This window comes from Prunus mume, linkage group LG1 (genome assembly GCF_029339155.1).
Source record: "Prunus mume cultivar Tortuosa linkage group LG1, ASM2933915v1, whole genome shotgun sequence".
Lineage (NCBI taxonomy): Eukaryota > Viridiplantae > Streptophyta > Magnoliopsida > Rosales > Rosaceae > Prunus > Prunus mume.
This window is the reverse complement of record NC_142698.1, coordinates 7,993,394-8,065,081: the sequence shown is the minus strand read 5'-3', so window position 1 is coordinate 8,065,081 and position 71,688 is coordinate 7,993,394. Positions and strand designations below refer to the sequence as shown.

Genomic DNA, 71,688 nt, shown 5'->3' with positions numbered 1-71,688 from the left:
TAATTACATGTTGTGATTTCTTTTTAATAGGATTTTGTCTCATGGAATGGCCTCTTTATTTTAGACCAACGTAGGAAACTAGCATTTGTGAAAATTTTAATTGAAAAATTTGCATAAATACTACCTAAACTTTTTGACATGTACGCCAATTATAATAGTTGAACAACTAATGAATTGCATGTATCCAAAAGATTGCATTACTTGGTACTTGGTTCTCTATATCCTTGTATAAAAACAGGAGGCACTGAATTTCTATCCTTGTATAAATGATGAGCATCCAAAAGTTTGCATTGATCTGTTTTGCGTAAAAAAGCCAATAGTATTAATCGTTAATTAAATATAAATATTCAATTGATATACATGATTGTAACTAAGCAAATTGGTAATTAAGTAGTGTACAATATTTTCCTGATAAGTTAAAAAAAAAAAAAAAAAAGGTAGTACAATCCTCTCCGAACACTAATACATACGAAAACCTAACAAGACCTACATCCGATTAGAGTTAGAGAGGAATTAGTTGCAACTATTGCGATCCACCCGACATCTCGAAAATCAGGGAACACAGTCATGCTCAGGACTTTCGAAAGTTGGATGGTTGTGTTAATGTATGGTTTTTACTATTTTCTTTTGGCTTCCCTTGACAACTTTGTAATAGGTTGTGTAATGTAATTTATCAAGCTCATGTCTAGATTAGGGAAAACTGTTATTGGTGCTCTTCTCTAATCTCTGCTCTATGGTGGCTCAAGCAAGTTGACAAAGGTATTGAGCATTGCATATCATTTCATAAAACAGTCTTCATAAAAAGATGACTAGTCAACCGTTTCTCATATGACTAGTCATCCTTGCCTCCAGCTGGATAACAAACTGTTTTGTCCTATTCTTCTTTCTCTCTCTCTGCTGCCAAGTGGGTTTGCTGACCTAACGATTTTGCTGGTCTGTATAGCCCACGATATTTCTTATTTGGCGTTGTCTCTTTTCGGGTGGAAGTTTTTGGAAAGTTTGGCTTGCCATCTTTCGCTTCTTCTTCCACGAGAGAACCATCTTATTTCATCTATGAGTTTTTCCAATTGATTTCTTTTTGAAAAACTGCATTTGAAATACAAATCTGCATCTAGCTATTTAAATCATTCTATCATTTATATCTAGGTCAGATTCAAGATTGATTTCTTCAAGAGTATGGTTTCTTGAAGAAATTGATCTTTCTCCTTTGAATCCAAATTGGTTTCGGTTTGTGTTGGAGCTTGCAAGCTAGTGCCATGGGATGAACAGCTGGAGAAGGAGCTGCCATTGCCATGAAGGACTGAGCTTCAAGCTTTGCTAAGTTGGAGAAGAAGATTGCACAAAGGAGGTATTGCTCATATTCCTAAATAGACCTAGGTGCTTCTTGAGCTTGGTTGTGTTTCCTTTGTAAGAATCTTTTTCTACTTAGTGGATTGCTGGTCGGTTGATGACTCCCAGTTTTTCCCAATGGTGGGTTTCTGGGTGAACAAAATCTGTTTGCATATCTGTAATTTTTCTGGGTTTGTGTTCTTGGTGGTTGACTAGTCATCTGTATCTGCTGTTTGATGTTTACATGATAATGATGATTTCACACACTTTCACCATAGTTGTTGCTAGCACAGGGGATGCCTAGATTGATGGGTCCTTCTGAGTGCCTAGGTTGTCACTAGTAATCTTCTAGGATTGCAGGTACATTGTGGCATGCTCTGTGTATTCTATTGGTTGTGATTGTTTCTTGACTAGTAGTTGACTAGTCATATGTGTATTTGGTCAAGGTTTAAAGTGTGTGAAGCTAGCTGTGTTGTTGTGTCTTGTTTGTGTGATTAAGTTTACCCCTCGTCACCTAAGTATCATTTTCAATTGGTATCAGAGCGTCAGCTCTTAACAAAAATAGAGATCCTAGGATTTGTTTTGGTGTTTAGGTGTGCTCACTATGGAAAGGGATCGAGTTCTGGATCTTGCAACTCCCCTCCCTATTTTGACGGCAATAACTATGCTGCATGGAGAGAAAAATTTGAGATATTCCTTGATGCTCTTGATGAGTATGCAAGTGGGTATCTCACAAAAGAGTGGGTTGCTCCGGTCAAGACTGTTGAGGGTGAACTTGTGTCAAGCCTAGGTCAGAATGGACTGAAGTGAGGTGTTTGCTGCATATTGAACAAGAAGGCCAGAAATGCCTTAGTTACAGCTTTGTCTAGCACACAATTTGCACATATACAACACATCCCTAATGCTAAACAAGCTTGGGATAAACTAAGGGTAGTTCATGAAGGGGATGACCAAGTTAGAACCCTAAAACTTCAGATGGTGCTTGCACAATTTGAAGAACTTAGGATGTCTGAATCTGAGTCCATTTCTGAGTTCTATGGAAGAGTTGAGATGATCACAAATGAAGCCATGAGTCTAGGTCAACCCATTGAAGAGCTTCTTGTTGTTCAGAAAATTCTTCGTGTTCTACCATCTAGGTTTAGAGCAAAGAAAACCGCAATCATGGAGGTCCAAAATTTAAATGAAATTAAGCTTGGCAAGCTTGTAGGAAAATTGAAAACCTATGAGATGGAATTGAATATGGAAGAAAATGACTCCAAAAAATCAAAAAATGTTGCACTTCAAGGAGTGCATGTTTCCTCTCCGAAAGGTGGTGATAAATCCTCAGGTTTTGAGGATGAGATGGCCTTGTTTGTCAAAAAATTTAGGAGAATTCTTAAGGATAAGGGAAAGTTTGCTAGAGAGGGCAGCTCTGGTAGTGAGAAAAATTTTAGACCATCAACTGATCGGTTTAATGAGAGGAATAAGGATGTCAAACCTTTCACGAAAGATTTTAGAAAATCTGTCAAGTGCTTCACATGTGGAGGCATTGGACACTATGCTGCTGACTGTGCAAACAATCAGAAAAAATACTCAAAGGAAAGGACAAGGCCATGAAAGTGAGCTGGAGTGAGAGTGAAAGTGAAGGCTCTCAAGATGATTCATCTTCCTCTGATGATGATGACCAACATGTTGCCTTTGTTGCCTCTGTACAGCCCATGTCGATGAATCTGATTCTGAAAGTCAGGATGACCTGTCATCTGAGTCATTAGGAAGAAAATATGATTGTTTGTTTAAAGAAACCTTGTCCTTGAAAGAAGAGAGCCTCAAACTTGAGGCAAATAAACAAGATCTTCAAAATGAAATTCTCATCTTAAAAGAAACCAAAAAGGAGTTGAGTGACAAATTTGAGTCTCTAGAAAAAGAAATTGATGCTCTTGTGTCAATTAGGAGTAACCTCGAAAACCAAGTTAATGTGCTCAAGGAAAGTAACATTGGTTTCCAGAACTCAAACAAACAGCTCCTAGGTGAATTGAATGAAGCAAATAGGAAGATTATATCTATGACCATTGGTGCATCAAAAATTGACAAAATGTTGAATATGGGAAAACTTCATGGGGACAAAGGTGGTCTTGGATTTAATCACTTTGGTTCTAGTTTGTCTAGTTCTACCACTAAGTTTGTCAAATCAGAAAATCCAGTCACGATTCCTCTTGATGTTCAGCAGGTTGTCAAGAAACCTAAGTTTGTTCCAACTTGTCACAGGTGTGGGTTGACTGGTCATATTCGACCAGTCTGTCATATGTATAGCAAAGATAAGACCAGAAAATTGTCTCCAAAATCTAAAAGGAATCCAGATCTTTGCAAGATCAAGTTGATCATTTGCTGAATGAGGTCACTAAGATAGCCAAACTTGTCTCCCTCAAAATGAGTTCTCCTATTGTGCCTAAGTCTACTTGGATTGCAAGAGGTCATACCAAATCTCTTGTTGTGCTAAATGCTTTTGCTGCTTCAAATATCAACTCTTGGTATTTTGATAGTGGTTGTTCCAAACATATGTCTGCAGAGATAAAATGTTTTCTCATCTCTCAGCCCCTTTGATGGAGGCACTTTGTGACTTTTGGTGGAGGTCATAGATCTCAAGTTGTTGGAAAAGGTACTGTTGTATCCTGGTCTGCCTGAGCTTAAGAATGTTAGATTTGTTGAGGGTCTCACATCCAATCTCATTAGTGTGAGTCAGCTGTGTGATGATGAAATAGTAAGTCAGATTCTCCAAGCATGGCTGCAAAATCATTGGAAAAGGTGGAAATGAGATTGTGAGCGTGGCAAGGTCTAGGGACAATTGCTTCTGCATTGATGGTGTCAACGATGCAAAAGAAATAGTTTGCAACAAGGTTGTAAATGAAACAAGTATTTTGTGGCATCAAAGACTTGGACATGTTAATTTTAGAGACTTGCATAAATTGTCCAAGAGAGAGCTAGTAAGTGGCTTACCAAAGCTGGAAAAATCTGATGAGCATGTTTGTGAAGGATGTCAATTAGGCAAACAAGTTAGAGTGTCACACAAAAAGGTCAAACACATTCAAACAAATGTAATTCTAGAACTTGTTCACATGGACCTTGTTGGTCCTATTCAAACCGTGTCCCTTGGTGGAAAGAAATATATTCTTGTCATGGTTGATGATTTCTCTAGGTTTACTTGGGTCTCATTTCTACGTGAGAAATCTGAAACTTTTCAAAGGTTTAAGTCTGTTTGTCATCTTTTGCAAAAAGAGAAGATGACCAGTCATCTGCCTCTTGTTAGAATTAGAACAGACCATGGCTCTGAATTCGAGAATTCTCAGTTTCTGAAATTTTGCGAAGAGATGGGAATTAAACATGAGTTCTCTGCACCTATTACACCTCAGCAAAATGGTGTTGTGGAGAGAAAGAATAGAGTGCTTGTAGAGATGGCAAGGGTGATGCTAAATAGCAAAAATCTTGCTAAACACTTTTGGGCTGAAGCTGTCAATACAGACTTGTTACATCTCAAGCAGGGTATTTGTGAGGTCTGGTACCAAACAAACTCCCTATGAGATTTGGAAAGGAAAGAAGCCTAATGTGTCATATTTTAAGGTCTTTGGTAGCACATGCTATATTTTGAGAGATAGGGAGCATCTTGCTAAGTTTGATTCTAAGTGTGATAAGGGAATCTTTCTAGGGTATTCCACTTCTAGCCGAGCCTATAGAGGTGTACAATTGTAGGTCCAGAACCATCATTGAATCCATAAATGTCACTATTGATGATTTTGCTGCCTCTATAGAGATGACATTAGATGAGGATGGTCTATTTCCTCCTCCTCCACTTGAGCAAGAATCTCCAGGTCTGGATCTTGTGGTTGACCTGTCAACTTTTGAAAATTCTGTCCCGGTTGACCTGTCAACCCCTTCAACTTCTAGTTCCATCTCCTCTGTCCATGTTGACAGCTCTCATACTGATCATAGTTCTCTCACTCCATCTGCATGAAAGTGTCATTATTGGTCCTCTTAATCAAGGAGTGAGAACTAGGAAACAACTTGCTCAAGAAATTAGCCATGTGTGTTATGTTTCCAAGGAAGAGCCTAGAAATGTGAAAGAAGCCTTGCACCATGGTGAATGGTTTCTTGCAATGCAGGAAGAATTAAATCAATTTGTGAGAAATGATGTTTGGTACCTTGTCCCAAGACCAGTCCACACAAATGTCATAGGCACTAAGTGGATTTTCAAGAATAAAACCGATGAACAAGGTAATGTGGTGAGAAATAAGGCTAGATTGGTTGCTCAAGGATACACTCAAATGGAAGGCATTGACTTTGATGAAACTTTTGCCCCTGTTGCACGATTAGAATCAGTTAGATTGCTTCTTGCCATTGCTTGTCATTTGAAATTTAAACTTTATCAAATGGATGTCAAAACTGCTTTTTGAATGGTGTCCTAAATGAAGAGGTCTATGTTGAGCAGCCAAAGGGTTTTGAAGATCCACATCATCCAAATGATGTGTTTCGTTTAAAAAAGGCTCTCTATGGTTTGAAACAAGCTCCTAGAGCATGGTATGAGAGGTTATCCTCTCATCTTCTAGGAAATGGGTATGTTCGAGGGTCCGTTGATAAAACATTGTTTGTGAAAAGGTTTAAAAAGGATGTCTTGATTGCTCAAGTGTATGTTGATGATATTGTGGTTGGTTCTACATCTGATTTGCATGTTCAAGATTTTATTCATGTCATGACTAGTGAATTTGAAATGAGTCTTGTTGGTGAGCTTAATTATTTCTTAGGTCTCCAAATTAAACAGAGCCATGATGGGATCTTTGTATCCCAATCTAAATATGCAAAAAATCTTGTGACTAAATTTGGTTTGGAAGGAGCCAAATCTGCAAGAACTCCAATGAGCACTAGTGCTAAGATTCATAGAGACTTGCATGGCAAAAGTGTGGATCAAACTCTCTATAGAAGCATGATAGGAAGTCTTCTATACTTGACTGCTAGTAGACCTGACATTTCTTTTAGTGTTGGTGTATGTGCTCGGTTTCAAAGTGACCCAAAAGAGTCTCACTTGTTTGCTGTTAAGAGAATTATAAAATATGTGAGTGGGACTAGTGAATTTGGGTTGTGGTATACCTATGACACTTGTGTCAATCTTGTTGGGTATAGTGATGCCGATTGGGCAGGTTGTAGTGATGATAGGAAAAGCACTTCCGGGGGGGTTTTCTATGTAGGCAACAATCTTGTTGCTTGGCATAGCAAAAAACAGAATTCTGCTCCTTATCCATTCTGAAGCAGAGTATGTTGCTGCTGGGAGTTGTTGTACTCAACTCCTTTGGATGCGACAAATGTTGGAAGACTATGGTCTTGCTCAATCATGTTTTCTAATCTATTGTGACAACATGAGTGCCATAGATATTTCAAAAAATCCTGTTCAACACTCTAGGACTAAGCATATCGACATTCGGCACCATTTTATTAGAGATCTTGTGGAAGACAAAATTTTATCTTTGGAATTTGTTCCCTCGGAAAAACAGCTAGCAGATATACTCACCAAGGCCTTGGACTTTCAGAAACATGGTACACTGAGGCAATCCATTGGCCTTTGTTCCATTGATTGATTAGCTAGTCTGCTCCTTGTCTTCAGCACACTTCCAAACAGTTGACTAGTCATCTTGCTTGTAAGTTGCCTAGTCCAGTATGTCACTGTTCATATCACTCATCTCTGCTGGTGTGCATGCTGAATGTTTTTGTGCTTTGTTTGACTTGTGCATAATCCCTTTTTCTTGTTTTTGAGCTCTTAGTTGAGACCAAAATCTTGCTATCTTGTCCTCTTGGTGAGCCATGTATCTCGGCTTCATTTTGGACTGTTCTTGTTATTATCTCTTAGCTGGTCTCACTCTCTTAGCCAATCTATTTCAAATTTAAAACAACAAAAAAAAACAAAAAACAAAAAAGGGAAGTGTGACCAATGTAGTCACGGCTCTAGGAAGGTATAAGGTGGTTTGATTGAAGAATCTAGAGCAAAGAGCCGTAAAATTGGGCCATTCAAAGCACTTATGTTCGGGATGTGCAAGTACCACAAAATCAATCATCAAATATTTTGTCAATAGAGAGTGCTGATTTTTTGCTGTGAGCCCATACTATGATCATGTCTTAAGAATGCAGTGTATACGTGTCTCTCCAAGAGAGATTAGATATCATCTCTTGTGTCCCTTGGCTCTAAACCTCCTTCTCTCCTAAATATGCCTTGTCTCTGAGCATGAATTGCATCTCATTGCGTGTCTCTCAGAGTTGATTGTCTATGTCCACTGCATATGTTTTTAAACTTTTCCTCTTTTTCATTCTCTTTTCTTCATGTGTTGAAGACTTGGTTTAGACTATTGTGCTAATGCCACCTTGGTCACTTGATATATGTGCTGGTTCATGCTTAAAATTTAAAAATAACCAAAAAAAAAAAGAAAAAAAAAAAAAGAAACAAAATCATGTCTTTCACAGGGTCGATATTATTTGGTGTGTGTCATAATGCTGGTTTAGTTGCCTAGTCATCTATGCTTATGGTTGCCTAGTCATCTGGGTGTTTTGCCTTGCTGTTCTTTCTCATATTGCCTTAGTTGACTGGTCATCATATTTGTGGTTGCCTAGTCATCATATTTGTGGTTGACTAGTCATCCGGCTCTGCCTGTGCCACTTTTGCCTGGGTTGACTAGTCATCTTGCTTGTGGTTGACTAGTCATCCGCTTTGTTCCCTACCCAATGCGCTTTTTCATTTCTCGTGCTCGCTGTGCCAATTTTGCCTGGGTTGACTAGTCATCTTGCTTGTGGTTGACTAGTCATCCGCTTTGTTTCCTAACCATTGCGTCTTTTTCATTTTTCGCTTTTGGCGGTTATTTTTTTCCATTTTTGGTTCCGAGCGGTTCTTTTTTTAGGTCGGTCGCTTATGCGCTTTTTCCTTTTAGGTCTTTTTTTCCTTCTTCGTCACTTCGCTTGTCTCTTCTCTCTCACTCTGTTCTCGCCAGTCTTCGTTTCAGATTTTTCTCTCTCCTCTCACTGCTGTTAGTCTTTTTCGCCCCTTCTTCCATTTGTTTTCTCTCCAAATTCCTTCCCTTGCGACCATGTCTTCCTCCACGCCTCTCCACACTTACCACCGTCGCTCCAAATCAAAATCCACCGACAGGGTGGATTTCAATCTGTCAATTCCTAGGGTTCCTCGAACCCGCTTCTTCTTCCTCTGTTCCTGTTGGAGATTCTTCTCCTTTTGTGTCTAATGAGGCTGCCTCCTTCTTTAATGAGGTTGTCTCAAAGAGAAAATTCATTCCTGAGAGGACTTACCAGTTTAATGCAGCTCCCTTGGCGCTCAGGAGTCTGCAAATCAGATTTTGGAGCACTACCACCTTCAAGCCCTAAATTCTCTCTCTAGTAAGTTTAACATCCCTGTTGTTCAAGAATTTTACTCTAACTTTCCTGTTGACCCTAAGGAGTCCAAGTATCAGATTTTGGTTAGGTCAGTACCCATTACTCAAACCATCTGTTATCAATCGGGTCTTAGGTTTTCGATCATGCCCTGGTTTTGATTTTGCAAAATTTGCTCTTGCTTCTGCTGAATACTCTGTTGATCTTTTTAAATCCATGGCATACACTGATCAATCCTTGCCTTTGACCTCTAAAGGTCTGCCTATCAAGTCTTACCTGTCCCCTTTTTATAAATTTTTGTGGGATTTTATCCGTCATAATGTTCTCCCCACGGGAACAATTCTAATCCCACTCTTGCTGCCTGCCAACTCATGATATCCATGGTGAATCATGATAAAATTCCCCTTGGTGATATCCTATATAATGCCATTCTTGGGAAAACCATTGGTCATGGTACCAAGCACAAGGGGACTCTTGTGTTTCCCTGTCTGATTCGGCCTTTGTGAGAAAAATGGGGTGGCATTTCTTGATTCCGATCAGCTGGCATCCCCATTGCTCCTTATGGCAAGGCCTCTGCTGCCCTTAGCCAGAGAGTTTCCAGGACCTTTCTCACTTCTGTGTCGCTTCCTCCGAGAATGCCTCTCTCGAGCTCATTGGCTGCCAAGGAGGAGTATATCCAACATCTTTGACCCTCATTCCATCCACTTCGATTCCCGCACTGCTGCTGCCGCTGCAGATCCTCACCGCTTCGCCACTCGATGAGGACTCGGATGACTCTGTGGATTCTGGTGGCTCCTTGATATTTTAGCTTGGTGTTGCTCTCGGCTGTGTCCTAGATAGGAAGATTACGTCTAGATAGGTTGTGCATTTTGAAAAGGGGAGGTGTTTTGTAATCCCATTGTGAGTAGTCTGTGCATTTTGCTAGGGGGGTTTGTTTTTGTAAACACATTGTGGATAGTCTATGCATTGTGATAAGGGGAGTTGTTCTGTCCTATTTTGAACAACTGATATTTGACTAGTCATAACTCTATGTTCTGTACTGCTTTTGGACTATTGTTGGTTGACTAGTCATCCATCTATGAACATTTGCTGTTAATCTTGTTCCTAATTGCCTATCACTTTGTGGTTAATCCTTTTTATCTGATGTTTCTATCTCTCTGCCTTTTTGCACTTTCCTTATCAACAAGGGGGAGAACACTCTCAACCCCACATTGCATATTGTTTTTTAATTTCTGTGATAATATGCTTGTTTTTTGTGCTGGGAAGATTGGTTGTTCTTGCAGGTACCTTCACTACATCATCTCCTTAGTCTCGGTTTTGGGTTGAGTGTTCTTAGAGAGTGTGTTGTCAAGGAAAGCCAAAAAGGGGGAGATTGTTAATGTATGGTTTTTACTATTTTCTTTTGGCTTCCCTTGACAACTTTGTAATAGGTTGTGTAATGTAATTTATCAAGCTCATGTCTAGATTAGGGAAAACTGTTATTGGTGCTCTTCTCTAATCTCTGCTCTATGGTGGCTCAAGCAAGTTGACAAAGGTATTGAGCATTGCATATCATTTCATAAAACAGTCTTCATAAAAAGATGACTAGTCAACCGTTTCTCATATGACTAGTCATCCTTGCCTCCAGCTGGATAACAAACTGCTTTGTCCTATTCTTCTTTCTCTCTCTCACTGCCAAGTGGGTTTGCGACCTAACGATTTTGCTGGTCTGTATAGCCCACGATATTTTTATTTGGCGTTGTCTCTTTTCGGTGGAAGTTTTTGGAAAGTTTGGCTTGCCATCTTTCGCTTCTTCTTCCACGAGAGAACCATCTTATTTCATCTATGAGTTTTTCCAATTGATTTCTTTTTGAAAAACTGCATTTGAAATACAAATCTGCATCTAGCTATTTAAATCATTCTATCATTTATATCTAGGTCAGATTCAAGATTGATTTCTTCAAGAGTATGGTTTCTTGAAGAAATTGATCTTTCTCCTTTGAATCCAAATTGGTTTCGGTTTGTGTTGGAGCTTGCAAGCTAGTGCCATGGGATGAACGAGCAATGGAGAAGGAGCTGCCATTGCCATGAAGGATGAGCTTCAAGCTTTGCTAAGTTGGAGAAGAAGATTGCACAAAGGAGGTATTGCTCATATTCCTAAATAGACCTAGGTGCTTCTTGAGCTTGGTTGTGTTTCCTTTGTAAGAATCTTTTCTACTTAGTGGATTGCCTGGTCGGTTGATGACTCCCAGTTTTTCCCAATGGTGGGTTTCTGGGTGAACAAAATCTGTTTTGCATATCTGTAATTTTTCTGGGTTTGTGTTCTTGGTGGTTGACTAGTCATCTGTATCTGCTGTTTGATGTTTACATGATAATGATGATTTCACACACTTTCACCATAGTTGTTGCTAGCACAGGGGATGCCTAGATTGATGGGTCCTTCTGAGTGCCTAGGTTGTCACTAGTAATCTTCTAGGATTGCAGGTACATTGTGGCATGCTCTGTGTATTCTATTGGTTGTGATTGTTTCTTGACTAGTAGTTGACTAGTCATATGTGTATTTGGTCAAGGTTTAAAGTATGTGAAGCTAGCTATGTTGTTGTGTCTTGTTTGTGTGATTAAGTTTACCCCTCGTCACCTAAGTATCATTTTCAGGTTGGACAGGTCAGTTCTTGGGTTAGGTTGGATCTCCGGTCAGAGACCTGTTGATTAAGCCAACACCATTGTTTGAGGGTCACTTCAATATGCAGGGTTTGGTTCGTATATTTTTGAATGCATCCCTTCCTAGTTGTAAAGTTGCATTATTTCATAATCCAACTTGCCTCATTTGTGGAAAAGAAGGCCATTCACTTTTTGTTTGGTGACGAATTTCATCAACAGAAATGGATTGGTATTGAAATTTGCCAACTAAAATTGGTCAAGCCCTGTTAAGACTTATGTGGGAATTTCCGAATGACAAGTTGCTTAGGAACGTGACCAGCATGCCCTATTTCACAGGGCACCTGAACCACTTGTCCAGACGACATGTTGAATGGCCCAAAAGCAACCAGATCACTATATCTCACAAAAGTCACAACTTATAATCTTAGTACCATACTCACTCAACAAGATGAAGAAAAACAAAAACTCAGTAAGACTGCTGAGGTTGCAATGCATACATGTCGAAGAGTTCTGAATCGAACAATAACTTATTTTCCACCTAACCACCCAAGAAAAGCACACATGATTTAAACAGAGTAATTAACAAATAACAAACAGTAAAAGTAACATTAAGCTGATGATCAAAAAGAAAATTAAACTAAGAAGTGATATGATGGGTTAAATTCAAAGTAAGAGGGGCAACCTCATAGCTGGAAAAGATAATTGGCTGGAGCTGCTTTATGTCAAATGCGGGAATGACAACGTTAGTTACTGTCTGGTCTGGTGTAGTTTTTTATCACCAAGTTTCTGCTCAACCAAGTCATCATGTAGGCACGTTCCATTGTATTCTGGTCCGGCTCAAGAGCTTTGATAATCTTTGTAGTATGAAAAAATACCGGACAGGTGTTGTTTAAAAAATTAATAATGCTTATATCAGAATCTATTTTTACAACAACGTTCTGCTTCAATATTTAACAAAAAGTTGAGATTTAACTTGTAAACATTACTGTTTCTTGGGGAAGATTTTGGGGAAGTGAGTAAGCAGGACCAGCAGTGCTTGTTCCTGCAATCACATCGAAATAGTTGGCGATTCTTGCATCTTCACTATCCAGTTTCTGCAACATGATCAAACATTTTGGATAATTTAGCACTTGATGATATATTGACATAGAATTATTACAGACATTTTAAGTGAGCATATGCACAGGACCCAAAGATTGATATTCTACCTGAGCCTCAGGTTGAATATCAATCTTTAGGTGATGAGGTTTCCATAGGTTGGGCCCTGCAAAGGTATACTATTGGTTCTGTCCATGAGACTTGAGAGTTTGATATGCGCTATATGTGTGTGTGTGTGTGTGTGTGTGTGAGAGAGAGAGAGAGAGAGAGTCTGAATTCTAGAAGAGGGTTTAGAGAAATATATATATAGCTAGAGTTCTTTGGTGAGGTTTCCTTTGACAGAAGTTCAGGAGGATTTATAGACTCCTACATTTATTTTCCAAGAATCAACCAACAAGTCAATGGATATAAATGTGATTCAAATTTTTGAATCAGTTCTCTAGTTTCTTGGATATAGGTGGACAACATGGAAAATGTTCATTTCTAACTAAACATTAGCATCTTGCTACAGGATATGGTTAACTCCATGAGACTCCTAATTGTAGAATTGTAGGTGAGACTCCATGAGATTTGCAGGTAAAAATGTGAAGCCATATTGGAGGGTAATAAACACGATGCTGGTTAGGCCAATCCCTTAAATCAAATCTCTGTTAAACATGCAGCCAATACTTTAGCTTATTATAAATTTCTTTTTCTTTTTTTTCTTTTTTTTTGGTGCTGCTACATACAATGAAGGCACATCATGATATAAGATTCCTTGTCAAAGGATTAAATCTTTACGCGTTGTGATTTGATTCATGGGAGATACTTTGTTTAAGTCACTTTTCAACGTTTACACGTTGTTTAGGTTGACATATTTGTTTCCACAAGGAACAAACATGTGAAGGCTTAGAATCACAAATAAAATGAAAACAGAGCTTGAAATTATTCTACCATATGGAATGCTAAAATATGAATATGGTTTGAATGTATTAGGTTGAGTTTTATTCTTCTCCATAAGGAGGTATATATAGGAGTTTATATGAGGGTCTTACAAGGAATTAGATACAATAAAGAATTAGGAAAGTATCTCCTAATTGTACAATGATTTATCACTTATATAAAAAAATAGAAAAGTAAATCTCCTCGATTAATTAGGAGACTCATGTCAACACTCCTCAAGTTGGTGCATATATGTCACCAATGCCCAACTTGGTAAGTGAGTCATGAAATACTCTTCCACAAACAGCTTTGGTTAAGATATCTGCCAATTGATCTTCTGATTTTACGAATGGTAGGCGGATGATCTTTTTCTCAATTTTTTCTTTGATAAAATTTCTATCCACCTCAACATGTTTGGTTCGATCATATTGAACTGAATTATGGGCAATATAGATAGCTGACTTGTTGTCACAATGCAACTCAATTGGCTTTTCTGGCTTGAAGCCCAATTCTGTCAAGAGTCTTCTGATCCACAATAATTCACAAACTCCGTGAGCCATTCCTCAATACTCTGCTTCTGCACTAGACCAAGAAACCACATTTTGCTTTTTACTCCGCCAAGTGACTAGGTTACCTCCCACGAATGTAAAGTAACCTGAAGTAGAGCGTCTATCTGTAATAAAACCAGCCTAATCAACATCTGTGTATCCAACAACTTCAAGATCTCCATTTTTGGAGAACATTAATCCTTTCCCAGGGGCTGACTTTAAGTATCTTAAGATCCGATCAACTGCATTCCTATGAGAAACACTGGGTGAATGCATAAACTGACTAACCACACTCACAGCATATGAAATATTTGGTCTTGTCTGTGCCAGGTATATCAACCTTCCAACAAGGCGTTGATATTATTCCTTATTGGTTGATTCTTGGTCCATGTCTTCACACAAGTTGTGATTCATCTCAATGGGTGTGTTAGTAGGCTTACATCCAAGCATTCATGTTTCAGTGAGTAGATCCATTACATACTTCCTTTGAGACAGAAATATACCAATTTTTGATCTTGCTACTTCGATTATGAGAAAGCACTTTAGATCACCTAAATCCTTCATCTCAAATTCTTGAGACAAATACTTTTGTAACTTCAGTTGCTCTTCTGCATCGTTTCCAATTACGATTATGTCCTACATAAACAATTAATGGAGTAAGTTTTCCTTCTTCACGCTTCAATAATAGGGTGTGATCTGAATTACTCTGTGTATATCCAAAATTCTTCATAGATTTAGTGAATCTGCCAAACCATGCCCTGGGAGATTGCTTTAACCCATATAATGACTTTCTGAGCTTGCAAACTTGATTTTTCTTGTCATGAGCTAAATTACATCCTGGGGGTAAGTCCATATATACTTCTTCTTCCAAGTCTCTATGTAAGAATGCATTTTTGACATCAAACTCATGGAGTGGCCAATCGAGATTTGCTGCTAGGGACAATAGGACTATAATAGTGTTAATCTTGGCTACTGGGGCAAAGGTCTCTTCGTAGTCTATCCCATATCTTTGTGTGTACCCCTTCGCCACCAATCTAGTTTTATATCTTTCAACGGATCCATCTGCTTTAAGTTTCACAGTACAAATCCACCTGCATCCTACTATCTTCTTTCCATGGGGTAAGGGCACGACACTACTACAAAAAGTGAAAAAAAGGACGGTTTAACGAAAAACCGTCGTTGTGTTTGAAAAGACGACGGTTTTATAAAACCGCCGTGTAAGAATAACTTAAACACCTAAAAAATGGGGAATCCAATGGTTGTTTTTAAAACACGACACACCTATTTTAAAAAGCGACGTCTTATTGAAAAAGGTTTTCTACTGAGAGTAAACTCGGAGCCAACAAACAATGGCAGAAGGTATGAATCCACCGACGTAGAAAGTAAAGACGACGGTTTAAAGAAACAGCCGCCATCTTTTCTCCGAAATAACCACGACCAAGTTTTCGTATCCGGAGTCGCAAAATTTCAAAAGAATCCATGGTGGTATATTACAAAATACCGTCGTCTTAAATACATGTACAACGACGTAAAATATAATTTTATTGACTTATTTCATGTTCCATACTACAACGGTATCTTTAACTCTAACCACGTTGGTTTGTTCAATTAACGAGGTGTAATAATATTTACTACGTCGTAAAGTTAAAATTACCGTTGTATTTATACACTTTATACGTCTACCCTTATACCTAAACGGTCGTCTTAATTACATTATTTTTTACTATTTATTTCTTGGATTTTGGTATCCTACGACGGTAGACCAACTTAATGACAAGAATTGTAAATAACCAAGACGGTTTATATAGAAAACCGCCTACAGAATAGTTTTTTCTGAGATCCAAAATATACGTCGTGAAGTTAAAATTACCGTCGTATTTATTAACTTTATACGTTCAACCTTATATCTAAACCGTCGTCTTAATTGTAAATTTCAAAATTTTTTTTTAATTTATTTGAATTTTGTCCTCCTACGTCTGTGGATCAACATAATGTCAAGAATTGAGAATAACCACCACGGTTTATATAAAAAACAGTAGACAGAATTAGATCTGTGATCCCAAGAGTTATGAAATCTTACTAGATGGAACTCTGTTCCTCATCATAATCGGACCACAGAAAGACAATATTTTAGAGGTTGATGATGTATGTGTCTTCATGTCTTCGAGACACACAAAGGCAGCCACAGATTTGCATTTAGAAAGGAAATTTTTTGGAAGTTGATGATGTGTGTGCATTTGTGTATCTACACAAATGCACACACACATCAACATCCAAGCAATTGCCTCTAAAATTTGACGACGGCAGCCACAGATTTGCATTCAGAGAGACAATATTTTAGAGATTGATGATGTATGTGTATTTGTGTCTCAAATGAGACACAAATGCACACACATCAACATCCAAAAATTTGCCTCTAAAATTTGACCACGTACGACAACAACAGATTTGCATTCAGAGAGAAATTTTTTTGAATGTTGGTGATGTATGTATGTTTGTGAATCAGATACACAAACATACACACACACCAACATCCAAACAATTGCCTCCTAAGAGGTGAGACAGAGGGCAAGAAGAAATTGAAACCCTAATTGAAAACTAAAACTGAAAGAAATCGTGGAAACAAACTCAATTTATACAAAAAATTTCATATCCACGTCAGTTACATTTAAAATACCGCCGTTTCATAAAGAATCAACGTCGGTTCTCAGAAAAAAGTGGGACGTATTAAAGTAAAAACAACGTCGGTTATTAAAATTAAGTCAGCAAGGTGTTTGAAAACCACGTCGGTTTAATATAAAAAAACGACGTGGTAACTTATAATATTACTTATTTAAAAGTAAACTTTTGACATGTAGCGCCCAACTAACCACGTCGTTTTCGGAATACAAAAAGTCAAAAGGCTTTTTTACTAACCACGTCGGTTGATGTTATTTTAATGTCGTGGTAAGTACATACTAGGGCGGTTTTTATGATTACCGTCGTTGTCGTTATCTTTGGGACACTATATAAACTTTTTGGTCACCTGACCTAAACTTTTATGTTCTCTCTAAAATTTTCAGTTTTCTCTCAGTTTCCCTCTCATTTATGAAAAGCTGCATTCTGATTCTCAAAACAAAACAAAAATAAGGTTAGCAACAAATATTTACCTCCATTGAAGCCAAAATTTCAAAACCTTCGATAGATTAACACAGTTCCACCATCAACAAAATTAACACAGTCGAAACCTGCATAACAAAATTAACACAGTTCCGCCATCAACAAATCGTTATTCAAATAAGATACAAGAACATAAATAAAAATCAGAAGATGAGATAGGATGAGGTTGACAGAGATAGGATGAGGTCGACAGAGACAAGACATGAGATGGAGAGAGAGAGAGAGAGAGAGAGAGAGATGACGGTGAGGGTGAGGTCGGGAGAGAGACGATAGAGGTAGAGGGTGAGAGAGATGCAGCGACTAAAACTGAGAGTGAGAGGGAGGTCGATTGAATTTGAGAGAAAGGTGAAGGAGCTAGGTTTAGTTGTGGTTGTGATCTAGTGCAAGCATCCTCAACGTAAACTCTTCTTTTACCCAACAAACAGAGGCCACGTGGTATATTTATATATTATTAATTAATGCTCAGTTCGGGTCAGGTTCACCAGTTCCAAATTTTTTTGAATCGAAAACAGAACCGCTGACTTCGGTTCGGGTCAGTCCAGTGTTGACTTTTTCGGTTTGGTCAAAAAAACCTCATTTTTTTGGTTCAATTTGGTTTGATTTGGTTGGTTTGTTTGGTTCATTGGTTTTTATGCCCAACCCTAATGAGACCTGTGCGCTAGCCAACTGCGCCACCACCCCAATGTTGATAATTACCTTGACCTTTTACTGATTAGTAAAGACACACTATTAGTATATTAATGTAGGCAGTGTACACAGTAATAAAATAATAACTTTTCATAGGGTCTCTGATATTTTACATTATCTTAGAGAAAATGGGAAAGACAATATCCAGATACTAAAACATGGGATTTGTACCAAAAAAAACATAGGATGGGATGGTGTTACTAACATATACATCTTGGTTGTAAACTTTAAAATCCAGCTTTTACCATGTCGATGAAGCTTTTTCATATGAATTTGGATACTCTACTTGCCTTGACAATCCTTAGTTTCTAACCTCAGTCTGTCTATTACAACTCCAACTGTTCTTCAATCTTATTGGAGACCAAGGAGATTGCCAAGACAATGAGAGCATCACCATCCTTTTCATATTTGAGTTGTGTTTACGGAGGAAGGTGCAATTAGCCAACTCCAGCTTCTGCTTTGGGCAGCTTCTCTATTAATTTATCTCAGATTTGAGAACCATGCAGTTATAGTTCCCCATGCAACTGATTTTCTCTTCCCTTTTTTTGTTCCGCGGCGTCACTACGAAAGATGGACACATTTCATTTCTTTATTGGGAAAATGAAGACTATAGTAGATCAAGGATACGTACTTGTTAGTTGCTGGACTGCTCTAGGAAGTGAAGCATCCCATAATGAACATGACCAGCCCATGCCTGAATGCTGTGGATTGGTCATCCGGCAACATCTGCAACAAAATAGCTGCTAATGGAATAGCTGAACAGGAGCTTATCTGCGAAAAAACTATCCTCCCAGCATCGGGAAAGCGTTTCGCAAGATAATCCCCCATTTTTCCTCCAAAGAGACTTCCAAGTTAGCAAGCAATTATAAAAAAAAATTGTCCAAATTAGATAACACTCTATTGAATTATAATCTGGCAAGTCAAATGAATTTACTACCTGCATTTTACTATACAACTTTACAAGTTTGTTCTGCAATATTATAGAACTTATTTACTTTTGTTCACCCATTTAGATTTAATTCCTTTGATGATAGGGTAAAATTCCCCATTGACTTGAAAACCATTTGTGGTCAACAAGTCAACTTTCTTTGGTGTGCGAGCATGCCACTGTTAGTTTTCAAGACCCAAACAGACTTATAAAAAATAGATAACTTGCACCCCAAGTGAAGAAATCACCATTAATAATAAATCCTTAATCATAAATTTATTACTCGTAATTGGTTCACAAAGGTCTGGGTCTCTAAACCCATCTGGGTTGACTTCTTACTTTAATAAAACAAAGCCCAAACTCCTGTTTTTGACATGGGCTAATAGTCAATTGGACTGGCGTGTGGAATTTAGACCCAAACAACTTTAAACGTTTTTAGTCATATTATCATAGATCAAAAGCTATGAGCTTCATGTTAATCAATACACCTATACGAACCACTTTCGTCTAAGTGTGCAATCATCCCCAAACGTAGAAACCCATTTCACTTTTTTTCCAAATGAAGATAAAAATCAATTCATTCCTCAATAATTGAGGTTACAATAATGAATATGGTGACAAGTAATTTTTTGACGTGGTTCCGAAAACATATTTAACTCGATGAAAATATTTTAAACTGAATATTAAACAGAAAAACGCAAGTTCTTCATGTGTCGAAATTCCTAACAAAGGGTACATGCATGCATCCTGCCTTTGTGAAAAAGTATCAATTGACCATGCATCCTGCCTTTGTTAAAATGAATCAAAAGGGATCGATCTTCAACCACTAGCGAGGATGTGGTTCAGTAAAAGTCTCATATTCCATTACTATGACAGAGTTACTCTTGGATCGATCTGACCTTGTTGCCCCTGAATTATATTCAAATCGTAATGACATGTCCAATCCAATGCTTCTATGCAAATAAAATGCAGGTTGGGAGGGCACTGGGAGAGTGAAGGAGTAGCTATTCATCATGAGAATAACAGAAGCCATGGTTGGCCTATCAGCTACATTTTCTTGCACACATAATAATCCAATGTGGATGCATCTCATTATTTCATTTCTTGAACCAGTCTTCAATGTGGGATCTATTAGATTTGAAGCTGTCCCTTCCCTCCAACTTCTCCAGGCCTGCAATGATTTGTGAATTTGATCAGAGATAAGTTTTCTTTCTTTGATTCGTTGCACTAAATTGTATTGAGATACCAAAACTACATTATATTTTCACTTACGAAGCTTAGAAGATCCTCCGCATTTTCTCCATGCTGGAAGCCACTATTTTTTTGTCCACTGACTATCTCTAGAACTAACACACCAAAACTATAGACATCAGACTTAACAGAAAAGTACCCACGCATTGCATACTCTGGAGCCATATAACCACTGCATATCAACAAAAAGAATGTCAGCGTTCACCAACACATATGGAAAGGAAATTGTTGACATAACAAACATAAGCCCACAGGCAGGTAAGTGCATATTCTTACTAGGTCCCAACAATCCGACTAGTATTGCCTTGCGTTTGATCAAGCATAAACAACCTTGCCATGCCAAAATCTGAAATTTTGGGGTTCATTTCTGCATCTATCAAGATGTTACTAGCTTTGAGATCACGATGAATAATTTTAAGGCGAGAGTCTTCGTGGAGGTAAAGGAGGCCTCGAGCAGTGCCTACTATGATTTTGTAGCGCCTCCCCCAATCTAGTTGTGCATGCTTTGTTGGGTCTGCAAATATATTAATGCAAAATCAAGACTTCGATTACAATGTTTGCTTGGATACATGTCGCACAATTGGAATTTTATAATAAACATTCGAAGTTAAACTAAAACAATGCATAATTCCAGACATACCAAATATGATGTGATCGAGACTTGCATTAGGGACAAATTCATAGACAAGAAGCCTTTCACTTCCTTCTAAGCAGAAACCTAAGAGTCTAACTAAATTCCGGTGTTGAAGTTTAGCCACTAATAAGACCTCATTTTTGAATTCTAAATCTCCTTGCCCAGAATTTGTAGAGAGCCTTTTTACAGCTATATCTTTTCCATTGAGAAGCCTACCCTGAAAAAATATATAGGTAGGGAATGAAAAAACAGAAATGAGATAAGTGGTATTCAAGAAATATCAAAGTTATAAGTTCTTGTTATTAACTTGTCATTACCCTGTAAACAGATCCAAATCCGCCCTGTCCAAGTTTATTTGCTTCAGAAAAGTCATCTGTGGAACTCTAATGGTGGCCACGTCAAATTGCAAAGATTCTGCAGATCCAATTTCATCTGTGTCGTCGCTGCCTGAGGAACAATTGAAATTCTAAAAATGCCTATAAAAGTGGTAGTACTTGGCTTCCTCCCTATCAAATGGAATAATATGATTAATTAATGTTCACTAGAGTTGCGTCCTTACCTGGAATTAACTTTCCAGTTTCAAGTTTTTTCTTTGTCCTCCTTACTCTTAAACAAATGCAGAAGAATATAACTATTAGTACCACAGAAACAACAATTGGCACAACAATAATGATGACAATCTGAGATCTGTTACTCTTCGATCCTGCAAAAATCAGAAATCTCATTTGCATTAATTTGAATACATACATACATCTGTATATGAACCTAACAAAATATGCATTAGAAATCTCTTTGACCAAAATTGTTGTAGTGTGAATTATGGCAATGGTGCCTGAACTTGTATACGAGACGACTACATCAACAAAAACTTGAATTGAGAGAATCAAATGTAACTCGTGTACAAATTCATGGACAATTGCCCTAATTAAGCCAACTTTATTTCTTCAAAGCATATGTACCTCCTGTACTGGTTGATGGTGGAAGAGGACTAGACAGTGGCGGCGGGGATGACGGCACCGGCACCACAGTTGTAGGGTCATAGAAGCGATTGACTTCATACCTAACAGTACAGCTGGGGTTTGAAACTCTACAACCTTGCTTCCTCTCACAATATGCTGGGATATTTCCCATAGCAGAATCCAAGCAATCACTGCAGGTCTGCTCGGCCAAATCCGGCGTGCACTGAGCAAGTCCATATATTGGTTGCAAATTGGGAGCGGTTGTTTTCCCTACCGCGAACTTCCGAAGAGAACCGTTCGCCGCAGCTTGACCAATTAGGTCTTTCAGCAGCTTCCTCATCTCTTGAAAAAACCCGTCGACGTCGGAGGACAACAGGTTGTTTATGTTCCACCACAGCGGGAAAACAGGCACAGTTTCCATGGCGCCGTAGATGGAGCGGTTTGCGTAGCGCAGCATGCACTCGTCGTAAAAGCCGATAGCTTCCTTCTGATTGGGCCAGACCTGTGTGAGCTTTTGTGTGGAGTTACTGAGGCAGCCACGGCAAGTGTCTGTCCTCACATCGCCTCGACATAGAGCGATTGCATGGACCTGGTCGGCGTTTTCTCCAAAGGAGGAGTTGTAGAAGCCGTAGCCATTGCCGTTGTTGGAGGGGGAAGAAAGAGAAGAGAGAAGGGTGTTAAGGTTTGTTCGGTAGGTGCTCCTTGTGGTATATTTGCCTTTCTCGTAGAAACAGCCATGGCTTCGAAACTTAGGCTGAGCATGGGATTGAGAACTTATTAGTAACAGAATGGGAAAGAGGAAGAAAACAAATCTTGAAGAGGCCATTAATGGCTCCATTCTGTATTGTATATTATTGTTGGTTAAGATCAAAACTGTGTTTATATACTTTTTATTGTAGCAACGGTCAAGAAAACATTTGTAGACCTTTGTGTGTGAAATTTTTCCAAGATGCATTTTTCCAAGACGTTGGGCATAAGTCCGTGCCTTTAGAACAGTTTTCTACTAGTGGGACAATGTAAGAATTCCCTGCTTGACCAAATCCTGCCAATTCCAATTCATCAAAATACTTCTTTCACCGTTCCACACTGTTTTAATTAAAATGTAGATAAAGACAGGACTGGTAATGATTTTGACTTTTGAGGATTGATTGAAACAGGAGTGGTTGAGGACCAACTTTCTTTTCTCTCTATTGCTTTTTCTTCCTCAACCAAATTAAACGTTGCCCACATCCATTAGCATTTGTGTTAACTACTGCATAATCTGGGTCAAAGGAAAGGAAAATTCCACAAAAGAAAAAGTGATGTAGGTTTTTATCCAACTTCTAAATCTAAAGCAAAATATAGATTAACTATGAACGTATCGAAATTAGTCTCCTCTTGTAAGTCCTCAAAAGACGCCTTGGTCCTCCCCTCCCCCTAAACTTTTTCTCATAAAAAAATAATAAAATATTAGTCTCCTCTCCCACTTCCAATTAACAATTTGGGTCAACCCTATACAACACCAATGCATTCCTCAATAATTGAGGTTACAATAATGAATATGGTGACAAGTAATTTTTTTGACGTGGTTCAGAAAATATATTTAACTCAGAGTGACATCAATATTATTTATAAAATTTGAATTAGAATAAAGTAATTTGAGATAAAAATTTGTTTCTTTCATTGCATTCAATTTCACTAATAGATAAATACTCACAGCTTAAAAGATCCTCCACATTCTCTCCATGACGAAACAACTATTTTTCTACCCACTTACAATCTCTAAAATCAACATGCCAAAACTATAGACATCGGACTTAACTAGAAAACTACTCATGCATTACATACTCTAGAGCCATATATCTGCTGTATACGCCAATAAGAACGTAAACATTGACTAGCATGGACGAAGATTTTGGAAATCGTTGATATATCATGATATGAGTAAAATAAAAGGAGATTCACTATAATATTCAATATAGGAGCTCAAATTATAAAAACACCATATATGAAATGGACTTTAGAAACACACTCAAAGCCCATTTACAACATAACACAAAGATTTTTAACTTCTTTTAAATTACAAAACTATCATTGATTTCTTAAAACAAACTCAACCCAAAAACCTCATAAAAAAGCCCAAAACACTCAATGGGGGCATCAAAGTAATTTAATAATTAAAATTAAATTCAATGGGCCATCTGTCATTTTTGGTGTTTTTTTTGGGTTTGTTTACAGAAATTAAATGATGTAGGATTTATTTATAATTTTAGTGGTAAGAAATAAATCTAAAATAAAAGCCACACACACATATTGACAGAGACGGGACTGGTTCTTCTTGTGATTCTTGATGAGGACTAATTGGAGATTTCAAATAAATAAAACAATTGAATATTGGAAGGGGGAGTGCATGGTTGACGTCAAAGCAAGGAGATGTTGCAAGGAATTTTCTACTGTGGACGGACTACTTTTTACTTTACCAACCTTAATTAAGTGGGTCTCCTGGTCAAAGGAATGGAAACTTCTAAAAATGGAAAGAAAAAAGAAATGTTCCATAAAGCATATCTAATTCATGAAACTGGAAACATCTAATCTGAAGCTCAACGTCCATTTAGGGATAAGAGGTCAAGTCAAGCATCTAGCTTTTTCTTCTTTTCTTTTTTTTTTTGCAAATTATGATTCTGGTCTCTATAATTTGGCAAAATCTGACGTTGGTGTTGGTACATTAAATTTCAATTTTGATGGAAAATTAAAAATCATTTAGTGCCACATCAAATATTTGACTAGAATTATGAATTATGATCTCAACCGACCATATAATACTGCCCACTAAATTGGCCCTAAAAGAAAGCTACATCACAACAATACGAGTCTAGCCACAACAAAAGTATCAAACTCATTGAGAACATATATCATCCTCGCTGTCCATGTGAATTGAACTTGAGACCTCCTGTAACTAAAAATACTACTAAAACAAACGCTAGTTAGTAGTCCAAAGTTCCTTTCAAGTTTAGAAATTGTCATAGCTGTTCTGTGAGCAGATCCAGAACATCTTGTAAAATAACATCGATTTCGATTCCCATCACCCATCTAAATTTACAAAGAAAATTAACTAGGTCAGAGTACTCCAATTCAATTACAATGAATATAAACAAGGAAACTAAAACTAACTTTCCTAATTCTTAACACCCATGTTCTTATGAGAACTAGGTGCTATTGTCAGTTACAAGAACAGACATACCTTATGCAAAAGGGAATCCATCAATTGAAGGCTTTAACAACTTATATAATATTATAGTCGGGTTATAGATTGAAATGGTCCCCTAATTTTTGCTCCAATCTCATTTTAGTCCATCAACTAAAATTTTCATTTCAATAGTCCTCCAACTCTCTATTTAGTATGAAAATGGTCTTACTGTCAAAGTCTGTTAATTTTGCCATTAAACTTAGGGGTAAAACTGTCTCTCTAGATTAAAATAGTAATATATAATTAATAATTAAAGGAAACTATTATAAAACTTAGAAAATTTTAAAAAATTGAATCTCACCAGCCACATGGTTTTTTTTTCTCGTGAGATTGACCTAAAATTAATAAAAAATTTCTCTATTGTTTAAATTATTTAAAACAAATTTAAAATCAGATAAATACAAAAATAAAATAACAAATTTTTTTAAAAGAGTAAACAAACCCAGATTTATACAAAAACACGCCTCGCATCCCAACTCCATAACCTCCCCTCTTAGCCTCCCCACCACCCCTCTGCTTTTTCTCCCTCATGACCTGACCATCCCATCCCCACCCGCAACCCACAGCCCAATCCCAAGCCCAGAGATTCTAATTTGGGCAAAAAATTGAGGAAATGATATTGACCAAAACTCAAGAGCGAGGGACGCTGAACACACTCTATTTATTTGATTTGGTTTTCATCCAATCTATCCTCAAAGCACATCAAAACCAACAAGAAAAACATAGCGTATTGCAAATGCTCGACCACTATGACGCCTTTGGGTTAGGATCGAGAATTTGTTCAAGCCAGTCCCCTAGGATGTTGAGAACTCATTTGTACGCCCCATCAGGTGAGGTTGTGGCTAAAGAGGCGCCACGCGAGACCATGTAGACGGCGGAGTCATGTTGTGTTGGTTGCTGCTTATGTTCTCGTAGAGGAGAAAAAAAAGAGGGTAGGTGGGGAAAGGGTGGAAGGGAGAGGGAGAGCAGTTTGAGGTTTACTTTATTAATATTTTAGTTTATATGGACAATTTTATCCCTCAATTTAACAATAAAATTGACAGACTTTGACAAATAGGACCAATTTGATACTAATAGGTTTGCTTGGTGATACTAAAAAGAATCTCCTATATCTTTTAGGTAAGAAACCAATTCCTCGATGGACAACGAAATAAATTCATACAATCAGGAAACTAAATCCAACAACTTGGATTTTGTCTACTGGTCAATAGAATAAAATCTAAGGAAAATTAGGTATTAGACATAATTAAGTTTACTAATTAGTAAGTGAGAAATTAGGTATTTTAGTTTGGGTTTTAATACCTAAGAAAAAATAGCTATTTTAGATTAGGCCAAAGGCTGGCCCAGATTCATTACGGCTTAAAAATAACAAATGAAAAGACAATTCTACCCTTTTACGAAAAAGCCTGCCCATCTGTAAACCTACAAATTAAATGACGCTTTGCCTCAATGTTTAAACGACGCCACGAGTTTCTCTTTCTTTTTCGTTCGTTTTCTTCTTCATTTCAGAGCTCTGCTTATGCCATTGGAGCTCAATTTTCTGTAGGTTTTCCTTTTATTTTCTTCGTTTTGTCTTCTTTTTTCTCGCTCGTTCGATTTGCATCTGAATATCATCGCTTTGTGGCTCGATTTTGCGGCTCGATCTTGTGCGTTCAATGCTAAACCCTATATTCTTCGTTTCGTGATCAAATTTGATTTTAAGCTGCTGTTTGGTTGTGGAGATTTTTGGCAGTCCTAAGTTTTGAGGTATGAGTACTTTAGAACCTATTTTCGTTTATATCGACTTGTATATTTATGGAATTTAGTTTTAGTACTTTTATTGTGGTTTCCTTTTGGTTTCTATTCGAATTGTTTTGATTTTCTGTCATAAACTACATCTGTTTGTTGTAGTTTTGGTAGAAACTATTGCAGTTTGGTAGAAACGCATTGCGTTTCTTGTTTCATAATTCGATTTCAGACTAATATTTGGAAGTCTATTGGAATTTTACAACTGCTCATGTACATTATTTACTGATTTAAATTGTTTTCTGTTTTTGTTTGTTGTTTTGTTTGCATTTTCAAGGCTAATGGAGGTGTGTGTCATTGCCAAGTGCACATATAAGTCGGAAACCATTATGTTTTCAATTTCATCGTGAGTCATCCATGGTTGATATTTTGAAGACTTTGTGTCTAAGGTTTAAGGGTTTGCAGTTGGGTTGTTTTACATTACGGTATTCGCTGCCCAGTTATCCGAGTTGTTTTCTAGAAACGGATAGCGATTTGGACATGATGAGGACATTTTTGTTTGTATCAAATGAGAAGAGTGTTGATATTTTAGTGAAGGATTTATGCGGGAGCAGTGAATATAGTGGTGATTTTTGTGTAAATCAGAGTTGATAGCATGTGAAAAGGGCGAGTCGTCAGTGTTCTAGTATCTTGTCGAAGACAGAAATGAATTTTGGGCAGGTCAAGAGAGCAAGTGCTAAGCCTTTGTTGTCGAATGAGTGGGAGACGTACATACATCATGTAGGGCAGAAGTTTGACGGTGGTGCAGAGGAGTTCCGTTTGAAATTGTGCAAGTACGCTCTTTAAGTAGGATTTAATTTTTTATATGCCGGCAATGACAAGAAGCGGGTGGTTGCTATTTGTTCGAATAAGAAATTGGAGGGTTGTAGCTGGCGTGTTTATGCTTCTCGTTGTGAAGCTACTAGGCTGTTTTGTAATTCGGACATTAAATAATGTGCATACATGTGTGGGTCGAATACGGGAATCAAAGAGTAAGATGATGAAGTCTCGTGTGGTGTCCTCCCTCATTATGGACAGAATTCGTGCAAAACCAGAGCTGAAGCCAATTGAGATTATACACGAGTTCAAAGATTATTATGGTATAGACATTTCATACTACCATGCATGGTTTGGCAAAGAGTTAGCTAAATTGAACGTTCACGGTGATGAGTCAAGTCCTTCAACGAGTTATTGTGGTATGCGGACGCCGTAAAGGAAACTAACCTGGTTCTCTCTGCACTCTTGAATGTGAAGCTGGAATTAATCGCTTTAGATGGTTTTTTGTGTCGTTTGGCGGTTGCATTGCTGGATTTCAATATTGCATACCCTTGTTGTTCATTGATGCTACGTTTTTAAGAGCAAGTACAAGGGGCAGCTTCTCTGTGCTTCCGGAAAGAATGGAAATCAAGGTATGGTTACTGTAATGTATTGCAGATTCCATTTGTTGCAATTTTTTAGCAGAAACTGCATTGCGTTTCTTGTTTCATAATTCAATTTTCTTAATAATTTTTGTATGTCTGTGGGAATGTTGCAACTGCTCATGAACTTAAATGTGTTTCAAACTTAGTTTTAGTACTTGGATCATGGATTTGCCTTTTGGTTTCCTTTCAAATTTGAGCAGATTTGTTTTCAAAAACTGCACTGCAATTTCCCTTTTTTGCTTATACTTGTGCTTTTGGTTTTGTTTTGCAGTGGTTTTATCCTCTAGCTTTTGGAGTTGTTGATTCTGAGACGGAGGAGAATTGGACTTGGTTTCTTCAACATTTGGCTTCTATTTTGCTACCGATGGGGAGAGTGGTGACCTTTTTCTCGGATCGCAATCAAGGTTTGTTAAATGCAATGGGGTTTGTGTTTCCTGGATGGCCTCATTCTTACTGTTACTATCACCTCAAACAGAATTTGATATCAAGTACCCGAAGTCAGGTTATGGAAATTGCTCCAAGACAGTGTTATCAATTTATTTAGTAGGTGCGCATATGTCTATTCAGCAGGAAGAGTTTACGGTAGCAATGGAGGAGTTGGTGATTGTTGGGAGTTCGAAAGTGAAGACATTTATATCTGATTTGTCTAGAGATCACTATGCGAACGCATATTTCAAAGGAATGCGGTATGGGGAGATGGCAAATAGTTTAGCGGAGTCATTTAATAATTGGGTTGGTGTGTTTCGAGATTTGCCGGTGCTACCTTTGATAGAAGGGATTCGACAGAAATTGATGGTATTGAATTCTCAACGACGAATTGAAGCGGAGAAGTGGACAACAATTTTGTGTCCGGAGATGGAAACTAGACTGTGGGAAAATGCGGAGGCCGGTAGGACTTAGGTAGTTCGTCGTTCTAGTTTCACTGTTTTTGAAGTATTTGCTGATTATTCTGTGATGGTTGATCTTGAGCAAAGGACTTGTTCTTGCCGTCTTTGGAAAATTGACGGTTTTCCTTGCACGCATGCGGTAGCTGCAATTCTAGCAAAGAAAGATTCAATTTATGATTACGTGGAGTGTTACTATAGGACTGACTTCTTTCGAAAAGCCTATGAGAGTCCTATTTTTCCTATTCCAAATATTGGGAAAGGCTTGGGCAGCAATAGTTTTGCAGCTGGAGTTGTGCTTCCGCCAATTACAAAGAGGCCAGCCGGAAGACCACCAACAAAGAGAATCAAAGCTTTTGGTGAATTTAAAAGGCCATTGAAATGCAGTCGGTGTAGTGTTACTGGGCATAATAGGAAGACTTTCAAGGCTATGATATGAACACTCCTTCTCAGTTGACGATTGCTTACGTTAGATATGGTTTAGTGAATGTATAGTCAGTTTCTGCATTGCACTTTTTGCAAAACCTGCATTGCAGTTTTAGTTGCTTTTAATTGGCTACACAGCTTCTAATTGGATATTATGATTCTTTTTTGAAGTTAATGAAAATTATACAATTGTTTCATGAGTGGATATTCGTTTTTGACTGCCATTGAATGCTTGTTTTCAGATTTGAGCAGATTTTGTTGTAAACTGCACCGCAGTTTCTGTTATTTGTTGCAGATTTTGACCAGAACTTGTCCCATAATTCAATTTCAGAATACTTTTTGCTAGTCTATGGGAATGTTATAACTGCTCATGGAGTTAAATGTGTTTTGATATTAGTTTTAGTACTTTGATTATGCCTTTACCTTTTGAGCAAAGAAGGCAGATTTTGACTAAACGCAACGCAGCTTTCTTGTTCGATAATTCAATTTCAGAATATTTTTTGCAAGTATATTGGAATGTTACAACTGCTAACCTACTTAAATGTGTTTTGAACAAAGTACTTTGATTATGGCTTTGGCTCTTGGGTTCTTTTCACATTTTTTGAGCAGATTATTTATTTATTTATATAAACTGCACTGCAGTTTTAATTTGTTGCTATTTGACCAGAAAATTCAGTGCAGTTTGTTGTTTCCCTTCGTTTTGTTGCATCCTGTTCCAAGATTATATTACAATTTATATGTATAGGAAATATGTTCTCATATACCATAACTAGAAATATTTACAAACATCCACAAGAATTAAGATACATATTGTCTTGAGTTAACGAAAGGCAAATCACTAGAGACGATTAATTACACAGTGTTTGTGGTGTAGGAGTTTTGTGACATATTGTGCTCGATATTCATTCATGAAATTCTTGTCCACACTTTTTGGAATGGGCTGTCCTTGTGCTATTTTATCCATGTAGAACATGACGAACATGCCGCAATCCAACCTGCAAATGAATACGAGATTAGCTTTTGGTTTTGAATGATTTCAAATTGTAATGAATGGTTGAGTAGACACAATTCTTACGAAGATGAATTTTGTTGAGCACATTCTGTGTCATCCTCAAATGGAAACTGATATGGATTTTGCAGAATCCAATTTAGAGTGAGTTCTTCATTTGGGGACAAATCAACCTGTGCAGGTGTAGGGGGCCCTTCTTTTTGCTTCACAAGTTTTTGTATTTTTTTAGTTTCTAAGAACTCTTGTGCGTGTGGTCTGATATATTCTAGCCACCCTTCCACAATATTAACCTGTTTAAAGAAGAAGAAAAAAAGAGAAAAAGAAATGGTAATCAGTGCATTGCATATTATAGTTTTAGTCCGAATTAAGTAGTCAGATAATACTAAACTACATTGCAGTTTCTGTTTGTGTTTGTGCTGAGAAATTAAGACAGTTTCATTCCACTTACAAAATTTTGAGCAATGTCAATACACTTTTCTTCTTTTCTAGGTACCAACGATCTAAGTGGATTGTAGTGTCTCCACTTTCGTTCAATTTTGTGAAATGTGAGAAGTGTAAAGTGGAACTCAGAACTTGAAATGATCGGGAAGAAGAGAACATTGCATTTCCCGAGTTTTTCAAGTAAGTGTTCATACAGGGCCCTATGCCAATTTGGTTCTAGAAAGGTTTGCGTGTAAGCCTGCTATCATTGAATGGCAATTTGTTAGTATATATTTTTCGAAAACTGCAGTGTTGTGTCTGTTTAAACAATTTTGAATTTTCAAAATAATTCTTACCCAAGTCCATGTAGACATGTACTGTGGACTATCTGTCTGCATGGGCCCTATTTTCTCCTCCTCTATTTGGATATAGGCCTCACATAACCTGTTTCACATTGATTGGAGAAAAATGGAATTATTAACGGGTAATATAGGTAGCACAAATAAAAAATGCAGTGCAGTGTGTGTTATAGAATTAGTATTTTATACTTACGTTTTGTGACAGTTCCAAGTCCCATACAATATCTTTGATATCATGGTTTGTCACTTTCTCACTATCGAGTCCTGCCCAAAAGTTATCACTGCGGATTCGAATACATGAAATTCACAAGATTAGTTTTAGTTTAATTGTAATTAAAAGATGAAAGAGTTGTTCTTTTGGAATAGAGATATTACCAAGGTTGAGTACTTAAGTAGTATTCTTGAATTCTGTCCCTGTCCTCCTTTGGAATTTTCTACCAAACCTTCTTTTGAACCCATCCTAGTTTTTTCTTTGTTGGCTTTTTTGGTCCTTCATCTTCATCATTTGATTCTTGCATACCTACAGGTATTGAATCATGAAGGCTCGTTCCTTTTGGGGGATTAGGAATTGGATTTGTGGCATCGGGCTGAGATGCCTCTTGTGTTAACTGCAGATTGAAAGGAAACTTATTAGAAACTCCATTTGATAAAACAGAAACTGCAATGCAGTTTCCGTTTATGTAAAGCAAATAACACACCGCATTGCGTTTCTATTTTCTGCAATGTAGAAAACAGAAAAGCAGCTTGAACTCAGTAATTGCATACCACCTTCTCGATTTTGAGGATCCTCTTGTGTTGATTGCTCCTCAAAAGAGATAAGCTTGAATTGTGGTAGTTCTTCATCATCCTTTTTTGCCTTCTTTTTTGGTTTCTTATTTTTTTCAGACACATAGCAAGATGCTTGAAGCCTCTTTCTTTCTCTATTCTTCAAATTTTAGTACTTTGAAGGAACATCGTGTTGGAGCATCTTGCTTCTTCTCTTCTTCTTTCTCTTCTTGTTGCTTCTCGTCTTCTTTCTTGTCTTCTTCTTTCTCTTCTTCTTCTTCTTGCTCTTCAACTGGTTGTGTTCTAGGCAGATCCATCTCCATTTCAAAGATCTGTTGGGTCTGACAACAAGCTTTGAATTTCTACCTTGTACTTTTCTTCAATCTCCTTTTTCTTGGCAATCTTCTCCATGTCAATACGAGTTTCCTTGCCTTCCACTGCAATCCTCCTTTTCAGATTTTTTATTTCCTCGCCGAATCAGATTCCACCGTCATGGTGGCAGCCACATATTCTACATTATCTAATTTCTCTACGATGTTGCCAACTTCGCTTCCAGCTCCTTCGATCTCTTTTCTCCTTGGATAAATATATCCCACAATTCCTTCATTTTCTTCTCACTGTCTTCATTTATTTCATCCTTCCATAGTTGTAATCTTTCTGGGCAAACGGCTAGGATCTTGACGTTGGCGATAGTTGATTTGGTCTGTCATGGACTTCACCAAGAGGTCTTGAATTGCAAGAGGTTCATTTCCAGCTTCATTCTCAAACATTTTCTTCTTTCCATCCTCTTTTAATTCTGGAGTTTGATCAGCATCATCAGTGTTTTCCTTGGTCTTCTGCTTCCTCTGCTTCTCTTTGTTGTCCTTCATCATCTTCTTTTTCTTTTTTCTGCATATTGAACGAAAACTAATTAGAAATTGCATTGCATTGGAGGAAACGGAAACCGCAATGCATAATTCTCTGTTTAGACATTCTTATACCTTGTCAAGAGGGTCTCCCTCTTCTCTGGTAGTTTTTCTCTTTTTATATGCTTTCAAAATACCCTGTACAATGAGATTGAATGATTCAAAAACTGCATTGGATAAAATACAAACTGCAATGTAGAAAACACAAACTGCAATGCACTGTATACAGATTTTAATTACCTTGTCAACAGTGTTTTCCTCTTCCTTGGTAGTTTTTCGCTTTTTAGGAGTTTTGAAAATACCCTGTACAATGAGAATGATTTAGCATGGATTCACATTCAAGATACATTAAAGTAGGACATGCGATAAATTGTATACCTCGATGTCATTCAAGTCCTTTATTTGGTTGAATCTTGTGTGCAGTTCCACAAGACTCCATTTAAGAATGGCAGGAGTTTCTTTCTCCTTGCCCAGGATTGGTTGTATTATGTTTGTGCTCTCACACAGTAGAAACTGCACAGTTCAAAAACAAGATATATCATAAATTAGGTTGGAAACTGCTTAGGATAAAACAGAAACTGCATCGCACTAAAGGGAAACTGCATTGCCTAAAACTCAAAATGCATTGCATAAGCCACTGTTTACTTACCAATATTAGGATAATGCAACCCGAAACAGCTCCTATAGAGCCTTCTCATCCCTTCTTTGCTTTTGCTTTTGCTTTTGCAACCAAGGATTCATTCATGTAGGCTGAAACAGCTCTTGCCCAAGAATAGCTTGAAAGTGTGTCTAGATTCACACAGTGCTCAAATAATTTCCAATGCAAAGTAGATGAAGCGTTGGCAAAAAGGAATGTCATGCATAGGTGAATCAATATTAGGCTGACCACCTCCTTATCGTAGTCAACTTCTTCTTCTTCTTCTTCTTCAGCTTCTTTCTTTTCTTTTCCTTTGTTCGTTTTCTTCTTTTGCTCTGCCTTGGCCTTTTCTTTCTTCGGTTGGTTTGCCAAGGAAATTGTCTTTAGTAATTCTGCTTCTACCTGGTTTTTTGATGGTTTTCCCTTTTCTCCAAAGTGCCTTATTCTGAAGGTAGTAGTGTACCTATCATTGACAAGTTTGACAGATTTTCCTTCATTTGGCAGTCCTAGAATCTGAGTCACTGCATTGCCTGTGATCTTGAATGCTTTGGTGCCAAATTTGAAGGACTTTGTATTCGGATCAAATTTCTTGAGCAGCTGCACTAAGTCAAGGTCTGACTTATTCATGTTATTCATGTCAATTCTCTGGTGGTAAAACAGCTCAATCAAGTTCCAGATGGGGGTTTTCTTGAGAAGCTTCTTCGCCTTTCGTTGAGCTTGTCTTTTACATCCGTAATGATGCTGTTGAAAGCATTGACATTGCAAAATCTGGACATAGTCTGGGTGCTTTGCTTTCCGATCATAGTTTGGCTTTGGCTTTGGCTTTGGTTTACTCTTTTGAGCCATCATTTTGAATCTTCGCTTTGGTTGGTTTTGAGCTTCCTTCTTTTGTGGTGACATTTCTTGTGCCATTTGTGATCTGCAACAAGAAGGGATGAAAATACTATTAGGACAAGTAGAGATAAACTACAAGCAAACAGAAATGCAATGCAGCTTTGTGGTTCATCAGAATGCAATGAGTTTGTCTTTCACTGCAATGCAAAAAACAGAATATACCAGAAAATATGCATCAACTTGACATGAAATTGAAAGATCAGCATAGTCAAAACAAGAACTACAAAACATAACAGAAACTACAGAACAACATGACGTGAAATGAGCAACATTCAAGAAGCATAGAAACTACAATGCAGTTTGTGGTTCACTGCAATGCAGTTTGTCTTTCACTGCAATGCAAAAAACAGAATATACCAGAAAATATGCATCAACTTGACATGAAATTGAAAGATCAGCATAGTCAAAACAAGAACTACAAAACATAACAGAAACTACAGAACAACATGACGTGAAATGGAAAGAAGTATAAATAATTTAGCAGAAACTACAATGCAGTTTCTGTTTTCTTCAAGGTGAAAACAGTTTTGATGCTCTTTTTCTTTCTTTTGTGATTTTTCGGTTTTTAGAGGTTTTCAAACCAAAACTAAACCCAAAACCTAAACTACATTGCAGAATGAAGAATGAACAGTAAGTAAAATTTCAGAACCCTAAAATCGAAGGCAAATTTGTGTTAGGGGTCATTTTCTTACGATTTTTTCCCCAAGAGAGTGCTAAACCCTTCAATCGCGTCGTTGTTGGTCGCCGCTTCGGTCGCCGTCGCCGTTTCAAATTTTGGGGGAATAGGTTGGAACTGCTAAAAGAGAGAATGAAGAATCGGCTTAGATCGTTGGTGGTCTTCGATGATGGTCACGCGAATGGGTTGGTGGTCTTCGATGATCGTTGGTGGTCTTCGATGATCGTTGGTGGTCTGGAGGTTTCTGGAGTTGTAGTTGAAGAGGTTTCTGGAGGTGAAGTTGAAAGGTCCCGCGAATGGGTTGTGATTCAATTTTGGTTTCGGTTGATGTCGTTTTGGTTCAGTTTTGGTTTGATGTCGTTTTTCAGTTTTGGTTTAAAACTAAATACTGAAAATGGCATATGTTGTAATTTTCATATTTTGTAATGGTATTTTTGTTACATTTTGGTTTTTTGCCTTTTGCTAATTAGACTAAATTGTATTTCTTTCTACTAAATTAGTAAACTATATTATGGTTTAAAACTAAAGCTCCATTTTACCATAAAAAAAACACCCCTTTTATTTGCAATCCCAATATGAGTGGTTCACAAAACAATCAATACTATCCATCCCAATACTACATATTGTGAGCACTAGAAATATTGTTGGCTTTCTATCTTATTAATTGAGTCTCATGATCGACTAAATCATTTTGACTACTGCTCAAGGAGCTCTACATGAGGTCCATCCTTCTCATGATTTAGAATATCAGCAAGAAGAAGTGCTATATATGGAAGTTTCAATTCCCTAGTCAGAGTTTATATATAATGTTTACAAAATCCTTTATCCACAGCGGCATATGCATTCGCCAATAATCCACATTTGACCAAGTGCGATGCTGCATTTTTTTATTTTTTTTATTTTTATGGATACAAGTCAATATACGTACCTCAACATGTCATGCCTAACCAAACAAGGGAAGTTAGTTTTAGTTTCCTTGTTTATATTGATTGTAATTAATTTGGAGTAGTCTACAAGTAGTAACCTAGTTAATTTTCTTTGTAAATTTAGCTTGTAAACTCTGTATTATATATATATATATATATTCAATTACAATAGGACTCAATAAATGGCTAAGTAACCAAAATCCTAACCAAATAAGAACTCGCCATCATTATAAACCAATCAAATGCCTTTTTTTTCCTTTTCTTTGTAGGAATTAAAGTTGAGTAACGAAGAATGAATCTAGATTTTTATATAAATTAAGCATTCATTCATTCTCAAAACTTAAATTTCAAGTTTATATAGCAAATAATTTACGTAATGTTGATAAAGCTACTTATAGTTACGGTGCTCTTTTATCTCATATCCTTAGAGATAGATTTGATACGGGCGATGCTTGATGAGGCATCCCCTTGGAAGAACCCAATTATGAAGGATCTTGATGCCTTCAAACGCAAGCATGGCCCCCTTTTGGTGGGGACGATGGCTCCACTGCTCCTGTTATGGCAATCTATTATGATACTATACAAAGCTGTAAAGCATGGATTGTACGACTTCTAATTCTACCACACCGTCATTGTATCTATTCTCATGGGTAATTCTCTCTTTTATTCTTCTAAGTTCTATGTACGTTTGTGTGTGTGTATGCTTCTAGTTCCTCATAAATTGTCAATGAAACCCAATGCAAAGCTATGTCCAATACTATCGAAGAGGCAATATCATCAACTGTAGTTTCATGTTGGGCATGGCTCCCGAGCGACCTTTTGTATCTGATAGAGAGAGATAGAGGTTCCATCTATATGCAGCCATAACCAAGTCTAAGAGAATATGCCACATGCAAGTCTCACTACAACATTTTAGGATTTGCGCGACGAAGTAATCTTCATAGAGCAAAGATGATTTTAGTCGCACATAATTATGCGCGACAGAAGTTTCGTCGCGCACAGTCCGTCGCGCAAAGATCGTGACGAAAGGCTTTGCGCGACGCATATATAACGTCGTCGCGCAAAACAGTGCGCGTATAACAACTTCGTTAAAAAACGCTTTCGGACAACCCAAATGTCCGTCGCACAAACCTTTGCGCGACGAAAGGTTGGTCGTCGCAACAACAATGCGCGACGGAAGCTTTCGTTGGGCGAGATACATGAACTTTGCGCGACGAAACAATATTCGTCGCGCAATAAGTCTTTGCACGACGAAAGAGTCATCACGCATACAAATTTCGCGCGACGAGACAATTCGTCGCGATACAACTTTCGGCGACAAACAATTTGTCGCGCATACATTTCGCGCAACGAAACTCTTCGTCGCGCATGATTAAAATAAATTTGTCAACGGGTTTTTTTAAATGATTTTGCGCGACGATTTACGTTTCGTCGCGCAAAAGTAATATATATTATATATATAAAATTATTATTATTTGTTTTTTAATTTTGTAAAAAAATAAATTTGGTTTTTTTTATAATTAAAATGAAATTACAATAAAAAGATTAATCGCAAAGAAAACATTTATTATATAAAATAAAAGAAATGTATACAAAAGAAATATTTTAAAAGTAATTATAAAAATAAAAAACTAATCAAATAATGTTCCAAAATCTACTTGGTCATCTGCCACATGCGGAATATACGCCAAGCATGGCAAGTTAAGCTCACGTGAAAGGAAACGCGTAAGCAAATATCCAAGCAGCATGCAATCTATTCATGGCAAGCAAATTCTTCCTCAAAATGCAAAAATATCCAAGCATTGCAGAGCATGCATTATGTCAATTTCTATTTTCACAACATGGGAGAAAAGTCCAGATTTAATCAAGCGTGTGTTCAGAGGAAAAACAAGCCTAGGCCAAGATATCAGTCTACATCTATTCCTACAGATTTAAAAAGAATGACCTGAGATTACAACAAACGAGCAAAGCTACTTACCAGGAGAGCAAGATAGAAGTCTAAATGCTAAAGTTGCGAAATCGGTACACTCGAAGCTTCCAGCAATAGGGAATACGACGCAGGCTTCCGGCACCTTCCCCTGCCTATTCCAAAGACATATACACCTACATAGAAAAAGCGCATCATGCAAAATTCAGCCTTTTCACTAGCTCAAAAAGCCCAACACATGATAAAAAGGGGAAAAAATGGAGAAAAGAAAAGGATGCAATCCATACCAACGATTTCTTCTCACAAAGTTCGCACTCTTCCGGCAGCTTGCAAAATGAAAGAAATCAAAAAAGGGATAACCCCAAAAACTGACACAAACCCTTCCTTGCTAACGATTACTCCAACAAAAGATGGATGGGTCAAAAGGAGTGGGAGCTTGGTTGCCAAAACAAAGAGTAAAACCCAAGGGCATGAAGAACCCAATGAACCCTTCAATAGATTCAAGAAATTACTACAGAAAAAGGGCATCCCTTGTTAATCCCCTCAAGGGATAGTCCCAGATGCACCAAGAAAGGGGGAAATAAGGGATTCTTAGAAGAAAAGTCTGCACAAAGAGATCTCTTCCAACAACATGTTTGTGCCTAATAAATCACGGTCATAAACTGACCGAATGGACTTCCTCTCGGCCCTAGCACCTACTCATGAACTGAAACGGCCACGTTTCGTTAGGCATTTTGCCTTCGAAAACAAAAGGAAAGCCGCAAGGCGTAATCCTCTCGGCCTCGTGGCGTATTATAGGCCAAGCGAATGCCATAAGAGACACGGCCGAAGATACGTGGTTAAATCGCCACGTGGCCTCAGGGTCCCACGCCCCATTTAATGAAGTAATGCCTCTGACTATCGCAGCAAACCCACTAGTCGCAAGAAGCATTTAATGCACGATGGAAGAAGGGAAGTGACTGAAGTCAGGATTTGGTAATAGAAATCAGAGTGGTTAGGCGCAAACATTCTCACAAGTATTCTTACAACTTGAGGTCAGATCACCAACCACCATACCAGGGCATTAAATGCGTTCCCACGGCCAAGGGGGCAGAACCCACGATTAGGGCGGTGGCCGAGATTTACCGGGATTTATGGGAGTCACACCACCATGCTTCACGATCCCAAATGCCGATTTGACTACCCACTTGCCCCGATCAGGCTCCACCACGAAGATCTTTTCAGCCTCGATTGTCCCTCCAAGACTCCCCCTATAAATACTAAGCTCAAGACTACATTCAAAGGGTTCAAACACCAAACCAAAAGCCTCCCACGGAGCAAATTATATTTTCCTGTAATTCACTTTGAATACCTTTATCTGCTTTCCTAGGAGTAGTGGTAGATTGTAAGGAAAATCCATTCATCAATATATCATACGACCCTTGATTTTCAAGGCGCTAGAGCACCATCCCTGTTATCGTCTCATTCACCCCATATATCATACGACCGTCGCTCTCTGAGCAACGCGCCGGAGCACCGCCTAAAACCCGCCACTAACACCACCACTAAACGGCCTTGTAGCTCAGGCCGTGAACCTGACGGCCGAGATCAGTTCCTCTCTCGGCCACAATCGTTTGATTAGGAGTCGAACTCAAAACAGGCGCATCATTTAACCATCTTCTACCCAAACCTCATCATCATCTCGACGCACGGTAGACCGTGGCTGCACGCCCGGGTAAAAAACCGCACCGCATCCAAAAGAAGGACGCCACGTGTTAACGGACATCCTCACCCGGAGCACCAGGCCGTGAGATTTGCGCAGCCCAACACAACAAGTGGGTTTTCTTCATATGGGGATGACGGAGTCGGGTTTGGCTTGAGCTCCCTTCCAGCGGCTGTAGACAGACAATTCTTCTTGATCTCTCTCTCTCTCTCTCTCTCTCTCTCTCGCTTTGAGTTCGTTGGAGGAAGAAAAGGAAAATGAAGATGAAGGTGATGGGGATAATGTTACTCCGATGCACGTAAAGAGGAAGGAGAAGAAGGAAGAAATAATAAATGAAAAAGAAGAAGGAGGAAGTTGGTATCTGGGAAACCACAAATAGCTGTTGGAGCTTATAAATTTGATTTTTGGGCCGGGTTTAATTGTTCGGCCCATTCTAGCACTTATCCATGGCCCTAATAATTAAGGGGGCTAATGTTGAGGCCCAAAAAATCCACGGTTTGACCCAAATAAATTCGTAGCCCAAAATGACACATTATTCAGAAAGGGCCCAATTTGGAGCACGCAAAGATTCGCCGTGCACGAATCACACTTCGCGTGCCATGCCAAATAAATAATCTATTGTGCTAGGAATCAAAATTAAGATTGTAAAATGCGTTAGTTCTACAAATTCATGCTAATTATCCCGTCAAGCATCATAATTGAAAGACATGCCAAGCAACATGCCATGCCAAACATTGTTATGTCACACCCAACCACGCTACAAGCCTAAGTGGGCCCAAGCCACTCAAATGCCCGGGGCTTACTTGAGTAGGTTGTGGTATGGATGGTAATAAGTTGTCATGAGGCCCATTGATGGGCCGAGAAATTGAGGTTCTGGGTCGCTTGGGAGCCTCGGAACCCAATCCCATTTCTTAGGCCCAAACATATGGGTAAGCACAAAAAGGGAAAATAACCTAACCAAAAAACCCAAGCAAAATGGCCCACTAAAATTAACCCATATAGCCCAATATTTGATGAGATTAGCCCATTTGTTTGGTAGGTTGAAAGCCCATACAAATTAGAAGTAAGGGGGCAGCAAAGGCTCCAGCATTTGACTGAAAGACAAAGCCTTGGAAGGAGCTGGGAAGACCACGTAGGCTGCTGGGAGGGAAGGAACAAGCTTTCAAGCAAAACATCCAAGAAACCAAAAGATATTGGCATGCAAGGAGCCACCCTTCGAATCAGCAAGTATATTAAAGCTCTTTCCTTTATCAGATCTGACTATAAAGGAGGAAACGAAAGGGAGAAAATGAGATATCTGAAAATAGGAATTCATCACTAGGGAGGTTGCGGGAAAAAGGGCCTTGAGCTCCCAAATCTCCTGATTTTGTGCGAAAGAGCAGAGTAGATTTCACCAAAATAGGATGATTAAAGGGATGAGGGGAGAAAGGAAGGGAAAAACTTGGCAAAATGGGATGGAAGCCATTAGGGTTTCTTGGAAAAAGATGGCTTCCAGCGGCTATAAATAGGGCCTCTTCTACCCAACGAAGGACATCCACATCTAGAAAGCAAGCTTCCTCTCTTACTTGCAAAATCCAGCCATTTCGTGCACTATTCACCCTTCTTCCCCATTTTCCCTCTTTTGGCAGATTGTTCTAATAGTGACAGAGTCACAATCAAGCTGTCGGAAGAAGCACTCAAGCCTTCATTTCCTTTTTCTCCCTTCTCTCTCAGCCAAACCTACTTAAAAACCCTTCCTCTCTTACCTGGACACCGTTTCTACTCTCCAAGAATACATAATTCTCTCTTTAGTGCTAAACTCATGCCAATTTTGCTCCCATGCCATGATTTCCCCATGCCAAGCTAAGAACTCATCTGTAAGCATTAAGAAATCATCTGTAAGTTATTGTTGTTTTGGTTGGTGAAGGTAACCAAGATGCTTCCTAAGGCTCTACTGCCCTTTCGAAGCATTTTTGGGGCCTAATTTTCGAACTCGCACAAAGGGGGACAATTTCATCAATCTGCCTTTTACGGTAGCCCAGCCCATTTACTGATGCCGAACGAAAAAGCCCCCTGCAATGCAGAAAATAGTACCCCGACCTGACAGAGTATTGCCCTTGTCTATTCAAAGGCCAAATTGGCTTGTCTTTACCGTCACGGGGCCAAGAGGGGTAACGAAGATGGCAGCTTCCTCCTGGGTAGAGATGCACTGTCTAATTGGCTCCACATTCTAGGATCGGGTAGTTGGATGAATAATAGTTGCGACACGAGTCTCTTGGCCTAAATCAACCGATAGATGGCCGGATAATCGGGCACCTGGAATAGTATGAATCCAACAGTCATGCCATAGCCTAACACTTTCTCCATTAATCACTTGCCATTGCATGCCCTGGTTAATAACATTCAGACCCTCCAAGATACTTGACCAGACCCATGAAGCATTGGCACCCTTTTTAGCATAAAGCACATTGCCATCAGAAAAATATTTTGACAAAGGTGTTTGCTCCCAAGTTGTGGCTTGATATTGATGAGTCATTTTATGGGGTTAAAAGAATGCGTTTCCTTCAAGGATAAAAATAGGAATGACAACATTCAAGGTTATAACAGTGCATTCCCATGGATGACAACCAACATAAATAAAAGCAAATATGCAAAGGTAGAAGTCAATGAAATAAGCTAGAAAAAAAAAAAAACAAAAACAAAAACTAGTCTATAATACCAAACAAATGATAATCTTGATAAAGACAAGTAAAACCCAACACAATCTTCCCAATTTTTTAATATCCAATTTGATGTAGCTTCATATCCTCCTAGGTAGCATCTCTCCGCATATTTAAAACTATGCTAGCCCTCCATGCATTAGCATCTTCTCGTTGTTGTTCTTGGGTTTGAACAATAGGTTCAAAAGTATCATCTTCATTAATTGGTAATACTGCAGATGAAGATGATGAAGATTCGTCTGTTGGTTCAATCGGAAATCCACCTCCACCTCCTCCTCCACTACCACCACCACCGCCACCACCACAACCACCACCACCACAACCACCACCACCACCACCTCCACCACCACCTCCACCACCACCACCACCACCACCACCACTACCACTACCTCCTCCAAAACCTCCACATCCACCACCACCACCATGCTACCACTACCACCACCACCACCTCCACAACCGCCATCCCCACCACCACAACTACCATAATCACCAACTCCGCCTTCATCTCCACCACCAACTCCACTCCATCACTACCACTACCACCACATGATTAGTGCATAACACTTTTAACATCATGTCTATTTTAGTCATTATTCACAGTTACAACAATTTTATATTAAAATTTACCAAACGGTTTTAACATTGCTTTTTGTACTAACAGCACTTTAAAAATAGTGTTTACCAAACATAGCTGCTTTACTTTACAGCTAATTATTTTTAAAGCACAGCAGAAACAACTTTTTTTAAAAGTGACAACAATCCCAAACTAGGCCTAAGTCCGTTCCTCCTTGATAAGGCATCACTTAGTAGCTTTGAATCATTTAAAAAATAAGTACTTATCTTGGGGCACTTACAAGCTGCTAATACATTTTGTGATATCTTTCCATGACGATTACAATAGCTGCTTACATCTCGTCCCCTCACCATTGTCAGAATATGTGTACCATCAATAGCTCTGATGCAATCCTAAAATTATTCATATGTAAATATAACCATATTTTTAAAATTACATATTATAATAATGAAAATTATAATTACAATATTAATATAATTAGATAATCATCACATACCTTGAGAAAAGGGTAAAATTTTGTGCTTTCCCTTATTTTAGGGGGCACAATCGGTCCTGGTTTGGCCATAATCAGATGCTATTGAATTCAAGATTGCAGGATCATCATTCAATGCTTGATGTATATACTCATATCCAATGCTAATAATTCGTCGTTGACTTAGTGGAGGCTCAATTTGTTCTCCATCCATCATAATCAGAAATGGATTTAGCACATGTATTACTGCGTAAATTGCCATAACTAAAATATTATTGGCTTCATAAAATCCTTCATCCAATTCTTCTTCATCTATTTTGTCTTCATCTATTTCTTTATCATCAATTTTTTCTTCTCCTATGTCATTACCTTCATACATGCTTGATTGTGACATTACCTGCCAGTCAACCAAAACTCATAAGACAAGTTTCATGTGAAATCACTATATCGCCTATAATATTCGGAATTGAGAACTATTGACATCTTCATTCAATATGAACAAACAGGACTTGCACCACGATTGCCGCTGCATTACAAAATCAACTGTAAAAACAATATTTTGAGCACTTTATGACCATGAACTATAGTCTCTGGCATGGCAGCCTAAAGATTTTCCCATTGACACTTGGGATTGACACATATCCCTGAATAGTACAGAGGAAAGCTCTGTGTCTGTGATGGTACTTTATGTTCGGCAAAACATAGTCCAAAATAGACAAAAGCATTGCACAACCCAGAAATTAGTTCACATAGCTCAACTGATAGATTTACGAAGCAAGTAAAATCCAATCAAATTGCAAATGAACCAATAGCATATAACTACAAGCATTCAATTAATTTAATCAAATTACAACCAAAATAGTTCAACCAAATTATAACTAAAATAGTTCAATCAAAATATAACCAAAATAGTATAAACAAAAATATAGTTACAAATTCCAAGATGATCAAAATACATTAATGATCCTAACTTGAAGAGTATCCAAAATGAGCGCTCTTCAGGTGACATCTTCAGAGATTGGTATCAACTTATCTAGTATAAAATCTAGAACGTCGCTTGGGAGCCATGCCCAACTGGAATCAAAGGTTGATGATAATGCCTCCACCATATATAGTGCTCGTTAATTTCCTTACACTCAGAAAATCAATAGTTGCACAACTTGTATGTATTTGCAGGCCTAGGCTTTGCCATTTTGTACAGAAGTAATCCCAACAATCCTAAACCGTGTAGAAAACTATCACATAAAGCGTCTCAGTCCTAGTTTAATTTGAAATCTCAATCCGAAAACCGTAGTATATCAATATCCAAAAGGTTTGCTTTTATCCGTTTGGAAATCAAAGAGTTCAAACCCCCACCAATAGTGTTTTTTCTTTTAATTGACGGGGGTTGAGATTCGAATTTGGAATATTGTGAAGATAAGCATCACTAAACTAATTGGTAGTTGTTAAGACTTTAAACTTTTCCTTCCTTTTCTAAGTCAAATTGATATTGTTAATTACATGTTGTGATTTCTTTTTAATAGGATTTTGTCTCATGGAATGGCCTCTTTATTTTAGACCAACGTAGGAAACTAGCATTTGTGAAAATTTTTATTGGAAAATTTGCATAATTACTACCTAAACTTTTAGACATGTACGCCAATTATAATGGTTGAACAACTAATGAATGGCATGTATCCAAAAGATTGCATTGAATTCTATCTCCCATGATGCAACTAAGCCCCTATATAAATGATCAGCATCCAAAAGTTTGCATTGATCTGTTTTGTGTAAAAAAGCCACTAGTATTAATCGTTAATTAAATACAAATATTCAATTGATATACATGATTGTAACTAAGCAAATTGGTAATTAAGTAGTGTACAATATTTTCCTGATAAGTAAAAAAAAAAAGTAGTACAATCCTCTCCAAACACTAATACATACAAAAACCTAACAAGACCTACATCCGATTAGAGTTAGAGGGTCACTTCAATATGCAGGGTTTGGTTCGTATATTTTTGAATGCATCCCTTCCTAGTTGTAAAGTTGCTTTATTTCATAATCCAACTTGCCTCATTTGTGGAAAAGAAGGCCATTCACTTTGTGACGAATTTGTGACGAATTTCATCAACAGAAATGGATTGGTATTGAAATTTGCCAACTAAAATTGGTCAAGCCCTGTTAAGACTTATGGGGGAATTTCCGAATGACAAGTTGCTTAGGAAAGTGACCAGCGTGCCCTATTTCACAGGGCACCTGAACCACTTGTCCAGACGACATGTTGAATGGCCCAAAAGCAACCAGATCACTATATCTCACAAAAGTCACAACTTATAATCTTAGTACCATACTCACTCAACAAGATGGAGAAAAACAAAAACTCAGTAAGACTGCTGAGGTTGCAATGCATACATGTCGAAGAGTTATGAATCGAAGAATCACTTATTTTCTACCTAACCACCCAAGAAAAGCACACATGATTTAAACAGAGTAATTAACAAATAACAAACAGTAAAAGTAACATTAAGCTGATGATCAAAAAGAAAATTAAGCTAAGAAGTGATATGATGGGTTAAATTCAAAGTAAAAGGGGCAACCTCATAGCTGGAAAAGATAATTGGCTGGTGCTGCTTTATGTCAAATGCGGGAATGACAACGTTAGTTACTGTCTGGTCTGGTGTAGTTTTTTATCACCAAGTTTCTGCCCAACCAAGTCATCATGTAGGCACGTTCCATTGTATTCTGGTCCGGCTCAAGAGCTTTGATAATCTTTGTAGTATGAAAAAATACCGGACAGGTGTTGTTTAAAAAATTAATAATGCTTATATCAGAATCTATTTTTACAACAACGTTCTGCTTCAATATTTAACAAAAAGTTGACATTTAAATTGTAAACATTACTGTTTCTTGGGGAAGATTTTGGGGCAGTGAGTAAGCAGGACCAGCAGTGCTTGTTCCTGCAATCACATCGAAATAGTTGGCGATTCTTGCATCTTCACTATCCAGTTTCTGCAACATGATCAAACATTTTGGATAATTTAGCACTTGATGATATATTGACATAGAATTATTACAGACATTTTAAGTGAGCATATGCACAGGACCCAAAGATTGATATTCTACCTGAGCCTCAGGTTGAATATCAATCTTTAGGTGATGAGGTTTCCATAGGTTGGGCCCTGCAAAGGTATACTATTGGTTCTGTCCATGAGACTTGAGAGTTTGATATGCGCTATATGTGTGTGTGTGTGTGTGAGAGAGAGAGAGAGAGAGAGAGAGTCTGAATTCTAGAAGAGGGTTTAGAGAAATATATATATAGCTAGAGTTCTTTGGTGAGGTTTCCTTTGACAGAAGTTCAGGAGGATTTATAGACTCCTACATTTATTTTCCAAGAATCAACCAACAAGTTAATGGATATAAATGTGATTCAAATTTTTGAAACAGTTCTCAAAAAGCTGGCAGCCTAGCATACAACATAGTACATTCAGTAGCAAAGTGGCACTATGCTATCTCAAAAAGTCATATGTCAAATGTCAGAAGTGTTGTTTTCTCTGTAGTGGTAAGCCAAAATAAAGAACCCCACAGCTAACATTGTTTAGCAGCAACCCAGTTAGCCAATTTCTCTGTCAATGTGGCCATCCACCACTTTCCTACATATCATTCAAATTGCTTTCTTTCTTTACTACTATAAATAGCAGTTTGATCCCTGCTAACATTCATCGAAAAAACACTACCACCCAAACTAACAGCTAGAAACTGGCCTTTATAATAAATTACATCATCGAATCCGATCATTTGATCTATGCTAGTCCAAGCATCATCCCCTGATTTAAAATGGGCTATTTGTTTCCCATAGCCATCATAGATGACCAATACTTCATAGTCATTAGGAAGAAAAGAAGGGTCTGCAGACAATACAACTTTATTAATGTAGTAATCACATCTATAAGCTACCGTCGATCTCCAAGTGGATTTGGGGACTGGTGGAAGGCTAATGGTACACCCGGTAAAAGGGTTTAAGAGGGTTACTACCAGATTCTCATCCACACAAGCCAACCAACCATGGGAAGAACCACAGAACCTCTTACTGTAATACACATTCAACTCAAAGCTACAAGTCTTACCTTGTGTCACACTATACAAGCCACGCCTTTCGCTGCTACCGTCTATGGTGGGAATTATGAGCATAGGAATCTCCTTGTGACATGATTTGATGGGCTGCTTCTTGCGATGTAAAGCGACTGATTGCCAATGCTTGCAAACCGCACTAAATCGGATATAGTCAGAAATTGGGATCAACTTTTCTAGAATCAAATCCAGAATGTTGCTTGGAAGCCATGCCCAGCCTGAAACTAAGGTTGGAGCATCTTCCATTGTGCTACATTTGACTTATTTAGGTGGCTAGCTTGGAATTGGTTTTCATTGACAATTTATGAGGAATCAAGAGGCTTTCCTTAGGCTACAGTTCCTCAGGCATGAACATTAGTGAGCTGTCCTCCCCAGTTACAGCATTGGAATATTCCCCCTTTCCTGCAAAACCGATGAAATTGTGATTGTTTTTCCTTGTATATATGGTTCAACATGGCCATGTCTAATTTAGACTTTTAGAAGGTTCCAAAAGTAGCAAGCTGGCCTGTGACATAATAATAAATTAACTAATAACTAGCTTCACTGCATAAGGTTGGAGACGGCATCATAAGCCGATGGAAAAGATCCCTCTACCCCGTCTGTGTAGAGTTCCATCAAAGACAAGAAGAATCAACTAACCGACTGGCCAAATCTTTTATCCCCAACTCTCCATCCATTCACCCCACGCCTAATCACACCAATCCCAACCCTACACGCGTCAGACAAGCCCAAATCTTGCATACCAGGTCCCACATTCAACGTGGGTCATCATTTCCAAAGTAACCCTTCGGTTGCCATCCAGCCTTTAGTCAACGAAAACTTCTTCCCCTTCTTCTGTCCCTAAACATAAAACCTCTGATTTGTCTTTCTCCACTTGGTCTGATAACCGAGCAGAGTGCTCTGTTTTCACTCCAAACAGACATTGGAAAATGAAAGCAGAGGTTGTGAAATTGTTGTTGGTGAACCTAGCAAGTATTACGGACCCAACTGGGTTGGGCTCACTCACTCTGTTCAAATCCATTGTCCAGTCTCCCTTGCTATGCGGACTGGTCAGTTTGGGCATCTTTGAGGTGGGTGCTTTCTTTTCAAAAATGAAATATAGCGTAATATGGAATAATTATTTTGCTATGAGAGTGACCTGCGCGCTAGCCAACTGCGCCACCACCCCGATATTGATAATTACCTTGACTTTTTACTGATTAGTAAAAACACACTATTAGTACATTAACGTAGACAGTGTACACAGTAATAAAATAATAACTTTTCATAGGGTCTCTGATATTCTACATTATCTTAGAGAAAACGGGAAAGACAATATCCAGATACTAAAACATGGGATTTGTCCAAAAATAAAAACATGGGATGGGATGGTGTTACTAACATATACATCTTGGTTGTAAACTTTAAAATCCAGCTTTTACCATGTCGATGAAGCTTTTCCATATGAATTTGGATACTCTACTTGCCTTGACAATCCTTAGTTTCGAACCTCAGTCTGTCTATTACAACTTCAACTGTTCTCCAATCTTATTGGAGACCAAGGAGATTGCCAAGACAATGAGAGCATCACCATCCTTTTCATATTTGAGTTGTGTTTACGGAGGAAGGTGCAATTAGCCAAGTCCAGCTTCTGCTTTGGGCAGCTTCTCTATTAATTTCTCTCAGATTTGAGAACCATGCAGTTATAATTCCCCATGCAACTGATTTTCTCTTCCCTTTTTTTGTTCCGCAGGCGTCACTACGAAAGATGGACACATTTCATTTCTTTATTGGGAAAATGAAGACTATAGTAGATCAAGGATACGTACTTGTTAGTTGCTGGACTGCTCCAGGAAGTGAAGCATCCCATAATGAACAAGACCAGCCCATGCCTGAATGCTGTTGATTGGTCATTCGGCAACATCTGCAACAAAATAGCTGCTAATGGAATAGCTGAACTGGAGCTTATCTGCCAAAAACTATCCTCCCAGCATCGGGAAAGCGTTTCGCAAGATAATCCCCCATTTTTCCCTCCAAAGAGACTTCCAAGTTAGCAAGCAATTATATAAAAAAATTGTCCAAATTAGATAACACTTTGTTGAATTATAATCTGGCCAAGTCAAATGAATGGTAAATTACTCAAATGGTCCCCAAACTTGTACTCGATTTACATTTTCTCCCTCAATTAAATTATTAGTCCAAATGGTCCATTAACTATATATTAATCGCTCCATTGGTCCTACCGTCTAATTTTCTATTAAATTTAACCAAATTTTAGGGTAAATACTACTTTTCATAATTAACAAATAAAATAGGCTTAAAATAAATACAAAATTTGAAAATAATTGAAGAAAAAGAGAAAAAAAATCATGAGACCCAAACCCCCTCCTTTGGATTTCTTCTCCCCCATTCCCCACAGACCTCTCCATTGAGGTCCACAACTTGCTGCTCCAAAGGTGTGAACTTGGCAGGTGGGTTGGAAGAAGGAGAAGGTTCTGGAACGTGGGATGATGGTTCTAAAAGCTTATGGAGGAACTTTTGGTGGAGGGAGGGATTGGGTGCTGTGGGTATAGAGATGTGGGTGTGGGGAAAGAGTTTGGGTAGTTTGGGAGATGAGGAGGTGAGGTGGGAGGAGAGGAGAGTGCACTTGGAGGGTGAGAAATTGACAATGGCTGTGATTTTGGGAGGTGAGATTGGTGGGGATGAGGGTGATGGGTGGTTCCCTCTCAATAACAAAGGGAAATCAAAGGGAGGGGGAGCTGGGGTTATGGGTTCATGGGGCCTGGGGTGGAGGGTAGTTGTTGGATGGGTTTGGGTGGAGAGTGGTTGTGGGATGGGTTTGGGGGTTGGAGTTTAAGGGTGGTAGCCATGGGGAATGGAGAGAGAGAGAGAGAGAGAGAGAGAGAGAGAGAGAGAGAGAGTTTTTTTATTTGTCAGTATTTTTTTAATATTAACGTACGAAATGACCAATTTGCCCTCATATTTAACAACAACATTGACAGAATGTAACGATAGGACCAATGGAGCGATTAATATATAGTTAATGGACAATTTGGACTAATAATTTAATTAAGGGACAAAAATGTAAATCGAGTACAAGTTTGAGGACCATTTGAGTAATTTACCCGTCAAATGAATTTACTACCTACATTTCACTATATGACTTTACAAGTTTGTTCTGCAATCTTATAGAGCTTATTTACTTTTGTTCACCCATTTAGATTTAATTCTTGTGATGATAAGATAAAATTCCCTATTGACTTAAAAACCATTTGTGGTCAACAAGTCAACTTTCTTTGGTGTGCCAACGTGCCACTGTTAGCTGTCAAGACCTTAACAGACTTATGAAAAATAGATAACTTGCACCCTAAGTCACTGACTTTAAACAAGTGATTGTGAATTTGGGTGAAGAGTATCTCCCAAGTAAGTTCTTTTCTTGTCTCAGATTGGTGAGGACTTCACAATTTCTCACAGTAAAAACTAGTAGTTCTTGCCTAAATGAATATTGAAAATAAATAAAACTGTTTTAAAGAGAATTTCCTATTACACAATTTAAAACAAAAGGGAACTGCCACGTTTGAAAGGACAACAGAACATTGGGCATATATTTATGCTTGGATTGTTGCCTATGACTCAGGCTGGACTGGATGTATATGTGCTGGATTCAAACATCAGCACCTTCAATTGATGAGGTTCAGTTGGAAATCGATATCAATGTTGAGATTGACAGACCTTTAATCTATTTTAGCCATAAAGAGCCTTGTTGGATGGGCAGAACTGGGATTTCTTCAGTCTGGATTGGATTGGATTAGATTGGAAGTGGCTGGATTGACAATTTTGGTCCAAAATCGCACTTCAACACTGTTACGCTTAATTGTGGATCACCTGTGATATGTTCGATGATTCTCAGGCATCAAGGCATCTCTCTAAATTTGTTGAGGTTTTCATATTATGAAAAGCCGAACTCGCTTGATTGGCCTATGTCAACCAAATTTGTAACCAGAGAAATCTCGTTTTCTTTGTGAACTGTTTCTTTAAGTTAAATCAAGTAAAAACCGAGGTCTGCCTGTTCTATCAGAGATGGATGTCTTTTATAAATCAAAGAGCTTGATTACTTTAGAGTCTGAAGGCTTTTGAGATCGTATGATCTTGTTTTGAATTTATCAGTATGACTTGAGAGTTTTTGTTTTAATTGAATTTTTGGCTATCCTCAATCCTGTTCACCCCTCTCATATTTATAGAGAATCTGAATGAGGGTTTAATCCTTAATATCTAAAGGATAGATATGTTGAGAGGATTCCTTGTTCCAGCACGAAAAAAGGGATAGTAGTTTAGTCTGACAAAACAAAACCCTCATCAAAAGTCAGTTTTTATGATGATCAGTTTTGATCTTCAGTCAACCAACTCTCTTACTCTTGTTTATCTCTCATAAACCCCACTTGACCTAATGCAAAGCCCTCTTGAGCTTAGGAAAGAAACTTGGCATTAAATGGTTATGGGGAGTTATTTTCGGATTAGACCTTCTACCAACTCCCTATCACGTCATTTGCCCTACTGAAATCTTGACTTTAGAGTCACGTGGGCTCTTGTAGAGAGAGAGAGAGAGAGAGAGAGATCTTCCCAAAAACCTGCTGACTTGAGTTCTGAAATTGTGATCAACGGTGATGATCAAATTTTGATCCTTCGGAGAGATTAGAAGCTGGGCTTAGTTTTTAAACCAATTAGAAACAGATTTGTCCAGATTAAATTACCATTAATGGCAATTAATCTTTGTTGAGGCCCAAAAAATCCAAGGCTGGGCCCAAATATATTTCTAGCCTAGTACGATACCTAACTTGGGAAAAAACACAACTTGGGTACGTAAGAGTTTGTCATATGTGCTATTTGGGCCAAAAGCAAATACACGCCGACCCACTTCTCAAAAGCCCACGAAACAAAAGGAATAGAAAAATGGGCTTCAAATATCATAACAGGATCAAGCCCAACCCACGTCTTTTTCAGAAAATGGCAGAAAAGTAAAAAATGCCAAGTCAAATGGCGATTATAAATCAGATTGAGCCCAGTCTACAAAATCTACCATTTCTCTCAAAAGGCCCAGGGACAAATCAACAGCTCTTTTCTGAAGAGGCCGACGTGACTAATCTCAACAATTTCAACTAAATTGATAAAGAGTTGATAAAAGCAGGCAACTAGGAAGAGACTTCTCTGAAACTCTGCCACCAGAAGATCAAAAATCCCTTTTATATATATATATTCAGAGATATTTTCTGCTCCTAAGAAAGACACTATTTTCAAGAGATAAGCAGACTGTATCCAAGAGATAAGTAGGAAAACAGGACTAACCATCACAGCTTGAGCTCTCACGAGGGAGTTAAAATTGGAAAAAGGAATTAGGTTTTCTTTCAAGAAAAAAATAGGGAAATGATAGCCATGAGAATTGACTACTGAGAGCTTATCTACCAGAATTGATAAAACCCCTCTTTCCTTGCATTTAAAAAATGAAAGATCTTTTTAGAAAATCTGCCGCCCATTTTAAATCAGAAAACTCTACTCCAAAACATTTCTCATAAATATAGGAGAGGGTGAACAAAGCAAAGGACATCCAACACCCAACTCAACAATCAATCAAACAACCAAAAATCAACCCAAGACAAGAAATCAAAATGATCACTTGATCCTTGAGAACCCTCAAGCAAACTGAAGCAACCAAGAGCTTAGTCAAGCCACAGAAGAAGCCAGCCATAATTCAAAATTTCCAAGTTCAGACTTAGAAAATAAGTCATTCAAAACAAGATTCCTCTCGTTACAAATTTGGTTCAGCAACAGCTAAGACAAGCAGAGTTTGAGTTTTCACAAATATTAAAACCTCAACAAATTTATGGAGAGCCCTAACCAAGCATAACAGTACCATAGTGCGATTCCTCAAGGTAATCCTCAAGCTCACCACTTCGCCTGTTTAGGATCAAGAAGTTGCAATTCCGCCTGCTCAAAAAGCCTTCCAGGGGCTTGAAATAGATTAATGCTCTGCCAAAACCAAGCTTTGGTATCGATTTACACTGAAGTTTAGCATTGAAGTGGTTGATGACTCAATCCAAAGACATACTCATCCCCGGATCGAAGCTTCTATCCGCATGTAAATGGAATTCCACCTTTCTTTTGTCTTTCTAGAGTTGATTTCTTCCTTTCTAGTTTTGTAAAAGGCGCTTCGCTTAAAACAGTCCACTTTATTATCAATTATTTTGGCGAACCTCCAATTTTGTACTGAGATAAATTGTGAAGTCCTCACCAGTCTGAGACAGAAAAGAACTTACTTGGGAGATATTCCTCACCCAAATTCACAACCGCTTGTTTAGAAATCAGTAACTTGGCGCAAGTTATCTATTTTAAGAAGTCTGCTAGAATTGTTGTTACTAGCAGTGGTACGCTCGCACACTAAAGAAAGTTGACTTGTTGACCAGTCAATGGTTTTCAAGACAATGGGGAACTTTGCCCTACCATCGCAGAAACAAACACAAAACGGTTGAACATGCGCTTGCACACGTGCCACACCAAGCAAATAAGCAACACGCCACGCTACAAGCTTAAGTGAGCCCAAGCCACGCGAATTCTTGGGGCTTGTTGAGCAGATTGTGGTATGGATGGTTACGAGCATTCATGAGACCCATTTGATGGGCCAAGAAATGGAAGTTTTGGGCTGATTGGGAGCCCCAAAACTCGAGCCCATTTATTTAGCCCAAATATGTGGGTAAGCATGAAAGAGAGAAAAAGGTAGCCCATTACCTTAGAAAATTGGCCCATCACCTTAGTAAAAAATAGTCCATCACTCTAGAAGGTTGGCCCATCCCCTTAGTAAACTAGCCCATTACCTTAGGGAATGGCCCAAGTGACCTAGAAAAATCTAGAATTCTCCAACACATGGCTAGAGACAAAACCAGAACAGAAAACCAAGGGATAGAGACTTGCAGGCTCTTGGGAAGCTCTAGCACGTGACCAAAGGCAAACCTCAAGACAAACCATTCAAAAGACCAAAGGGAATTAGTGTACGCAGGTTGCTAGGAGAAAAGGCATCCTTCAGGACCAACGCTACTATCTATTTTCTTCTTTTACCAGCTCTTACCATGAAATAAGGGAGGAAAGAAGGAGAAGTGATAACCATAGATGGGAGGTTACCACTGGAATGATTGTGGGAATACTTTTGAGCTCCCAAAAATCTTGTCTCTGTGTGCTTGGACAGATGGGGATTTCAAAAATTAGGATGAATCAGAGGAAGGGAAGAGAAATGAAAGGGAAGGCTTGGAAAAATTGGAGAGAACCCATTAGGGTTTCTTAGGAAGAAGCTCCTTTAAAAGGGGGTATCCTCTACCCATTATCTCAAGACACGTCCAAAGAGAGTAAGCATCACCTCTCATCCTTGGAACCCTTCAATTTCAAGCCATATTCCTCCATCTCTTCCCATCTTTTCTTCTAGCAAGCCATTCCAGAGCCTGACGAAGCTTTCGTCAAGCTGCCGGAAAATTACCCAAAGCACCCATTCTTTCACCGTAATTTCTGTCTCTCTCTCTCTCCTCAGCAAATTCTCACGAAATCCTTTGCTTTAAACCTCGGTTTCTTGTAGAAAATCTAGTCTTTCTCTCTCTCATGTTAAACTCATGAATGCTTAGCTTCCATGCCACAAGCCTCTCAAATCAAGCCAAAAATTTATCTGTAAGCAACTGTTGGTTTCATTGGTAAAGAAGACTAAGGTGTTTCCTAAAGCTCAGCTACGCTTTTGAAGCACTCTTGGGGTTTGATTTTTGAACTCAGACCCAGGGCAATTTCACACATTTGGCTCTTTACAGAGCCCATACCCATTAGTAGCTGTCGGAATGAAAAAGCCCCTACAATCCTTAATTTGTAAATTTATTCCTTGTCACTGGTTCACAAAGGTCTGGGCCTCTAAACGCATTTGGGCTGACTTCTGACTTTAATAAAACAAAGCGCAAACTCCTATTTTTGACATGGGCTAGTGCGTGGAATTTAGGCCCAAACCACTATAAACGTTTTTAGTCATATTATCACATATCAAAAGCTATATATGAGCTTCATGTTAATCAATACACCTATCCGAACCACTTTCGTCTAAGTGTGCAATCATCCCCAAAGGTAGAAACCCATTTCACTTTTTCCAAAGTTTAGGAGCAGCACTATTAGCAATCATGTTTCATGAAAGATAAAAATCAATTCATTCCTCAATAATTGAGGTTACAATAATGAATATAGTGACAAGCAATTTTTTGACGTGGTTCAAAAAATATATTTAACTCGAAGTGACATCAATATTATTTATAAATTTGAAAATATTTTAAACTGAATATTAAACAGAAAAACGTAAGTTCTTCATGTGTCGAAATTCCTAACAAAGGGTACATGCATGCATCCTGCCTCTGAGAAATGAAATGTATAGGAACCTACCTAAAACAATGAAGAAACCACACATTTAAAGGAAATATGAACCAAAGGGATATCCTAAATTACATCAATATAATTTCGTTTTCTGGGGCTTTGTTACTAACAATGAAAAAAAGGACATAGTAGATCAAGGATATGTACTTGTTAGTTACTGGACTGTTCCAGGAAGTGAAGCATCCCATAATGAACAAGACCAGCCCATGCCCCAGCCTGAATGATGACTTTTTAGTTGCTGGAATGTTCCAGGAAGTGAAGCATGCCACAATGAACAAGACCAGCCTATGCCTCAGCCTGGGTGATGACTCATCACGCAACACCAGCAACAGCTGCTAAGGGAATGGTTGAACCGGAGCTCATCAGCAATGTTATTTTATATGCATGAATCACCTCAAAAACAGGATATTCATTATACAGAGTTGTCATAAAAATATAATAAATTACACTCTGGGTAATTTTCTCCACAAATCCATCAGAAGTAAATGCTTTGCTATATAGCACTTCCTCTGTTATTGTATCAAGAATGTGAAGCCTTATTCAGAACCCTACTTGAACAGAATTAGATAAGAAGAATTAAAATGAATCAAAAGGGATCGATCTTCAACCACTAGCGAGGATGTGGTTCAGTAAAAGTCTCATATTCCATTACTATGACAGAGTTACTCTTGGATCGATCTGACCTTGTTGCCCCTGAATTATATTCAGATCGTAAGGACATGTCCGACGCAATGCTTCTATGCAAATAAAATGCAGGTTGGGAGGGCAGTGGGAGAGTGAAGGAGTAGCTATTCATCATGAGAATAACAGAAGCCATGGTTGGCCTATCAGCTACATTTTCTTGCACACATAATAATCCAATGTGGATGCATCTCATTATTTCATTTCTTGAACCAGTCTTCAATGTTGGATCTATTAGATTTGAAGCTGTCCCTTCCCTCCAACTTCTCCAGGCCTGCAATGATTTGTGAATTTGATCAGAGATAAGTTTTCTTTCTTTGATTCGTTGCACTAAATTGTATTGAGATACCAAAACTATATTATGTTTTCACTTACGAAACTTAGAAGATCCTCCGCATTTTCTCCATGCCTGAAGCCACTATTTTTTTGTCCACTGACTATCTCTAGAACTAACACACCAAAACTGTAGACATCGGACTTAACAGAAAAGTGCCCACGCATTGCATACTCTGGAGCCATATACCCACTGCATATCAACAAAAAGAATGTCCGCGTTCACCAACACATATGGAAAGGAAATTGTTGACATATAACAGACATAAGCCCACAGGCAGTTAAGTGCATATTCTTACAAGGTCCCAACGATCCGACTAGTATTGCCTTGCGTTTGATCAGGCACGAACAACCTTGCCATGCCAAAATCTGAAATTTTGGGGTTCATTTCTGCATCTATCAAGATGTTACTAGCTTTGAGATCACGATGAATAATTTTAAGGCGAGAGTCTTCGTGGAGGTAAAGGAGGCCTCGAGCAGTGCCTACTATGATTTTGTAGCGCCTCCAATCTAGTTGTGCACGCTTTGTTGGGTCTGCAAATATATTAATGCAAAATCAAGACTTCAATTACAATGTTTGCTTGCATACATGTCACACAATTGGAATTTTATAATAAACATTGGAAGTTAAACGAAAACAACGCATTATTCCAGACATACCAAATATGATGTGATCGAGACTTGCATTAGGGACAAATTCATAGACAATAAGCCTTTCACTTCCTTCTAAGCAGAAACCTAAGAGTCTAACTAAATTCCGGTGTTGAAGTTTAGCCGCTAACAAGACCTCATTTTTGAATTCTAAATCTCCTTGCCCAGAATTTGTGGAGAGCCTTTTTACAGCTATATCATTTCCATTGAGAAGCCTACCCTGAAAATATATATAGGTACGGAATGAAAAAACAGAAATCAGATAAGTGGTATTCAAGAAATATCAAAGTTATAAGTTCTTGTTATTAACTTGTCATTACCCTGTAAACAGATCCAAATCCGCCCTGTCCAAGTTTATTTGCTTCAGAAAAGTCATCTGTGGAAACTCTAATGGTGGCCAAGTCAAATTGCAAAGATTCTGCAGATCCAATTTCATCTGTATCGTCGCTGCCTGAGGAACAATTGAAATTCTAAAAATGCCTACAAAAGTGGTAGTACTTGGCTTCCTCCCTATCAAATGGAATAATATGATTAATTAATGTTCACTAGAGTTGCGTTCTTACCTGGAATTAACTTCCCAGTTTCAAGTTTTTTCTTTGTCCTCCTTACTCTTAAACAAATGAAGAAGAACATAACTATTAGTACCACAGAAACAACAATTGGCACAACGATAATGATGACAGTTCGAGATTTGTCACTCTTCGATCCTGCAAAAATCAGAAATCTCATTTGCATTAATTTGAATACATACATACAGATATATATGCATTAGAAATCTATTCGACCCAAAATTGTTGTAGTGTCAACAGTAGCAATGGTCCCTCAACTTGTACACGAGACAACTACATCAACTAAAAATTGAATTGAGGGACTAAAATGTAACTCGTCTACAAATTCCTGGACAATTGCTCTAGTTAAGCAAACTTTATTTCTTCAAAGCATAATTTATTGGGATGTAAATATATATATATATATATATATGTACCTCCTGTACTGGTTGACGGGGGAGGAGGACTAGACAGTGGCGGTGGAGGAGGACTAGACAGTGGCGACGGAGAAGACGGCAATGGTCGGATAGTTGTAGTGTTAACGAAGCGATAGGTCTCATACCTAACATTACAGCTGGGTTTACTAATTAGAGCACCTTGCTTCCCCTCAAAAAATTTTGGAATATCTGCCAAAGAACTGCCCAAGCAATCACTGCAGATCTGTTCGGTCAAATCTGGCGTACACTGCGCAAGTCCATAGACATTTTGGAAGTTGGGAAAGGTTGCGGTCCCTACCGCAAATTTTCGAAGTGAACCGTTTCCTGCAGCTTGACCCCTTAGGTCCTCCAGTAGCGTATTCAGTTCTTGAGAAAACCCGTCGACGTCGGAGGGCACGTTCTGTGCGTTATACCACATGAGAGGAGGGAAAGTTTCCATGGCTCCGTAGATGGAGCGGTTGGAGTAGCGAAGCGTGCACTGTTCAATTACGCCGAAAGCTTCCTTTTGATTGGGACAGCCCTGTGTGATCTGTTGTGTGGCGTTGCTGAGGCAGCCACGGCAAAAGTCCACCGTGACATCCCCTCGACATAGCCCGATTGCGTAAACCTGGTCGGGGTTTTCCCCATAGGATAAGTTGTAGAAGCCGTAGCCATTGCCGTTGTTGGAGGGGGAAGAAAGAGAAGAGAGAAGGGTGTTGAGGTTTGTCTTGTAGGTACTGTTGGTGGTGTAGTTGCCTTTATCGTTGTAACAATATGGGGATTGAGATTGAGTGCTGATCATAAGGAACAAAACGGGAGAAAGGAAGAACAGAAATCTGAAGGAGAACATTAATGGCGCCATTCTGTTTGTACATTATTGTTGGTCAAATCAAAACTGTGCTTATATACTTTTTATTCACTTGTCGTGTTGATAAAAAAGAAAAAAAAAGGGAAAAAAAGAGAGCATAATACATAAAAAAGAAAATGTAATTTATTTCTCAAATTGATTAAATATTAAACCATTTTTAACGATGGCGTTTAGGAGTAAAGGACACTGATTATAGAGCCACTGTGCATCCACTATTTCCTTGTCAGTTGTCCAAAAAAACTGATCAACACACACCATTTTTTATTTAGCTCTTTACTTTTCTCTCTTTTTTGCCCTTGACGAGAGAGAGAGAAAGAGAGAGAGGTGGGTGTGGCCCTGCCCTGTGAGGTAGGATGGAGCAGTGGGCACATGCATCAGTGCCTATTTTGACCAAGATTTTGAATTTCAACTGACAAAAGAGCAGTTTTCTACTAGTGGGGCCAACTTTCTTTTCTTTCTAGAACCAAATTAAACGTTGGCCACATCGTTGATATGTCATGACATGAGTAAAAAAATAGGTTCATTATACTAGGTAAATTGTTTTACTAGGTACATTATTAGAGAAAAAAAAAAATTGGTACATTATTTTGAGGGAAAAAATAGGCTCATTTTGAAAAAAAATTCATAAAACAAACAATAAAAAGATGATCAAATTATTTTTCATAAAACAAGTAATAAAGAAAAAAAATAGGTACAATATTTGGAGAAAAAATAGGTTCATTAAAAAAAATGTTTTAAAAACAAAACCATAAATAGATTATTAAATTATTTTTCAACATAATTAGAATGTACACTAATAAAAAAGAATACAGGTCGTATAATTCATAAAAAGAAAACAACATTAATTCTTAAATTTAATATTGAATTTAAATTATTAATACTTTAAATAGATTACTAGTCGTAATTCATATAAGGAAAACACCATTAATTCAAAAATAAATTACTAGTTGTAAAATAGATTACTAATACTTTAATGTGGAATTTAATATTTAATTTCAAATAAGTTTCTAAATTAGTTCCTACATCCATTACAACTATTTTGAGATATTTCCAAATTCAACGGGTGTCATTAGTTACACCCCCAATAACACATTAACTTATAAATAGGGGTAGTTTTGGAATCCGAAAAATATAATAAATCAGATTTTAAGTTATATTAGGTAACTTGCTTAGTTGGATTCTAGTTATCGGTTATTATTTGAAAAAATTAGGTATTTTAAATAGAAAACTAAAAAAAAGGGTTGCAGGTGATTTTAAATGAATTTTATGGGTCTAAGCTCAATTTACTATACAATAAAAGCCACACACACATATTGACAGAGACGGGACTGGTTCTTCTTGTGATTTTTGATGAGGACTAATTGGAGATTTCAAATAAATAAAACAATTGAATATTGGAAGGGGGGGTGCATGGTTGACGTCAAGGCAAGGAGATATTGCAAGGAATTTTCTACTGTGGACAGACTGCTTTTTTCTTTACCAACCTTAATTAAGTGGGTGTCCTGGTCGAAGGAATGGAAACTTCTAAAAATGAAAAAAAGATAAAAATGTTCCAATAAGCATATGTAATTCATGAAATTGGAAACATCTAAGCTGAAACTCAACATCCATTTAGGGATAAGAGGGCCCCATTTGGGATTATTTTTTTAAAACCTGCTTCAAAAGTTAAGGTTTCAAGTGTTTGGTAAAATAAAATATCCTGATTATTTTAAAAGAAGTTTTGCAAAGTTACTTTTCAAAACTGCTTTCAAAAGAAGAAGATATAAACCTTTACCCTCCGTTTGGATGAGGAAAATAACTCGGAATTTAGGTAAAAGTCGGGAATTGAAGAAGAGAAATTGACAATTCCTTTGTTTGGCAACTTAAACGCGGAACTTATTAAATGACGCGTGGAAAAATCATAAATTGAGGCATCAAATTGAGTTTAATTTCCACCAAAATAGGCATCATTTCACAATTTCCATAGTGCGGGAATTCATATTTTCCAGTGTGCCAAAACTTACATAAAAAATAACCCACCAAACTTTTCATTAAAAAAAAAAAAAAACAGCACCAAAAACCTATGAAACTGAGTATAGCCAGAGAAGTAAGGAGAATGAGTTCTTCTTGGGTTACATGGCTCTTTGGATCAAGTTTGAAGGTTAGTCTTCAAGCCTTTCTCTCCTTCAATTTATATTTTTTATTTTAGGGTTACCATGGTTTCTGAATGGCTATCAAAATTGGGTGTTTCTGACTAAATTTATGAATGTGTTGAATGGGTTTTGTGATCTTTTGTGGCTGGATTTTTGGGAAGTTTTAACAAAATACTCTATGCCCATGGATATTGGTGTGTGATTGGTGTTTATGGTAGAGCTCTGTAGTTGTTTGCTAGCTTTATCACTTTGTGTTATCACCTTGCTCTATAGTTGTTTGTTAGCTTTATCGCTTTGTGTGAGCCATTAGATGTTGATTGTAAGCTACACCAACTTGCCCGTAAGCTGCAGCTTGGCCAAGGTGCTCCTTCATTCTTTGGGACTTGAATTAAGTCTTATGATAGTGATTCATTGATTTCATCATTTATTCCTATACTTTTGTTTGCAACTTTTTAATCAAAGCCCTTTCAGTTTCTCTGGTCATTGGTCTTTTGCCAAGTGAAAAAGAAGTATCAGGGTCTTGATTGCTGATTGCTTCTAGTTATAATTCCATAGGCACTCCCAATTGAGAAAAAAAAAGTATGTTACTGATGTTCATTGCACATGGGGAGTGATTTGGTTTGCTAATATGCTTTGTTTGTTTAAGTTGAGTTATTTAGTTCATCAAACGATATGTTATTTCATACTTCGAGGAATACCTTCTATGTCGGTTATCAGTTTTTTTGTTCTTTCGAAATATTTAATTTCTTTCATTTATAATTTACATGAGCTATCCAAACATTGAAATTTTCAATTTCTGTCATTTACAAAATTCGACATACATAAATCCAAACACTGAAATCTTCAATTGCCAAAAATTGAAATGACGGAAATCTAAATTCCGTCATTTTAAAATTCTATGTAATTTGCAATTCCTTTATCCAAACGGAGCATTAAGGAATTTTTTTAATTCCCAAAATACTATCATTTATTTTAAAAAATGACACCACCTCCACTTCCACATCCAACTCCACCACTTGCACCACCACATTCACTACCTCCACAACCGCCGCCACCATCACTGCCACTACCATCACCACCACATCCTCCTTCTCCTCCTCCTCCTCCTCCGCCACCACCACCATAACCACCACCTCCTCCTCCACCTCCACAACCAACACCACGCTGCCATTGCCACCACCACCACCACCTCCAGAACCGCCATCCCCACCACCACCACTACCACAACCACAACCACCAACTCCACCTTGATCACCACCACCACCTCCACTCCATCACCACCACTACCACCACATGATTAGCACATAACACTTTCAATATTATGCCTATTTTAGTCATTATTCACAGTTACAACAATTTTATATTAAATTTACCAAACGGTTTTGACACTGCTTTTTGTATTAACAGCACTTTAAAAATATTATTTATCAAGCTGTATAATTTGGCAAAATCTGACGTTAATTAAACTGTTAAATGGAAAATTAAATTTCAATTTCAATTTGGGTGGAAAATTAAAAATCATTTAATGACACATCAAATATTTGACTAGAATTATGAATTATGATCTCATCCGACCATATAATATTGCCCACTAAATTGGCCCTAAAAAAAAGCTACATCACAACAATATGAGTCTAGCCACAACAAAAGTATCGAACTCATTGAGAACATATATAGTCCTCGATGTCCATGTGAATCAAACTTGAGACCTTCTCTAACTAAAAATGCTACTAAAACAAAGGGTAGTTAGTAGCCCAAAATTCCTTTCAAGTTTAGAAATTTTCATAGCTTTGTTCTGTGAGCAGATCCTCAACATCTTGTAAAATAACATCAATTTCGATTCCCATCACCCATCTAACTTTATAGAGTTTACAAGCTAAATTTACAAAGAAAATTAACTAGGTTATTACTTGTAGACTACTCCAAATCAATTACAATTAATATAAACAAGGAAACTAAAACTAACTTTCCTAGTTCTTAACACCCATGTTCTTATGAGAACTAGGTGCAATTGTTAGTTACAAGAACCGACATACCTTATGCAAAAGGGAATCCAGCAATTGAAGGCTTTAACAATTATATAATACTATAGCCTGGTTATTGATTGAAATGGTCCCCTAATTTTTACTCCAATTTCATTTTAGTCCACCAACTAAAATTTTCATTTCAATAGTCCTCCAACTCTCTATTTAGTATCCAAAATGGTCCTATTGTGAAAGTCTGTCAATTTTGCCATTAAATTCAGGGGTTAAAGTGTCTCTATGAATTAAAATAGTAATATAGAGTTTTAAAAATTAAAGGAAACTATTATAAAACTTAGAAAATTTTAAAACATTGAATCTCACCAGCCACATAGCTTTTTTTTTTTTTTTTCCCGTGAGATTGACCTAACAATTAATAAAAAAATTATCTATTGTTTAAATTAATTAAAAATTTTAAAATCAGATAAATACAAAAATAAAATAACAAATTTTTTAAAAGAGTAAACAAACCCACATTTATACAAAAACACTGCCTTGCATCCCAACTCCACAACCTCCCCCCTCTCAGCCTTCCCCCACACATCCCTCTGCTTTTTCTCCCTCACGACCTGACCATCCCATCCCCACCCGCAACCCACAGCCCTAGCCCCAAGCCCCAAGATTCTAATTCGGGCAAAAAATTGAGGAAATGATATTGCTCAAAACTCAAGAGCGAGGGATGCTGAACACACTCTATTTCTTTGATTTGGTTTTCATCCAATCTATCCCCAAAGCACATCAAAACCAGCAAGCAAAACATGGCGTATTGCAAATGCTCGACCACTGTGACGCCTTTGGGTTAGGTTTGAGAATTTGTTTCAAGCCAGTCTCCTAGGATGTAGCACATACTCATTTTTATCATCTTTGTTCCCTGTGCTCAGGCACCTTCTTTTGTATTTGTTGATGAAATTTGCACAAGTGCATGACAAAGTGTTTTAACTGCTGCCCTGATCTTCCTTACTAGTTATCAATCTATTGGGATAATGTTTCTTTCTGGACAATGAATGATCATTTATATTTCCCCAATTTGCTTTATCCTTTGATGCTGTGAATTATTTTCAGGATTTATTTCTTTTTTCTCTCTCAGTATTTAGCTCTTTACTTTGGTTTTTTGATAAGAAAGTTTTAATTTTAATGTATTATATATAAGAGAGGGAGAGAGAGAGAGAGAGAGAGAGAGAACGTGTGCAAGAAGCTTAAGTTGGACTTTTCTCTCTTTTTTGCCCTTGACGAGAGAGAGAGAGAGAGAGAGTGGGTGTGGCCCTGCCCTGTGAGGTAGGATGGAGCAGTGGCCACATGCATCAGTGCCTATTTTGACCAAGATTTTGAATTTCAACTGACAAAAGAGAGTGGTGCCTACGTTCACAACTATCCACACGGTATAAGTCCGTGCCTTTAGAGCAGTTTTCTACTAGTGGGACCAACTTTCTTTTCTCTCTATTGCTTTTTCTAGAACCAAATTAAACGTTGGCCACGTCCATTTATATTTGTGTAAACCACCGTGTAATCTGGGTCAAAGGAAAGGAAAATTCCACAAAAGAAAAGGTGTCCATGGTTGGCTTATCAGCAGCCACATTTTCATGCACACATAATAATCCAATGTGGATGCATCTCATTATTTCACTTCTTGAACCAGTCCTCAAGGTGGGATCTATTAGATTTGAAGTTGTCCCTTCCCTTCAATTTTTCCATGCCTACAATAATTTATGAATTGGAATAAATTAATTGAGATAAAAATTTGTTTCTTTCATTGCAATCAATTTCACTAATCACTATTACAAAAATCGAAATAGACGACAGGAATCTACCGTCGTCTAGAAGGTTTTCAAACCGTCGTGAAATCGACCGCCATCTTTTGATATATAAAATGACGACGGCTAGTACCCAACGTCGTTAAAACATTCAATGTCAAAAAATATTACAAACCGACATCTAATTACTATATATATAGCGTAAAATGTAACATTCGACAAAATTAGATGACGGTTTTATTAAAACAGAGACGTCTAAAGAGTGTTACATGTCAAAATCAAAACAAGCACCAACGTACAGATAATTATCGATGTCCCTAATTGAAGGAATACCGGTTTTATTAAACCGTCATGGCTAATTTATATTGTGTTAAATAAATAAACAAACCGACATCTAACTTGTAAAAGACGACGCATAGCCAAAAGAATGGACGTTTATAGCATATTACATGTCAATAATCACACAGGCACCGAAGTAAAATTAATTTACCACGAGACACATGTGGAAAACCCGTCGCTTATACGATTATCCACATTGCAATGTAGGAGAACAACGCCTTTAAAAAAATATTCCATGTCTGTTTCTTGCGAGAATAGTCGTTTAAATTATATAAAGATGATGCTTTTTATACAAAATGGACGTCTGAATACTTTAAAATGACACAATATTATTGAATACCAACGTAAGAAATCCTACCAACGACTAGTGTTGTTAAAGGCTGACATTAAAAATTATATTAAAGGCGTGGACAGGAAAAGAAACAACGTGGATTATATCTTCAACGTCGGTTTTTGTAAAATAAAGGACGTAGTTAATTCCTTCACTACGTCACGAGGATCCAATTGTATGACGTTGTAATTCCTTACCATGTCAGTTTCTAATACATGTTGGCGTGGTCGGCCTTTTAAAAGTCGCTTGTGTAACCCTCCTTGACGTGTGTATTCTTTGAGAGCTCATATGTTTTAGACTTAGTTTCAGTGTTCTACTTCTGTTTGTTCTTGTTCAGCTATCCTGTTATGCTTTGATATAGCACTTCATATGTTATTGTATCAAGAATGTGCTGCATTGATTTGAAACCAATGTGCTAATAAAAACTTATTTTATGGTTCGAAAATTGACTACTTGTTTCGCTTTAGGTCTTCAATGTCCAGACTTAGCTATTTACTTTTGAAATATGATTCTTTTGTATCAATTTACTTACACTGGAATATCTTTCGCTACGCAAAATACAGAGGACATAAGTCAAGTGTACAATATTATGATGAACAAGAAAAGTTGATAAACAAATTAAAATACTAATTTGAAGTAACAGAATATTAGCAGACTCTTGCACTGTTCTTTGATTATGTCCTACTTGAACAATTAGTGAATGAATCAAAAGGGATGCTAATAAATTACATTACAATTTCAGAAAGCCAGTTTGATCTTCAACCACTAGCGAGGATGTAGTTCAGTAATTTCTGAAATCTCATATTCAAGTGCTTTGGCAGAGTTACTCTTGGAATGATCAGACCTCGTTACCCCTGAATTATATTCCAATCCTAACGACATGTCCGATCCAATGCTATGCAAATAAAATGCTGGTTGGGAGGGCAATGGGAGAGTGAGAGAGTAGCTATTCAGCATGAGAATAACAGAAGCCATGGTTGGCCTATCAGCCACATTTTCTTGCACACATAATAATCCAATGTGGATGCATCTCATTATTTCTGTTCTAGAACCAGTCTTCAATGTGGGATCTATTAGATTTGAAGCTGTCCCTTCCCTCCAACTTCTCCAGGCCTGCAATGATTTGTGAATTTGCAGAAATGATCAGAGATAAGTTTTCTTACTTTAATGTGTTGCAATAAAGTGTATTGAGATACCAAAACTATATTATATTTTCACTTACGAAGCTTAGAAGATCCTCCACATTTTCTCCATGCCGGAAGCCACTATTTTTTTGTCCACTGACTATCTCTAGAACTAACACACCAAAACTGTAGACATCAGACTTAACAGAAAAGTGTCCATGCATTGCATATTCTGGAGCCATATAGCCACTGTATATCAACAAAAAGAATGTCAGCGTTCACCAACACATATGGAAAGGAAATTGTTGACATAACAAACATAAGCCCACATGCAGTTAAATGCATATTCTTACTAGGTCCCAACAATCCGACTAGTATTGCCTTGCGTTTGATCAGGCACGAACAACCTTGCCATGCCAAAATCTGAAATTTTGGGGTTCATTTCTGCATCTATCAAGATGTTACTAGCTTTGAGATCACGATGAATAATTCTAAGGCGAGAGTCTTCGTGGAGGTAAAGGAGGCCTCGAGCAGTGCCTACTATGATTTTGTAGCGCCTCACCCAATCTAGTTGTGCACGCTTTGTTGGGTCTGCAAATATATTAATGCAAAATCAAGACTTCAATTACAATGTTTGCTTGCATACACGTCACACAATTGGAATTTTATAATAAACATTCGAAGTTAAACGAAAACAATGCATAATTCCAGACATACCAAATATGATGTGATCGAGACTTGCATTAGGGACAAATTCATAGACAAGAAGCCTTTCACTTCCTTCTAAGCAGAAACCTAAGAGTCTAACTAAATTCCGGTGTTGAAGTTTAGCCACTAACAAGACCTCATTTTTGAATTCTAAATCTCCTTGCCCAGAATTCGCAGAAAGCCTTTTTACAGCTATATCTTTTCCATTGAGTAGCCTACCCTGGAAAAATATATAGGTACGGAATGAAAAAAACATATATAAGTGGCATTCAAGAAATATGAAAGATATAAGTTCTTGTTATTAACTTGTCATTACCCTGTAAACAGATCCAAATCCTCCCTGTCCAAGTTTATTTGCTTCAGAAAAGTCATCTGTAGAAACTCTAATGGTGGCAAAGTCAAATTGCAGGGATTCTGCAGATCCAATTTCATCTGTATCATCGCCGCCTGAGGAACAATTTAACAAAAACTAAATTAAGCAGTTGTAGCATTATAATCTCTAAAAATGCCTACTTGGCTTCCCCATGTCAAATGGAATAATATGATTAATGTTCACTAGAGTTGCCTCCTTACCTGGAAGTAACTTCCTAGTTTCAAGTTTTTTCTTTGTCCTCTTTACTCTTAAACAAATGCAGAAGAATATAACTATTAGTGCCACAGAAACAACAATTGGCACAACAATAATGATGACAGTCCGAGATCTGTTACTCTTCGATCCTGCAAAAATCAGATGTCTCATTTGCATGAATTTGAATACATACATATACATATGAACCTAACAAAACATGCATTAGAAATCTCTTCAACCCAAAATTGTTGTAGTGTCAATGGTAGCAATGGTCCCTGAACTCGTACACCATACAACTACAACAACTAAAAATTGAATTGAGGGCCTAAAATGTAACCCGTGTTCAAATTCATGGACAATTGCTCAAATTAAGCCAACTTTATTTCTTCAAAGCATGACATATTGGGACATATATACGTACCTCCTGTACTGGTTGACGGTGGAGGAGGACGGCGGCGACGACGACGGCAATGGTGGAACAGTTGTAGGGTCATAGAAGCGAGAGATCTCATACCTAACATTACAGCTGGGATTAACAACTCTACCACCTTGCTTCCCCTCACAACATTTTGGGATATCTTCCAAAGCACCAACCAAACAATCACGGCAGGCCTGCTCGGCCAAATCCGGCGTGCACTGCGCAAGTCCATATATTGTTTGGAAATTGGGAGCTGTTGCGGTCCCTACCGCAAACTTTCGAAGCGAACCGTTCGCCGCAGCTTGACCACTTAGGTCCTCCAGTAGCCTCCTCAGCTCTTGAAAAAACCCGTCGACATCGGAGGAGGACACGTTCTGTGGGTTCCACAGCCAAAAAGCAGGAGCAGCTTCCATGGCGCCGTCGACGGAGCGGTTTGCATATCGAAGCATGCACTCGTCGTAGAACCCGAAAGCTTCCTTCTGATTGGGACAGAGCTGTGTGAGCTTTTGTGTGGAGTTGCTGAGGCAGCCACGGCAAGTGTCCCCCATGACATCTCCTCGACATAGCGCAATTGCGTGAACCTCATCGGCGTTTTCTCCGTAGGATGAGTTGTAGAAGCCGTAGCCATTGCCGTTGTTGGAGGGGGAAGAAAGAGAAGAGAGAAGGGTGTTGAGGTTTGTCTGGTAGGTACTGTTGGTGGTGTAGTTGCCTTTTTCGTTGAAACAGCTATGGCTTCGAAAATCAGGCGGCTGGGCAAGGGATTGAGTGCTGATGAGGAACAGAATGGGAGAAAGGAAGAACAGAAATCTTGAGGAGACCGTTAATGGCGCCATTCTGTTTTGTACATTATGGTTGGTCAAGATCAAAACTGTGTTTATATACTTTTTATTGTGGCAAACGGTCAAGAAAAGATTTGTGTGTGAGATTTTTCAAACTGAACATTTGTTGTTCAACCTGCAAAAACACCGGACACTCAATATTAGTGAAAAGTGCAAGAATAGTTGTCTGTCTGATTACACACAATATTAGAAGTCTCAAATTTAAATTCTCTTTACGTGTTGATAAAAAAAAAAAAAAACAAGAGAGAGAGAGAGAGCATACTACATCAAAAAGAAAATGTAATTTATTTCTCAAATATATATGTCATGTAGTATAATACTCGGACTAAATCCTGCCAAATCCACGATCAACCATATTGAAGAAATATATTTTACGACTAAGCAGCCCATAAATTATTCATCAAAATACTTCTTTGACCATTTCACACTGTTTTAATTAAAATGTAGATGGAGACTGGACTGGTACTGATTTTTGACTTTTGAGGATTGATTGAATATTAAACCATTGATTGAAACGGGAGTAGTTGAGGACAAGGTAAGCATTCCCTGCTGTGGCGCGTAATCTGGGTCAAAGGAAAGGAAAATTCCAAGCAAAAGTGATGTACGTAGTTTTGATCCAACTTCTAAATCTAAAGCATATATAGGAAGTTCATGAGATTGGGAAAAGATCAATTTTAGGACGTCAAACATTTGAAAACAAAATATTGATTAACTATCCACGTATTGAAATGAGTCTCTTCTTATAAGTCCTTAAAGAGATCTTAGTATGCCCTGACCTTCAGATGGAGTAGCCTCTCTCTCCCTAAATCTTTTCTCATAAAAAAGATGAAAGTTAGTCTCCTCTCCACTTCCAGTTAACAATGTGGGTCAACCCTATACAACACCAATGCATTCCTCCATAATTGAGATTACAATAATGAATATGGTGACAAGTAATTTTTTGACGTGGTTAAAAAAATATATTTAACTCAGAGTGACATCAATATTATTTATAAAATTTGAAAATATTTTAAACTGAATATTAAACAGAAATTCCTAACAAAGGGTACATGCATGATGCATCATCTGCCTTTGTGAAAAAGTATCCATTGACCGTGTTTCTTATAGTCAGAATTGACTGCTTTTCTTTTTTTTAAATTTTTTTAAAATTTAATTTTTAATGAGAACTGAAATGTATAGGGCCCTAAACCAATTTCATGGGGGAAGCCAGCTACAAAATGGATGGATTAACTTATAGCCAAGACCATAACCATAACTCTACTTGTCAAGCCCTATCAAGAACCTACCTAAAACAATGAAGAAACCACACAGTTTGAAGGAAAAAATGAACCAAAGGGATATCCTAAATTACATCAATGGCATGTTTATTAATCCGTAATTAGATTAGGAGGAATTGAATTGAGGATTAATTGAATTTAGGAAGAGTTGGATTCAGAAGAATTAGGGCCCGTCGTAACGTGAGAATGTTTTGAGAATATTTTGAAATGAAAACAATAAAACAAATTTGCATTTGGAAATGAAAATAGATTAATTAGAAACATCTTTAGAAAACAAAACAATGAAAACCTGTAGTACAATTGTTTTTCATGTATTTTTGCTAATTTCAGTTCTAATTTTTTTAATGATATTTTAGAGGCTAAAATTATTGTAAACAATGAAAAAAATTTAAGCTCAAAACTACCTTATCTCCTTTTTTCTTTTTTCTTTTTCTTCTTTTTCTCCTTTTCTCTCTTTCCTCCTTTTTTCTTCTTCTTTCCTTCACATGGCTGCTTCTTGTTTTCTCTTTTTCTTCCTCTTTCCTACTTTCTTCCCCTTTTCTTCTTCCTTTCCTTCCCCAGGCCGTTTCTTTTTTCTCCTTTTCTTCCTCTTTTCTTCTTCCTTTCCTTCCCAGGCCACACCCACTCCTCCTTCCTTCCATGGCATGAATCCCATACACCCACCCATCTCTCTCTCTCTCTCTCTTGATCCACTAATTAATGGTTGTGATGGTTTGATTGGGTGATGATGGTGGTTGAGTTGGGTATGTGGTGGTTCTTCTTCTTGTCTCTATTTTTTTCTTCTTCTTCCTCTGTATTTTTTTTTTCTTAATTTGCAGATTTGTTTATTTTGGGTCGGAGAAGATGGGTGTTGTTCCTGTTGGTGGGTTTATTGGTTGTCAAGAGAGAGAGCTAGAGTGGTTGATGGGATGCATTCTTGT

At 37.8% G+C, this 71,688-nt stretch overlaps 4 protein-coding genes, 1 long non-coding RNA gene and 2 pseudogenes across 7 annotated transcripts; 1 reads left to right on the top strand and 6 right to left on the bottom strand.

Moving 5' to 3' along the window:
• Positions 1-19,240: 19,240 nt before the first annotated feature.
• On the bottom strand, positions 19,241-22,494 carry LOC148920913 (cysteine-rich receptor-like protein kinase 10). Its single transcript, XM_089051684.1, is given in 8 exon segments — positions 19,241-19,873; positions 19,975-20,125; positions 20,230-20,467; positions 20,594-20,804; positions 20,905-20,966; positions 20,969-21,034; positions 21,147-21,290; positions 21,547-22,494. Coding segments are annotated over 8 exon segments (2,055 nt in total). The 5' UTR covers positions 22,385-22,494; the 3' UTR covers positions 19,241-19,528.
• Positions 22,495-28,321: 5,827 nt separating this feature from the next.
• On the top strand, positions 28,322-29,280 carry LOC103339491 (uncharacterized; annotated as a pseudogene).
• Positions 29,281-29,999: 719 nt separating this feature from the next.
• On the bottom strand, positions 30,000-30,560 carry LOC148920912 (uncharacterized). The gene is made up of 2 exons (XR_016126735.1): positions 30,343-30,560; positions 30,000-30,262 (listed from the first exon to the last, which is right to left on the bottom strand). It is a non-coding gene; the product is annotated as an uncharacterized LOC148920912 (long non-coding RNA).
• Positions 30,561-33,649: 3,089 nt separating this feature from the next.
• LOC148920911 (uncharacterized) lies at positions 33,650-34,320 on the bottom strand (annotated as a pseudogene).
• An 8,973-nt stretch (positions 34,321-43,293) lies between these two features.
• On the bottom strand, positions 43,294-47,615 carry LOC148920910 (F-box protein SKIP23-like). The gene is made up of 3 exons (XM_089047410.1): positions 46,929-47,615; positions 46,116-46,223; positions 43,294-43,629 (listed from the first exon to the last, which is right to left on the bottom strand). Exons 1-3 carry the CDS (start codon positions 47,586-47,588, stop codon positions 43,294-43,296), a joined length of 1,104 nt encoding a protein of 367 aa, XP_088903536.1. The 5' UTR covers positions 47,589-47,615.
• An 8,607-nt stretch (positions 47,616-56,222) lies between these two features.
• LOC148920909 (cysteine-rich receptor-like protein kinase 26) lies at positions 56,223-59,350 on the bottom strand. 3 transcript variants are annotated; one of them, XM_089051227.1, is made up of 7 exons: positions 58,405-59,350; positions 57,992-58,138; positions 57,749-57,879; positions 57,438-57,648; positions 57,077-57,311; positions 56,820-56,970; positions 56,223-56,718 (listed from the first exon to the last, which is right to left on the bottom strand). In XM_089051227.1, the coding sequence occupies exons 1-7, from the start codon at positions 59,252-59,254 to the stop codon at positions 56,374-56,376; spliced, it is 2,070 nt and encodes a 689-aa protein (XP_088907353.1). In that variant the 5' UTR covers positions 59,255-59,350; the 3' UTR covers positions 56,223-56,373. The 3 variants fall into 3 exon arrangements, with proteins under 3 accessions (XP_088907353.1, XP_088907380.1, XP_088907419.1); XM_089051254.1 differs by having other exon boundaries at positions 57,992-58,135; positions 58,414-59,350; XM_089051293.1 differs by having other exon boundaries at positions 57,749-57,875; positions 58,003-58,135; positions 58,414-59,350.
• Positions 59,351-66,440: 7,090 nt separating this feature from the next.
• Positions 66,441-69,636, bottom strand: LOC103333271 (cysteine-rich receptor-like protein kinase 29). Its single transcript, XM_089051655.1, has 7 exons — positions 68,665-69,636; positions 68,240-68,400; positions 67,983-68,113; positions 67,676-67,886; positions 67,312-67,549; positions 67,057-67,207; positions 66,441-66,947 (listed from the first exon to the last, which is right to left on the bottom strand). The coding sequence occupies exons 1-7, from the start codon at positions 69,483-69,485 to the stop codon at positions 66,600-66,602; spliced, it is 2,061 nt and encodes a 686-aa protein (XP_088907781.1). The 5' UTR covers positions 69,486-69,636; the 3' UTR covers positions 66,441-66,599.
• Between the last annotated feature and the right edge of the window lie 2,052 nt (positions 69,637-71,688).

Excerpts from the sequence above, each read along its gene's own strand:
- LOC148920910 (XM_089047410.1), bottom strand. The coding sequence starts at position 47,588 with ATGGAAGATGCTCCAACCTTAGTTTCAGGCTGGGCATGGCTTCCAAGC. Across the intron at positions 46,224-46,928 it reads GTAGTGTTTTTTCGATGAAT|AAACTGGATAGTGAAGATGC; the intron begins GTTAGCAGGGAT and ends ATCATGTTGCAG. Across the intron at positions 43,630-46,115 it reads AAAATCTTCCCCAAGAAACA|GTAATGTCACAATCAAGCAT; the intron begins GTAATGTTTACA and ends GTTGACTGGCAG.
- LOC148920909 (XM_089051227.1), bottom strand. The coding sequence starts at position 59,254 with ATGGCGCCATTAATGTTCTCCTTCAGATTTCTGTTCTTCCTTTCTCCC. Across the intron at positions 58,139-58,404 it reads CAGTACAGGAGGTACATATA|CAGGATCGAAGAGTGACAAA; the intron begins TATATATATATA and ends TTCTGATTTTTG. Across the intron at positions 57,312-57,437 it reads TCTCGATCACATCATATTTG|ACCCAACAAAGCGTGCACAA; the intron begins GTATGTCTGGAA and ends ATATATTTGCAG.
- LOC103333271 (XM_089051655.1), bottom strand. The coding sequence starts at position 69,485 with ATGGCGCCATTAACGGTCTCCTCAAGATTTCTGTTCTTCCTTTCTCCC. Across the intron at positions 67,887-67,982 it reads GATTTGGATCTGTTTACAGG|GGTAGGCTACTCAATGGAAA; the intron begins GTAATGACAAGT and ends ATATTTTTCCAG. Across the intron at positions 67,208-67,311 it reads AGTCGGATTGTTGGGACCTA|TGGCTATATGGCTCCAGAAT; the intron begins GTAAGAATATGC and ends GTTGATATACAG.